Source organism: Gastrolobium bilobum, unplaced genomic scaffold (assembly GCF_033153095.1).
Source record: "Gastrolobium bilobum isolate Gb01-03AN ecotype WA unplaced genomic scaffold, APGP_CSIRO_Gbil_v1 utg20052, whole genome shotgun sequence".
Classification (NCBI taxonomy): domain Eukaryota; kingdom Viridiplantae; phylum Streptophyta; class Magnoliopsida; order Fabales; family Fabaceae; genus Gastrolobium; species Gastrolobium bilobum.
In genome coordinates this window covers 11,921-84,009 of record NW_026897458.1, presented here as the reverse complement: position 1 = coordinate 84,009, position 72,089 = coordinate 11,921, and the positions used below count along the sequence as shown (strand labels likewise).

Sequence of the window (72,089 nt, the reverse complement as noted above, 5' to 3'; positions counted from 1 at the left end):
CTTTTGTATTGACTCTTGTAATTTTGGATGTTTGTTAAAAATTCATATGATTTTTTAAAATCTTATAAATCCATATTGTCCTTTCAAATCTTATGAATTCTATTGAAATCCTTTAAAATTCAATCCTATGAAATCTTGATTGTAAAAAAAGTCTTTTAAAAAAGTCTATAAGGTCTCTCAAATTCCAAAATAACATTTAAAATCTGTAGGATTTTTTATCTCAAACAATTCTTTTAAAATCCTAATCCAATACACCCCCCTAAGATGGTTTGCTCCAAGGGCGGAGGGAGGGGGTGCTAGGATGGGCGGCCGCCCCCCCTAAAATTTGAAGAATTTTTTTTTACTCTTGACTGCACTTCTTCCTTCTCATCTAGCAATGGTCTCTATTTTTACGCCATCATTTGTTGAAGAACTTGTTTTCTCATATGCATCACATTCCCTTATTCAGTTGGTTTATAAGTTATAGTTTCATCATGCTTCTCAAATTCAGATTCTGTTGTATCCTCATCAAGCAATCTCATTAGCAGTTCCGCACTACATTCCCCATCTTCAGCTTGTATTTCACTTTTAGAAATACAAACCTCTCTTTTGGTGGTGACCCAACAGTTTTCAACGAGCTTCACGTTTCCCACACCAGTTTCTCCTCTAGGTATTCCTCAACAGGTTTTGTTCTTCGCTATTCTCCCTTCTTTTCCATCTGGGTCACTCTGGTTAAAGCTCAAAATCATGAAAGTCAATTCATTTTTCAAAAGGTTGTTCTGGGTTGCTATTGTTTTATTTTGTTATTTTGTTTTCTAAAATTGGTACTTTTTTATCTTATTTTTTCATTTTTTTTTGTTTTACTCATGATCATTTTCTTGCAATAGTCCCTTTTGAATATATTTGAAATAGCCTAGATTGATAAAGCTATTAACTTGTTCAAATTTGAGATTGAAACTAGTTGTGGAGTTAAAGTATCGCGCCTCTGTGAAAATTTAATGGAGATTAGTGAGATTCTACTTATGATTTTTGCTTCCATTTCATTTTTATGTTATGTTGTTGTAGTTAAATGTGCCTAAAATTTATTGGAGATTGGTTCTTTTGTTTTCTAAAAATAAGTTCTTTTCTGCGTGTACATTTTCGCCCCCCCATGAATTCCGGGCTCCGCCACTGGTTTGCTCCCCTTTATTTTAATAATTTGTTTAATAGTAAAATTAGAATATACATACATATATATATATAATGTGTTTATTTTATATTGATATAAAAAGAAAAAGTCTTACATTCAATCTTAATTATTAATTTATGTTTATTTAATAGTTATAATTTATTCAAAATTAACAATTGGTGTAACTTGACAAATCACAATTGTGAGATGCATATAAATCAATGGTTAAAATTTGGTAAAAGGCATTATTCTTATATTAATGTAAATGAATGTGTCAAAACAATGGTGTCATATTATAAATATTTCTTCGTGTTTATTCTTCGTGTCAACCCAAAAGCTTAACTGTTGGGTGAGGCTACATTGAGACTACATTAATAGTTTTATATATCTCAACACATCTCCTCACATGAGAGCTCACTGGACTTGAAGGGTGGACGATGCACAGCCTCACTTACACGTGCGAAGAAAGAAATTCCACTAGAGAAAGTGGGGGGCGAGGATCGAACCTGGGACACGAGGCTCGGATACCATGTCAAAACAATGGTGCCAATCAAGGAAGCACAGACACTTCTAAAAACATGGAGAGTCGTGTCCGACACGCTCCGACACGGTGTCGGACACGCGGTCAACTTTTTCCGACACGCTGACCATTCCGACAAGCGAATTTGACCGTGTCCGACACGGTCAAATGACATTCTCGTAATTTTTTTTTAAATTTTTTTAATTTTTTTTAAAAAAATTAAGATATATTAATAAAGCTTCCACCTGATCATATCAATTTTATTTTTTTGTCTTTTTTCCCCTTAAGTAGATAAGAGATCATCTCAACACTATTGTTGTCAATTCCTATCAGTCACGCTCTTGTTGTATCTTCTTTTCTCTGATCTCTCTCTAATATGATTTGATCTTTCTATCTGATATTGTATCTCTTTCTCATCCCAGTTCTTATTTTTTTATTAAAGCTTCCATCTTTATAACGTGTTGATGGGTATTATTAATTTAGTTTCATTTTTTTGTTAAATTATTAAATATTAAATGAAATATACACTATATAAATTAAAAATATTATTTAATATTAAAACGTGTCCCAACGTGTCGAAATCCATAATTTTTTAGGATTGACGTGTCGGAGTGTCGTGTCGTGTCACGTGTCGCGTGTCGTATCGGTGCTACATAGGTGCCAAATGCCAATATTATGAATATTTCTTCGTGTTTATTCTTTCTCTACTGAGGTAATTATATACACAAATGAGGACTCTAGGTCCATGGCAAATTAGTTGTCAATTAGCTATGAATAAGGAAATGAAATAATTTGTTACTATTTCTATTTAATACAAATCTCCTATGATTATGTCAATCAACTGCAAATAAGAAAATTAATCTATTTAATACAAATCTCCTATGATTATGTAACTGTGTAATCAATGATTAAAATTCCAACAATTGTACAACTCTACAAATATTATCTCATTTCAACATGATGTTTTGTAATATATATATATATAACTTTTTGCTTGTTTTTGTGATTGTGTTAACTTCCTATTGAGTGAATTTTTTTCTTTTTCTTTTTTGTGATTCGTTTTTTACATCTACAGTGATGTGCGTTGAGTATTCAATTTTGATTAATTCTTTATGCTTGATGTTTATTAAAAGGCTTAAGCAAAATATTTAGGAGAATCGGAGAAGAAAAACTACTAACGAGGGAATAAAACTTTAGTGCGTGGAGACTAGAGAGTGTCCAAATGGAGACTCTTTTTTTCCAAATGTGGAAAAAAATTTGGGACGTAGATAGAAATATAAATAAAAGAAAGAAGTAAAGTGAAAAACATCCAGGAGAACCAGAGAAGGAAAACTAATATATAGGGAATAAAACTTTAGTGCATGGGGAGTGCCAAGTGGATGTTGGGAGTTCTTCCTTCTTCAATGTTTTTCTTAAATTTCAAGGGGTTGGAACTCTCCAATTTGGTTCAAGGTTCATGGGACAAATTCTTTGAGTTATTTAATGTCTCTTAATAAACGAAAGTGCAAGGATTAAGAGACACATCATTTGAGTGGTTCAATGTCTCTCAATAATTGAAGATCTAGTATCATCTCTCTCCTCTATATAAGCTTATAGTGTGCGGGGTTTAGTGATATGAAAAAAGAATTTTAAATAGCTTGAGAAAAGTTTGAAGTAAGATACCTCTTTAAAGAAGTTTGAGATTCTCACCATTGTCGGTGAAGTTTGATTGTACCTATGGTGAAAGACTAGGGAAGTTTGACTCTTGTAACCCATTATTTTATAGTGAAAGTTTGATTATGAACTAGTGTCTTGTGGATTTTTGTTTTTCACATTAGAGAAATTTTTTCACGTTAAAGAAATTGATTGTGTTCTTTTCTATCTCTCTCATTTTGCATTATACTGTTTCGCTTCTGCAATCGTCTTGAGGGTCGGACTTGACCCAACAATAATGGATACTCCATTTTGTCCAAAGGTGAAAAAATATGCACTAAAGTTTTATACATATTGAGGGGTCTAAATGTAATTAAAAAAACTAATATTTTTAATGAAATTTTGAGGGAGAGCCCCTCGATCATATAAAAATGTTAAATATGTATACTATATTAAGCCTATTAATTTTTTTTGAAGATGTGAATATATGAACAAAATATAATGTCATGACTTTTTTACTATCGGTATTTTAAAGAGCTTTCAAAAATTATATAAAAATTTGAAGAAAGAATTTGAAATGGATAGACTGAAAGGAAATAAAAAAATAAATTAAAATAGTAATATATTAGGACAACTGTTTACACTACAAAATAGCTCTTCTTGTAAACTTGTAAGGAAGATAAATTATTTCTTTAGCAACACCCCTAAGATTTATAGGCTCGTTTCGAGGTCATTTTTATCTATTTTTTTATGAGGCAACATGAGATGATGAGTTTATTCGATAGACTCATTTTATTTGATCCGCAACATGATAAGTGTTATGGATATATATCATATCCTAACTACCCACTTAACAAATCATAAAAGGATAGATACTCAATTATCTTAACAATATCAAACAATCAAGATACTCAGGATACAATCCTTATCTCAACAGCAAGGAAGTCGAATCATAGTGCAACCGGGAGATCTTCACAAACCCTAGAGGTAACCCTTATAAATAAGAGGCTAAAGACCCCAGGTATACACTTTTGACCTATTTACTATCACTGCCAACACTGTGCACACACTCACGTCTTGGCTATAAGCATATTGCTTGTGCGCAGTGATTAGGATATTGGCCATAGGCCAAATACATACCTATTCTTACGGTATCTCTGAGCGCATACCATCTGGTATAGCAATACGGTCTATCCAGAACTTAACAATAAGTATCAGGGGAACTCAGTGAGTAATTAAAATTCTCCCATTACAATTTGTTTATTATCCATCAGTCAACTTATATATAAAAAATGTTCTTTAAATGGTTTTACATAAATATATTTTTCTACAATTTTTTCTTCACACGTGATATTTAAAAGAATGAAAAATCCAATGTTTGATGCATTGTTCAAGTGATATTTAGGGGTCATTTGGTAGGCGGTATATTTTATATTCCCAAAAAACTCACATTGAGAGTCCAAGCTACTCATATTTGATACAAAGATTCTTAAAAATTTATTGAAAAATGAGATTCATGCAAATTAAAATTGTGAATAAGAATCCTATGAATAATATCACCAGGCGGAGTAGTATTCTTGGATTCCCACATAGTAGGAAATTTTTACATAATTTATATGGCATAAATAACCATATTTTAATATTTTCATGACTAAAGTACCCTCTTTTGTTAACGCTCTAGCTTACTCTACTTCACAAAATCGTAGGTTTCTCTCTCCCTTTTTACGATGCCCTTTTATGAGTTCTTCTTTGCTTCACGTCGTTTTGCTCCAGTGACCCCAACGTCGCATTTTGTCCTTTTTGTGGCATATTTTATTTAAAAATACCAAAAGGTAGGCCTTAAAGTTTATAAGTTATTATTTAAAAAAGAAAAAGAAAAAAGAAAACCAATATACTGTTTGTTAAAATAGGTTTTTTTTTTCTAACCCAACTTGCTCTATTTGACTATATAAGCAATACTATGCCTATTGATCTGTACGCCCTGATATGTGACATGAACGGTTTATACCATTAGTGTTGAGTTAGAAACTTTAAATGTTGTTTCTAAGAGGGTAAGAAGTATAGTACTTTTGTCTACTAAAAGGGTTAACATACCTATTTTTTCGTGGTAAGATTTTTAACGAAACAAACTCCATATAATATTGCAGTCACTAATCTACAACATTGTAGGAAATTTGATAAGAGTTATGCTGTTGAATACTATAATATTCAAAAAAAATTTAAAAAAAATAAAAAGATGCCATCAGCGCCAAGAGACCAAAGAAGAAAAAAAAAAAAAGAGCGACGCCATTAGCGCCAAAATGGCACCTTTAGCGTCCAAGAGTGCCAAAATTGGCGCCAGTCGCGTCAATTCTTACGCGAAGGGCGTCGATATGTATCAGACGAGGATATGTATCAGACGCCGTTTGCGTCAATTTTTACACGAAGCGCGTGAAGGAATATATATATGTTTACGTAGATGTATAATAATAATAATAATAATAATAATAAAAAGAAATAAGTAATTAAATATTAAGATAAATGTATATATTATATAATATGTTGATAATAAAATAAATAATAATAATAATAATATAATTGATAAATAAAAATATTACAGAAACTAAATAAAACGTATTATGTAAACGTGGAAGCACCTGAGGACGGCTATGAAAATTTTCTAAAGACTGTCAACGTGGATAGTTATTATCTCAATGGCAATCATTACTTAGTTACGATTTAACTAGTTCGTTCGAATCTAACTAGAACGTAAGCAGTCTCTTATATATATATATATATATATATATATATATATATATATATCGCTGTGCATAAGAAGAAAGAGAGAATAGCGAGAAGAAAAAAAAAAAAAGAGGCCAGCGAAAAGAAAAAGAGAGAGAGAGATAGAGAAAAATCAACAGAGAAAGAAAGAAGGAAAGCGACGAGTCAGTAACGAAGCAGAAGGTAATATTGAGAGGTTTAAAAACATTCTCTCGTATTCTTTGCAATCATTTTGGGAAAACAATTTTTAAGTTTAATACCATTGTCATCTTACTAAACTCTTTTCTTTATATATTCTTCTGTTTCTTATCAAACTCTTTTCTTTATACATTCTTCTGTTTAAGTTTATTCTTTGATTTTATCCTTTTGCAGTATATTGGTTTCCTTTTAAATTTTATTTCCTTTCACATACTGATTATCTACTGCAGTAATTAATTGGTAGCAAATAATACAATGAGAATGTGTAAATTTAACTGATGAAGACTGCTATGAACTGAACTACAGAGTTTGGGTTCAGATGATTTGAGGGTAAAGGACGCCTTATCGTGGTTTGAGCTCATCCACAATAAATCTTTCATATGTAGAAGACCACAAAGTTGGAAAATTATTTAGCTTCAGTTAAATATTACATAATGTATTATTTATTATATTATTTCATTAAATTATCTGAGAGAATGATATTTTCTGTTATTACGGCTAGAAATGGTTATAGTTAGAAAACCTCAACATTACTGAGATTTATCTCACGTGTGTTTGTTTTTTTATGCTAACCTTTTCAGAAAATCATAATGCCTAGTCTAAGCTTAGCAAGAGAAGGATGGAGTATCAATATTTACTTTTACGAGGACCGCATGGAGTTTTATATTGTAGTAGGAAATCAAGGAGCCGCTTCGATATTCTATGCTGATAGTGTGGAGACCTACACCTATAGGCTAGATTAGGATAAGACTTTTCTATTGTATAATTATATGATGTAAAATATAAACTGAAGTGATGTAATATTTAGTAGACTTAGGACCTATGTAAAATAGTTTCCGTTTGTAACTATCTAACTTAACTTTCCCTATAAAGTAATGTTTGTAGATGTTCATATAATTTTCTTTACTGTTATTATCATCAATATGTATTAATTAATAACATTAACTCTTTTCCATCTTATTTCTCACTGACGATGCATAAAACGAAAATATATATATAAAATAAGAAAATAATGTAATATTTCTTATAAACGTTAATATAAAGGGATGTTACAAATACCAGTTCAACGGGAAAAAGACCGGAAATATCGCATTTAACACTAATATTGTAGTATCTCTAAATTCTGTTATTCTTTATTTTCTTTAAAAGAATAACATAACTTTTTAATATATTTGTTTTTACTAAAAGTAACATTTTTCTTCTTAATTCCATTGTTACATGTTATCACTAATCTTTATTATACGACAATTTGATGATACCATAATGTTGTTGCCTTTTACTATTCAATTCTTTTATGTGAAAAATTAGTACAATGATTATTTTATATTTCATATTTTTGTTTAAAATGATTTTTTTCAGTTGTTTTTGATATATGATATTCTTATATATGATTTTTTTTTATCAACACTCAAACTTTGCCTTTTTATTTTACTACTTTTTTTTTTTTTTTGGTAAACACTACTCTATTTTTTTATTATAAATAAACATGCTTTTTATGGTGTTGTTAAAATAGCTATGGGCTAATGGATAGAGCTGGGCAAAATAATCGAGTTGAATTTTTTTAACCAGTTTCTAGAATTGAACTGGTTTTATAATTTAATTTAAAAATTAAACCTAATCAAAAGAATAATCGGAAAAGTAATTTTGCTTTTACTGCACAAAAGTTTTTTCTGCTTCATTCACATAAAATAGAGTGAGTTCCTTTATAATGAGAAGAGAAAAAAAAAATTAATGGGATAATATAAGATCCACTTATTTTTATGGGAGTGTGGTTACAAAAAACTTTTTTATAACAAAAACAGAAATATTAACCCCAAAAATAGTTTGAAAAAGGATTAAAAAATTGTTCAGAATTGGTTCAAACTAATTTAGATCAGATTTGGGTACTCGAATCGGTTTTCGAAAGATAAACCAATTCTAAAAGAATAAGGGTGTGCATGACAACTTTCCTGGAATGAGTTTTTTTTTTTTAATTTTTGTTCTCGGGAACAAAAATGGATGAGAATTGCGTTTGATAAAACCGGTTTATTTTTTTGTTCCCGGGATAAACCGGTTTTTGTGTGTGCTGGAAAACAGAAAAAAGAATCAAAACATTTCTGTTTCTCTATTTCCGGGCACAAAAAGAGAATTAGTTTTTTCTCACACTTTCCCACGACTCCATACCCGCTCACACACCAACACTGCTTTCAACCATATCATCGGACGACAAATCTCTCCCTTATCACAGTTTTCTTCTTTTATGACCTATGATCAGAATTTGAAGTTTCAAATTTTGAAATTTTTGAAATTGGGATTAGGGTTCTTGAAGGATTACACATAAACCTATTAGGCTCAAGGTGTCTAAAACAAATTTATTCATCTTATTTCTCTGTTATGGTGATTCTTGTACCCAAGCTCCACCTTCATGGTTGAAGGAGCTCGACCTTGGATATGGAAAAGTGCAGTCCGTTAAAATAAAAATAATTTAATATTATTAAATTTTTTCTTGTGTGCGTACCTACAGATTTGTGGTTTGTGTTATTCTTCACTTCATTGTCTTCATATTCATGTTGTCCAAACTAAATACACAGTACTGTATACAAAAAAAAACTAAATACCCAATACATGTTCATCGTTACCTTTTATGAGAAGCTTCAGATAAAACACACATATTATTCAATTATGTCTTTTTCTCAAGGTAATTTATCTTTTCCTCTTTTTGATAAAGGAGTTTGATTTTCTCATGTTAAATAATAATTCAATTCTCGTGTTGTAGAGATAAAAATCATGTGGGACCCAGGTATTAGAAAAAATTATATGTAGGACCCATGTCAGCACGAAAATTGAATGGTGTGTAAGAAAATTTGAATTCTCATGTTAAATGAGAATTATAAAATCCTTTGATAAAATGTTAGTAAAGATGGTGGGTTTTGTGGTGGACCACTGCACCACTAAATTATACGGAGGATTGTAGGTAAAGGCATTATAAATGGTGGACTAGCCTACATGTATAGTTCCTCTTATAGATACATAAGATTTTTATTTTTTTGTAGCTCACAAATTTTAATCCATTCTAGAAAAAATTTAAACAACCATTTTATTTATAACTCAGAAAACTTTTGTAAACCAAGTACAGTGAAGTTTCTGTACAACAAATAATTCGTGTAAGTAACATTTTGGAAATTGGAAAACGGGAAAAAAAATGTATTATCAGATGCAATTCTGATTATTGGAATAAAATAAAATATGTTAACAAAAGTAATTCTGATTCTCAGAATTATTCCAAGACACAGAAATAGAAAAGAATTATTTCTTTTCAGAAACAGTGTCAGAGAATAGAATAGTTATAATGCGTAGCCTAAAAATAATTAGGTTTGGTTTGGAAAAAAAAAATAGCTCGGGTCAAATCATACCCACATTAAATGAATAACGTTTTGCTCTTGAGCGGGGATAGGCGATAAGAGAAAAAATGAGATAAGAATTTGTAGGAAAGAAATCCCCAATGTTTCCAACTCTTATCTGAACTTTAAACATGGGTAATTCCAGACAAATTATATATATATATATATATATATATATATATATATATATATATATATATATATATATATATATATATATGATATATATGATGGGTCATAAACTATATATATTTGAGGAGGGATATTCTTATTACCAAATTTTTTTACTACTAACTCATTACCTATCTAATAATCATTGGATCAATCTTTTATCTTTTTTCAAAAACTTTTTAACATTCTCTCTTTGATTCAATGGTGATTAGATAGGTAGTAAGTTAATAGTAAAAAATTTTAGTAGTAAGAATATTCTCCCTCTATTTATTTAAGGATATATTTCAATGGATTATTATTTCTCCTTTCAATGAAGTTATTTCTTAAACCTTCAAAACTACGTTGTTTTAAAAGTTAGGAAAATTAATGAAGAATATTTCAGTAATTTTATTTGTTTTTTATTATATAAATTTTACTAAAATATTCTTTATTAATTTCCTTAACTTTCAAAATTACGTAGTTTTTGGAGTGCATAATTTAACTTTATCTCACATGATTGAAGAAATAATAAATCCATATTTTAATTAAAAATTAGGGGGAAATCACTGTAACATATCAAACGGCAGTTATGTTGTGCAAAAAAAAAATTACAATTTTTTTTTTACAAAAAGATCATTTATGGAGTAATTTTGTTTCCTAATTTTTTCAAACTCAGGTGTGAATGTGCCTCCCCTCTTAATAATTAAATGCTAAATTAATGGTATAAGCATTTATTATTTTGGAATAAGAATTTAATTTGAACGAGGGTATCAAATTTATTGTTGTGAATTGAAAATTGAAATAAATTCATGATAATTGTTTACCAATTTGTTTTTCATAATAATTAAAATTCAAACCATGCAAACATCTGCGTAATTCTTTTTTCCAAATTATTACAAAAGAACTTATTTACTTTTCAGGAAGCTTTTCCATGTGAGAGCCACGTGACTTCCTTTGGGAGAAGTGATAGTTTTTTTTTTTTTTCTTTTGGTAAACAAATGCTACTATAATATCCCTGATTAAAAACTCGGCCCACAGGGGTTATAGGGTTACGGGTTCAATCAGGGGTCACGAGATCACTTCACTGACCTGATTTTACATATTAAAAAAAAGAATATATATTTTATATGAAAAATTCAAAAAAAATCAAACCACCAATCATTAAAAATTCAAAATATACTTAACATAATTCAACCAATTACATCTACAAGTCAATATTCACAAGCTAATCAAAGTATCAAACTATCAAAGTATAAAAACACATTTCAATGTAGTTAATGAAAAGTTATATCATCAAACTCAGGCCCTTCTTGTCATTATCATGCACCTACAACAATATGTGAAAAGATATCATTTAACAATAGAAAATAGCGGAGGAGAGGCGGCGATATGATAAATTAATAGTGGGGAGAGAAGAACTAGCACGATGGAGGATATCTCAAAACAAGGAGACTGGGTCTGAATCTGGGAGAGAAGATCGAAAGGAAAGAAGAATAACGATCCAGATTTCAGATTTAGTTCTAACTCTAGGCAACAACAAGTGTTTTTTTTACACATCAAACGACGTCATTTCGTGTATAGTTTTATTTAAAAAAAATGCGTTTTTTTACACATCAAACGACATCATTTCGTGTATACCTTTTTTTTTTTTAAAAAAAATGCAGTAACCCATCTGACCCAAGAGTCACGGGTTCAACCAGAGGATTTTGAGAGTGAGAGGAGTCAACGTGCAAATAGAGTTTAACTACTAATTCGAACCCTCGTAGAGAGGGGATCAGTAACCCGGAGGGGTCAATTCCGGGGTGAAACAGGATTTTAAACATTGCTTCACTATGTAAATAGCGACACTCCCATTTATAAAAATAAAATAATAAAATTATATTTATAAATTTTTTGTTTACAAATTCAATTATGTATTTCCGGGAATAAACTCAATTAAGAATGCATTTCCGAGAATACATAATATAATTTATAAGAGTTTGTAAATAAAAAGTCTGTAAATATAATTTATCGCTATTAAAAAAACAAAGAATCCCCATGCAATCCATGTGAGAGGTCTCCTAATAATTAAATGTAATTATTATAATTAAACGGTGAATCAATGGTATAACTATTCGTAATTATTGACAATAAGAGTCGAGTTTAAATTTCAAGAAGGAGCAATGGACGAGGCTAACACATTTATGATTTACCATTGGAAATTGAATCAATTCATAATAATCAAAATTGAAACCATACAAAAAACAACAGTCAACAACAATGTAGAGTATTTTTTTTTTTTGGTGTAGACAATGTAGAGTATTTTAATAATTATAATTAGTTTTGTCTTTATAAATTTTATATATATTTACTTTATGAATTTTCTTTATTTTCTTCTTGTATTTTACAAGAATTTAACATTTATTTATGTAAAATAAATGTTAATTTTTTCATTCTATTTTATGTGTTTTATTTTTATTTTTTTACTTACTCTTCTAATGTTAATAGCATGATACTCATATTCTCTATTTTTACCATTTTTATTTGAAACGTTTGATGGGATTATCAATTAAAATCATCTAGAATTGTTGGCATCAGAGCATCAGACATTTTTCATTTCATATTTTTTTTTTTTGGTACACGGGTATCAGACTTTTAACAACACACAAAATGGACTTGGACTGAGATGAGCCTGACTACATTTTAAAAAACCTAACCCATTTTGCTATATTTTCCATAGCTCAACTTTTTCTTTTAAAGCTTATTTATCCACTATTTGTTCGACCCAGGCCCATAGCGTGAGCCCAATTAACTCTCAAACAAAAGATGTAAGGGTTTTCTTACTTCAAAATAATAATAATAATAATAATAAATAAAAAAAGATGAAAGGCTTCTGGTAATGCAAGGTGGGTCTCTCATTCCAAGGGTATGGTTTTCGGATCCTATAATCATGCTAACAATGTAATGTCTGCGTAGAATGTGTTTGGAAGCAGCAGTATATATGAAGTATATTTAGAGTTGCCTTGAGAATATAGTTAAAGCCAAATATAATGTAATTGGAAAAAATATTAATATTTCTAATATTATAAAAGATAATCTTATCTCCTACACATATATAAAAATATATGGAGTCAATGTTATCTTTTTTCTCTGCACATGAACCACACACACTTTTATATGTGTAGTAGATATATCTCCTACAACATGAAAAATAATAATACATTGGAAAAATATAATAAAACATCTTAAGAAAAATTAGTTTATTGTAGTTCCCCGTAATCAATTATTTAACTGCTTTATTGTTTTTGGATGGATGCCAACTCTTTGGACTCTAACCAAATGAATACATAACATTGGGACTTGCCTAAGCACATATAATTTGTTAGTAATCCCAGTATATTGGCCCTAGCTAAAGATATGCTTCCTTGATTAGATTATATTTTTATCCCCTCCCTTTTGCAAAGTATAGCAACAATGTCTAAGACCTAGGCTTAGGCAATGGAATCATTATTTAACTAAACTCTTCCTAACAATTTGCTTAGATGACATGTTACATGAATGATGATTTTTATTTTATTTTTTTGGGTATTTGAATGAATCTGGCGATTATGTTTTGAATGAAAATACGTGTGTTTAGCCTATCAACCATGTATGCTAGATAGGAAGATAAGATTCGGTTACCATGAGAGTTAGCAAACATATATAATATATTCTTCCCAATTCTTTTGAGTCATAACCAAAGTTCCTTGGGTCCTAATCAAGCAGAAAATTAGTGGACAAGTCTACATATTTTTTACTATGATTTTATTATGTTCAGTAGAATGCGTATATATAAACAGAAGAGCGAATATATTCATCAGGTTAGTAATATACAGAAGATTAATAAATTGGAAGAGATTAACTGATTGGTGCCTGTGCTTTGGCTTGATAGCATTACAGGATTAAACCATGTAACAGTGTGACTTAAAAGTCAGTTTCTTCTAACTTTGGTTTAAGTGAGAGAATGAGGGTGTTCAAGTCCTTGTTCTGGCTACATGAAAATAACAGTTGCTTGCATCAGCCAATCTACATTCCAGGGGTACTTCGCATATACTTATATCCTATTCAAAAAAGAAAAAAAATTAGGATTTAAATGAAAATATAAATTAAAAACTGGATTTAAATGGGAAATTTATTTTCACATTTAAAAAAAGGACATGTTATATTTATAAATTTTTTTGTTTACAAACTACATTATTTTCTCCCGGAAGAACACTAGTTATACTATCTTCTTTCGGAAAAGATAGTGTAATTTGTAAAAATTTGTATAAAAAATTTGTAAACGGATCCTTCCCCTAAAAAAACCCACTTAGATATGTTGGATTATTCAAGTGTGACGAGTTAAGTGAAGTGTATATAATGGGTTTCCCATGGACCTGCCTGACAGTGCCTTAGGGCCTGTTTGGTGTGATGTCAAACGCTAAATAATATTAAAATTGATGTCAAACACGGGATAATATTAAAATTTAATCAGGACTTATCCTATATTATGCATCAAACATGTCCTTAAGTTTTGAGCTGTGACATGGTGTCGGATTGGGTTCATGAGTCCTCCTGTTTATATATAATTCACTTAATCCATTACCAATTAACGTGGAACTCGTTACGGTTAAATAAGGGAACAATATCCCCTCAAATATAAAACTTATCATTGATATGCTCCATTGGTGTACAGATATTCCTGCTGTACAATTTTTTTTTTTCCATTCCAGGCGCTTTTCCTTTTACTGAGCAAGCGTGTCCAAATGGACATAAATCGACCAAGTTCGAATAACCCGACGACAAGAGGGAAGAGAGGGACCCTTTTACCATAACTGAAAAGGGTCAATAACCTCAGTCAGAAAGGTCGGTGTAACTTTTCAATCAAATTCCACCCTAGAAATTGTTTTGATCAATTCCTCATGGGAAGGAAGAAAGTGTTGGAAAATCTTTCTACCATAATGACTCAACTTAAATTTTAAAGGTTATATATTTTTCTTTTTTTGTCATTTTAATTTGAATTTGAATCACCTGCCGACTTGTGAAGTGGAACATGATAATTTAAAAACTAGCTTTAGTATAAAATTAGACTTCCACCCCTTCTTTTATTTGTGTGAAACGAGAGTATATATATATAGGTTTTAATGTTTCTATGATGAATGTAGATAAATTATTTACATTCGCTCACAAAACGACATTGTTTTGGGTTGAAAAATTAAAAAAATTATAATAAAAAAACTATTATAACTCCGAAATAAATTATAATTATAAAAAAACATTGATTTTCGTCTCAAAACGACGTCGTTTTGAGCTCACTGTAGATAAGTTATCTACATTGACCGTAGAAAAAGCGAACCCATATATACATATATGAGTTTGATGTTTGTCATTTTAAATGACATAAGTTATGTCATTTTAGGAGAGAGTTAGACACAAGAAATGAAAATCATGGAGGAGAAAGTGAGTGATTTCTTTAATTTAAATTTTAAATAAAAAAAAATTATTTTGTGTCTATCTCTCTCTTAAAATGACAAACACTTTTTCATATATATATATATCCCAAACTGGGTCATCCACCCATAGAGTTGAGGATACTTCCTCTTTCTAAACAAACCAAAGCAGATTAATTTCCTTAAAGAAGAAATTTCTTTTAAGAATATTGAAAATCAATTAAAGCATCCTGAAGTTCAACAAAAGATCATTGCTTGAACAAATCCAGAATACAATCTGTTCTGATCTCCCGAATGCTTTTTGACAAAGGAAAAAACATATCGTAGATCTTCCCTATGAAAAGGATTTTAATGAAAGGCAAATCTCTCTCTTTCTCTCTCTCTCTCTCTCTCTCTCTCTATATATATATATATATATATAGGGTTTGTTTTTTCTAAAGTTACTGTAGATAACTTTATCTAATGTTCATCGAAACGATGTCGTTTCGATGAACATTAGACAAAGTTATCTAAAATAACATCAGATACTTTTTCCCTATATATATAGGTAAGATGACACCTGATGTCAAATTTGAAGTTTGACACTTTATCTTATCTTAGAGCTGTTAGATCAAAAAAGTTCAACGATTCTGATTTGTAAGCATGTGATACCATTGATCTTTTTTGATCTAACGACTCTCAGATGTGGTGTCAAACTTCAAATTTGACACCAGAGTCAAATGATCCTACCTATATATATATATATATATATATATATATATATATATATATATATAGATAGATGATCTTTTGACACCAGTATCAAACTAAAATATTTAACACTAAATCTTATCCGTTGATTTCTATGAATTTAGAGATTATAATTTATCGGATCACACTTATTAATTAATTTATTAATTCTCAATAAATTATAATCATTATATTGATAGAAATTAACAGTTAAGATTTGGTATCAATTTTTTTTAATTTGACACCAATATCAAAATATTCTATTATATATATTTATAATCATTGATGAATTTTTACTTAACAAATTAAGCTTTCAGGTAAGATAATTATTATTATAATTTTAGAATTTCCGTAACTAAAAATTTTATATGGTAAAACAATAATTCCACTTAAAAGCTCAAATATTTTAGTAAAATTATTAATAATTTTATATTATATCTCTCTAAAAGAGAGTGAGGTTGTGAGATAGAGAATAAGTTTTAAAGAAAAGTTAAAATGGGAATAGAGTAAGGACCAAGGAAATTTTATATATAATATTAAAGAATATATAGACTATAAATAGAGAAAATGAAAGAATTGATAAGCTAGAGGCTTGTTTGTTTTATTTTTTTAGAGTTTTATAATCTTGTTTGAGTATACGAGATCAGCACTTTTAAAGCTTGTTTGTTTGAGATGAAAATGAGCGCAAATGGGGTTTTAGTCAATGAAATTTCTTTTTTTCCCTTTGTTAAACATTTATCAAGTTTCATGTTTTTTCTTTTTTTGGTAATGAAAAAAAGTTTAAACTAAAGAGAAACAACTTACTTTATATTACAAGTCATGATGAAGACTCGTGGCAATACTTATAGATTATTTATTTTAAAAAACTGCCTGACTTTTAAGCCTTTCAAACAAAGTGCAATGAATGGGAGCACTATAATAAAATCACATTTAAGTGTATTGACTTCACTTTAATTCTTTAATGTTTTATTTAATATAAAATCAGGTTATGACTTATGAATTTAAGTCTCGGTGACAAATTTGTGGGTCCGCGACACAACATGTTAAAATACGGATCATATTGACCTGTGGAATAAAATATACTGTATACGAGTTTGGATAAATGACATAAATTGTACATGTTGACTCGAATGTCAACCTGCAAAAAATATTTTTTGTCCAAAAAAATAAAATTTTTGGTGACTTTGACACAACCCGTTGCAGATTACAAGTCACTAACCGGTCAAATCGCATATTTTTATTCAATTTTCCCCTTTTTTTGTTAATTTTTTAAGAAATAAATCAAATTTTCAATTTTTGCAGGTCAACTCGTGTGAGCCGCAACCTGCGGCATGTTGTGTCCGAGTTTCAATTTTTTACCGTGAACAAAAAAGGATTGTGTTCAAGTTGGACAGTTTAACCTGTGCGTTAAATCTTAACAAAACACGAACCCAATCTACCGACATATTTTGCCACCCCTAAATCTTAGTCAAAGTGCGATAAAATGTCATGTATAGATAAATTGATTGTTATTCTTTATCTTTTTGGATATATTCATCGATTTCTCTATCAGAAATATAAAAATCATGTTGCAGGAATGATAGTGTTGATTCATGAAACTATTTTTTAACTATGTACTCCCGTGAGTACATAGATAAAAAAACAACAACTTTAATACTAGAACTATATAATCTTGAGAATATATAGTTAAAAATGAGTTGCAAGATGTCCTATAACAGGATATCCGATCCACCTTTTTTCTATTTATTCGATTGTCCGATTCGAACATTGTAAGATTCATTATATGAAAAGATTCTTTCAAGATTATTTTTTTCATTCTCAGACCTTGAACTCGAGACCTCTAATTATGATAAACAAATTTCTTATCACTTGAATCAATAGTTATTTATTGGCATGATTATTCTTTCTCTATTTTTTTATTTTAACACTCGGTCAATTCAATACACATTAAATGTGATACTATTATTGCCTGAATTCAGGATTCCTAGCTATTGTACGCTTGAAGAAAAGGTCGAACACTATAATCTACTTGTCTTGGGTCAACTCTGCCAGTATGATTTCTTTGAGCATAAAGATTGGAAAGGTTAATGATTGAGTAAGTTTCAAACCAGTCTCCTTTTCCAGGAGAAAGTAGCATAAGTTTTAAGATAGCTTTCTTTTTCATATGAAAGGAACTTAATCCTCTCCCGTTGCATTCCTTCGAAATAAGAGTCGTTTGGATCAGTTTTTTTTTCATGCAATTTTTTTTTTTTAAAAAAATCTTTCTTGATATAAATAAGCATTTGAATGTTAGCTTTGAAAAAAAAAACATAAGTTAAAAAATAAGAGAAAAATGTTTATCCTTTTAAATGACACAACTTATATACTTTTACTCTCACGAGGTGGGACCCACACCATTATTTTTTTTGTCAACTCTCTCTCCTCCTTTATCTATCTCTTAAAATGACACAATTTTACATCCTTTAAAATGACACATACTTTTCCCAAAAAATAATATCAAAATCCTGTTTTTTTAAACTAAAATTTATGTTTCTAAAAAAAAAAACAGAAGTTAAAGCTCAAATATTTTTATCAAAATTTGAATTTACCCAAACCCTAACTTTAAAAAATCCCATAAACACTACTACTATTATTGCCACCGCTTCCATCATCTCCATCAATATTGTTACCAACCTCAGTATTGTTGTCATCACCATCACCACCACTCTACCAATATCATCGCCTCACCTCCATCACTAATGCCACCACCACTGCACCATCACCTCCGGCCCCACCATTGTCGCCATCACCTCACCTACACCTCTGTTGCCACCACCTCACCTCCATCATATCGTTGCCTCCATTGCCACCACCACCCTACTATTGCGTTTGTGGCTAACGCCTCACCACCAAATCTTGCTTCCAGATTTATTATCACATGTTTTTTTTTTTAAATAATTTTATACATAAAAAATGCCTTTTAATTTTAGGAAAAAACTACTCTTATGCTATATGTGATAAATTTCTTTCCTACTCACCCTTCAATAACTGTGCCACCTTTTTTTTTTCAAAATAGTGGAGCCCACAAGTTTGTCTCCATGATATGAGATAACTTATCTCCTTTAACATGAGATTAATAAAACCCTTAATTTTAACAATCAAATAATTTTTAGGGTTCGCTTTTTTTAAAGTTACTTTATATAACTTTATCTAATGTTCGCCTAAACGACGTTGTTTTGGTGCGAAAATCATGGTGTATTTGTAATTTTAATTTACTTCAGGGTTATAATAGTCTTTATCATTCTAATTTTTTAATTTTCAACCTCAAAACGACGTCGTTTCGGTGAACATTAGACAAAATTATCTAAAGTAACATTAGATATTTTTTCCCCTAATTTTTAATCAAAAAAACTTTTCACATATTACATCGAAATGCAAATAGCTCTAGCTTTTAAAAAAGTTCTTACAAAAAAAAGTAAGGCTTAGAAAATCTTTTTTCTTTCTTTCTAAAAACTCATCCAATAATGCCCATTTTTATTTTTGTTTTATTTTTGAAATTTGTACTAAATACGAGAGTGTCTTATTCTCAAATTTATGTTTCTAATAATAATTTCACAAACCTTAAGACAAATACACCCTTAAAATAATTGATTGGGAAATCTTTTAGATTTAATAGGTCGTTACAATTTTTTGTTGGGAGAGCTTTATTAAATACTCTTTTTTGTCTATTGCCTCTCATCTTCAATTTATTTTTCCCCCATTTTTTTCTATTCAAATAACCTTTTAGAAATAGTTACTCTTTTTTTTATCTATTCTATGAAATAACTTTAAAAAAAAATCTTTTGTCATTTCTATTTTGTCACTTTTTTCTAGTCTTCAACTATATTATAAATATCCTTTTAAAAACCTCTTGCCACTTCTTTATTCTTTTTTGGAGTTACTCGACCTTAATTACTTCTTTAAGACAAGTCGGCAAAAATGACTTGTAGGGATCGAATCCTTTCTTTTCCACTACTTAGCTCTCATTACTATCAACTAAGCTACCTGCCTTTCGTACCTCTCGCCACTTCTGATTGTATATTAGCATTATTTTTCAAATAATTTTTATTTATTTAAAAAACTATTGTTAATACCAAAGTTAAAACTGGAGGTTTATTATTACTCTCATTCAAACTTCAAATTAGCCAAATTATAATAATTAACTTTGAAAGTTACTTGCTACTTGTGTGTTCCAAAATCCAAAAAATGGTCATGCCCATTAGCCTATTATCAATATTTGTTTTAGCATCCAATTTTATCGTTAAATTTTGTCATTATAAAGAATTCGGGTTAAAGCACCATTTTAAAATTTTTGGGCAAAAAAATTGTCCAGTTAAAGTTGATTGGATAAGTTTTTCCAAAATAATACAGTCAAACATGTCAATTATACTAACGGGACTAGTCCCGTCAATGATACTGACGGGACTCGTGCCACATCAGGCAGTCCCGTTAACGTAAAACTTCGGAAGACCATAACTTTTGACTCGGGTATCCAAATCAGATGATTTTTTTTTATTTCACATAAATTTTCAAGACTACGCAATGACAGCTCATTTGATATATTTTATATCCCACAAACATAGTTTGAATTTGCAACAATAGTTCCACAATTACAAGATCATCTAAATCCAGAAAATCCCGAGTTCTTTCCGAACCAATACTATGAGCTGTCGCATGTGTCATCTTCTGGATTTAAACGTTTTTGTGATTGTGGTACAATTGTTACAAATTCAAACTATATTTGTGGGAGATAAAATATCTCAAATGAGGTGTCATTGCGTAGATCTCGAAAAGTTATGTGAAATAAAAAAAAAATCATTTGATTTGGATAGCCGAATCAAAAGTTATGGCCTTTCGAAGTTTTACGGTAACTAAACTGCCTACGTGGCGCTGACGTGGCACGAGTCCCGTAAGTATCATTGACGGGACTAGTTCCGTAAGTATAGGTGACATGTTTGAGTACATTGGTTTGGAAAAACTTATCCAATCAACTTGAACTGGATAATTCTTTTGCCCATAAGTTTTAAGGGTTTAGTGTTTGTCATTTTAAATGACATAACTTTGTGTCATTTTTAATGAAACTACGTCGTTTTGGTGTGTTTTGTCTCTCCTCCATTTTCTTTTTATTTCTAATTTTATAAATTAGAAAAAATGACAAAACACACCAAAACGACGCAGTTTCATTAAAAATAACATAATTTTGTGTCATTTAAAATGACAAACATTTTTCCAAGTTTTAAAATGACAAACATTATCAAACAGCTATCCTTAGGTCGCTGGTTCGAATCCGGCAGGTCGGAAGTTTTTATCCTCACCAAAAAAAAAAAAAAGATGCTTTTTCCAAAGAATTCGCCATATCCTTTACTAGGCTTGCATAATATTTCTTAGTAGATGCATAATATTTCTTTCGGTTTGGCTAACATGTGAGATGACATCAACGATTGCTTGAGGAACTAGGCCGTTAGCCTATTTATTCCATTTTTTAATAATTATTAATCATATGAATGAAGAGTTTAATTAGTTTTCTGCATTTAATATGTTTTAAATTTTTATTTTATTTTGAAGTAAAAATTTGATTTTTTTTTCATTTTGACTTAATGATTTTGACATTATTTTTTAAATGAGTATTGAATAACAGAACTTAAAGACCACATATAAAGAGACTTAGGACCTATTTGGATGATTTTTTTTTTCTCCAAAAACTATTTTTTTAAGAAGAAAAAACACTTCTCACTTTAAGTTCGTTTGGATGTCTACTTTTAAAAAAAACAGAAGTCACAAAAAAAGCTAAAAGCCTACTTTTTTTAGAAGCTAAAAATTTTAACTTCTAAAAAAAATAGAAGTCAAAAGTCAAATACTTTTTTCAAAAACAAAATATTTTTATAAAAATATAAATATATTTAACTTTTATGAAAAACACTTTTAAAATAAGGAAGAGATAAAAGCTATTTTTTTAAAAGACGAAACAAATAGGCTCTTGAACATATTATGCCAAGATAATCATGCAATGACTGTCACATTCATTTAACCACGGTTAATGTAACCGTGCCTCAAGGGAACGAACCTAACTTATAAGTAGGGATAAACTCTAGTCGGTAAAACACACTAATTCCTCTAAAAGTTTTCTTGGACAATTTACTTACATGAGGATTGAGTCCCTTTTACACTTATCTCCATGATTCGTCCGTTGGAGGAGCTATCATTCTCAACCATTAAAGAGCAAGCATAACCACCTAGATTCAGCACCAAGCTGGAATGTTCAGCCAAAACCTTGATCTAGAGCAGTTTTTTATGATAGGACCAAATTAAAAACACGTGTAATGTATAAAGGTAAAAAATAATGTATCTTTTATCTTTATTGGTAACAATGATTTTTAATTAATTGGTTCCTATATTTCACAACAATTTCATATCAATTGAACTAGAAACCGAACCACTATTTAATCCGGTCCAATCAATGTATCGTTAAGGACACAATTCGATCAAGAACCAGTGAACCGACACTATAGAACTTGGCACCTAAGAGAAGAGTAAAATGCTAACCATTAAGTCACATCTCTTATCAAATATTTCTATTTATATATTTATTACACATTTTTAATTTAATTGACCCATTGATTCGATATCCCAATCGAGTCAGATCGGATTTAATAACATTAATTATAACCGTAATAAAAGTGATTGTATGTGTAGCAACTAAACATTTTCTTGGTATAAGAACTACATCAAAAATAAATATTTCATGTGTGATAATATAATGGCTTCTAAATTTCAATATTTTTCTAACCGAATACTTTTATAAAGGCTAAGATGAAAGAAATATCTTGTGGTTATACCCTTTTGGTTTGGGACAAAAAGAAGAAAGAAATACTTTATAAAGGCTACGAAGAAAAAAGGAAAAAAAGGAAAACAACAATGGTTAGGTAAGGTGGTTGCAAGTTTCCCTGGTTTGGGAACACCAAAGAGATCTAGGATTGGAGAGAAGTGAAAGAAAAAAAGAACAAGGACAAATAGAAGATAATTAGGCAAAGGGTGTGAGTTGGAATTAGAGAGTTATGGAAAAAGATTGGTGGGTATCCATTATCAAAAAATAAAAATAAAATAAAAAACAAAAAAACATGCACCTTCTATGCGCACTAACTTGAAAGTGCACAATGCCGCATTTTGAATCACTGTGGGCCAATCCATCTTCCCTCATAGGCAAGCCAGCAAGAGGTATCACCCACCTCATCAACACTCAACACTCAACCCATCATTGCCTTCACTGAATTCTTTCCCACTCTTCCTTTCTTTCCGTCACCAAAACAGCAAAAGACATGTTCCCATTCACACCTTGCTCTCAGACCAATCCTTGTCATAACACTAACTCCTAGATACCATGTTTTTTATTTCTCTTCATTTGGACTTGTTTGCTTTTCTTATGTATGTCTCTTATTCCTTCCTCTAAAATCTAAACCATGGTTCTTAAAGAGTGAAGAAAAAAAAAAAAAAAAAACACTGAGAAAGAAAAAAAGTTCTGGTTTTTTTTGTGTGTGATGGGGTGTTGGTAAAGGTGCTGGTGCAAACTGCAAAGTTGTTTTTTTATATTTAGAATAATGGGTAATTGCTGGTATAAATGGGAATCATCAGATTATAGAATATCATCCAATGCAAAGACAGGTTAGTTTGCAAACAAAAAACTTGCCTTTCTCTATTTTGTAAAGTTTTCTATAATCTGGGTATTCATTGTTTATCAGTGCCTGAATGGTTATGTTTTTGGGGTTTGTTTTGTTAGAGCTTTGATTGGATCCCCTGTTTCCCTCCTACTAGATTATGGTCTCTCTCTTGAAATGGTTTCTTCATCTCTTTCTTATTCTTCTTCTTTTTTTCCTTTGTTTTTTCAATATTCTATCTCTGATGAATGCTATTGTTAAGGTTTCTATAGATTTTGGAGCATTCCGAGTTTCCCTTCTTGCTTTCATTAATTACCCTTTCAGCTAGTTTGAGTTTTCATTGAATTTTTTATAGTAATTAAATCATTTGAATCTAGTGGAACTTTTGTATGTAGTGTTAGCTTCATAGGTCGTCCTTATAGGCTAGTTTTAATTCTGCAAATCATTGGAAGAAAAAAGAGAACAATAAAACAGAAATGTTCATATATGAGTTACACGTTGTCTTCAAATCTTTTTTACCTTTCCGAAGTTGCTTCCATGTAGAATAGGTTAATATGACCGTGGCTGATCACCTTTTCCTTGTGTCTGCCTCAAAAGTGGGTCAGCTTCTAGTGGAAACCTCTAACTCTAGTGCTTTGAGTATTATCTTAACTATTATTTCTATGAAAATTGATGGTGGGTTTTAAAAATATTATCGATTGCTTCACAAATTATAATATATTCCCAAAATCACATGCTTTTGAAAGTGTATCTCTTTTTCTTTTCTGTCTTCTATGGTGGAATATGAAAAGGAGTTTATGTAGAATTCTTAATCTTTTTATATAATAACTTTACAGTATTTATCTTCTGTTTTCAGTCATCATGCCAGTTGTCTATATAATATACCGTTGGATTAACTGTTTAATGTAATTCTAATAGCTTTTTCTATAGCCTGATCCAACGACTTAAATTTTTAGGTTGAAATGATTCTTTATATGATATGAGAGCCTCAGTGTCACGGTTTAATCTTTTCGCCCCCTATTTAATTAATAATTAATTAAGTCTTGTGAAGTTTCTTATATGCATCATCTAGACATTCACCTTTCAAGGTCAATGGTGTTAAGAATCTTGAGGTCACCACCCTAAAAGCTAGCTCAGAGAATGGGAGTGTCCAAGGCCTTATAAAGGCCACATTAGTTGCCCACACAATCAATGTGAGACTATATATCTCAATACGCCCCCTCACGCAAGAGCCCTTTGGACTAGAAGCGTGAAATTGCACAGGCCCATTTTTTGTTTACCTTTTTGTGCTTTTTTATTTTATTTTAATTCCACTTTTTAAAGCGGGGGACGGTGAGGCTCTGACTGATACTATGTTAAGAACCTTGAGGTCACCACCCCAAAAGCTAGCTCAAAGAGTGGGAGTGTCCAAGGCCTTATAAAGGCCACATTAGTTGCTCACACAATCAATGTGAGACTATATATCTCAACAAATGGTTCTCGTGTGAGGAGGCGTGTTAGATATATATATATATATATATAAAAACTCTAACCCCCGTCTTAAACTTTTAGGTCGAAATGGTTATTTACACGTTGCTTTCGTGAGAATAATTGGATGAATATAAATGGGAATAAATAGTCTTTCCAAAGTTAAATTGTGCATATAAGACGGTGAGGCTCTGATACCATGTTAAGAACCTTGAGGTCACCACCCCAAAAGCTAGCTCAAAGAGTGGGAGTGTCCAAGGCCTTATAAAGGCCACATTAGTTGCTCACACAATCAATGTGAGACTATATATCTCAACAGATGGTTCTCGTGTGAGGAGACGTGTTATATATATATATATATATATATATATATATATATATATAAACTCTAACCCCCGTCTTAAACTTTTAGGTCGAAATGGTTATTTACACGTTGCTTTCGTGAGAATAATTGGATGAATATAAATGGGAATAAATAGTCTTTCCAAAGTTAAATTGTGCATATAATTTGTTCTCATTTCTCTTATTGATTCACCAAAAGAACAAAACCAGGAAATGAGACAAAGAAATGATGATAGAAACTTACCACGGAATCCTGAAGAAGTAGAAGACCTACGCCGTGATTCAGCTGCAAATCCATTGATTGCATTCACTTATGATGAGTTAAAGATAATCACTGGAAATTTTAGGCCAGATCGTGTCTTGGGGGGAGGAGGATTTGGAAGTGTTTATAAAGGGTTTATTTCTGAGGAGTTAAGGAAGGGGCTTCCTTCTCTTCCTGTAGCTGTTAAGGTTCATGATGGTGACAACAGTCATCAAGGGCACAGAGAATGGCTGGTAGGTATTCTTTATGTCTTTATATCTTTGCGTACATTGTTTTGTATGGAATTATTTAACTGCAAAATCATGATGCTTGACATTCTATGTTTATCATACTATGTGCACATATTAATTGGTGTAACAATAAAAGATTAATTAAGATTTTCATTGCTTTTTTTTTTTTTAGGCAGAAGTCATATTTTTGGGGCAGCTTTCACATCCAAATCTAGTGAAATTAATTGGATACTGCTGCGAAGATGAACATAGGGTGCTAATATATGAGTATATGGCCCGTGGAAGTGTGGAAAACAATCTGTTCTCCAGTAAGTATTTTATGCCACTTTTTTCTGGATATTTAAATTCTTCACTCTTTTTTTTAGGGGTAGGTTATATTTACAAACTTTTTGTTTACAAATTCTTACAAATTACACTAAGTATGACCGGTCATACTTCAATCAAGAGTGTATGACCAGTCATACTTAGTGTAATATGTAAAAAAAAAATTGTAAACGGATCCTTCTCCTTTTTTTTATACTAAAGCTAAGGACATCATTTGGGTGCCAATGTAGATAACCATAGCTAGCAAGTAATTTAAACATATATCTAAATTCCAAAAAAATATTATTTTGTTATTGCAGATGGATCTCATCTCACCTAAAGAAAGGAAGATATAATAAAGTGATTTTGGTTCCATTTTGTAGCTTCCTGGAGTAACATCCAAGTTAGAAAAATATTATTACATTGAACCACTTAATGTGAGCCATGTCAACTATATATGGGCCATCAATGCATTCAACTTTACCCACAACATTTGATTTATAGAACTGATCACGATTAGTGTCTAATTAATTAAAAACAACGATGACCCACATAATTGATATGACACATACTGGGTGGTAAAATGTAAAAATATTATCTTATACCATATGTCCCTAAGAATGTCTCTTGTTACCCTCCTTTGCTGATTGTGAGAATCATTTATCTTCTTCACCTACTTCTCAATCTCACACTCCCGTTCACTCTTGGACTTTCTGGATCATCTTTTTTTTTTTTTCCCCACACTTGGAGCATCACACAATTAGTGCATGTTTGAGAGTTTTTTTTTTTAGCTTCTCTTCTCTTTATAGGTAGAAGCTAGGCTAAATAGATTTTTACAAAAACTCTTATAATTAAAAGAGCTTTTTAATTTGTATCAACTTTTTTTAAAATGTGTGCTTTTTTCTCAAATGAATAGTTTTTAAGTAACTTTTAAGCTAAAAGTTTTATATAATCATCAAACAGTTTGTAGTTTTATTTTTTAAGTTATTTTTTTAGCTTTAGCTTAGAAGTAACTTTTAGTTTAAAAGAGAGAGAAAAATAGGCTCTTAAAAAGACTATCCCAAGGTAGTATCCCTCAGGAAACATTCTAAATCCCTTTTAAAGAGTCATACAAAAAATCTTTCAAATTAGCTAAGGATAAAAGCATTAAATGCTTCTTGGGTTCTCTGTTTTTCATTTAATACTTTCTTTTTAAAGTAATTAGCATGTTTTAAGTTGATTGTTTAGGAGGATTCATCATTTTATTGTGTAGAGACCCATCACGATAGATTATAAAGACCCCTAGTTATATACAAAAATAAAAACTATTTGTGTCTTTATTCAACAAGAGGAGAGAATTCTGATCCTTTAGCTTCACTCTATGCTCATTCTTCTCTCCTTTGTCCCTGAGGCACAACTTGGCACACAAAAAGTGATAAAACCCATATCAATAAACACTTAATTTTTAATCTATTATCATTTGAAGTTAATAATGCATACCATGATCCTTGGTGAATTCAATTTGCCTGTTTAGTTTTGTTTGTATATCTGATGGGTCTTTAATTAAATATTGCAGAAATTTTGCTTCCCATGCCATGGTCCATAAGAATGAAGATTGCACTTGGTGCTGCAAAGGGACTTGCATTTCTTCATGAAGCAGATAAACCTGTCATCTATCGTGATTTTAAGACATCAAATATTTTATTGGATCTGGTCAGTACAATTAAATATTTATGTCAACTTAAAATGAAAAGAAGAAGAAGAAATCATACCATTTCTTTTGGTGAATATATATATTGGGAGGTGAATTATATAATGTTTTTCATAATTTGCATCTTATTTAGTTTGAATTTAGCACATGGAGGGTAATTTTGACATAATGTAGGTTAGGTTTTATCAATCATGGATTCGTGGTAGCAGCTGATGATTCTTCTTTGGAATGACTTAATGGAACTTGATGCATTTTTTCTGATATGTTTGTACTAATAATATTTGTGCATTGTTTTAGTTATTTCCCATTTCTGCTTAAGCAATCCTGCACTGACTTACAGACAAAACAATATGTCTCACAAGATCAGAACACATTTTGTAACATCTGAAGTTAGATTTCAGGTGTTGAAGCAGAGAGCACAATGTCTACACAATACACATGCCTGATTTTTGCATAAATATTAGTTTCCACTCTTGTACTGAAAAAGACTACAATGTTTCCAAAATAAGCCAGCTTTTAACTTACCATCTTGTGTTTTTCACATGTTTCAAAAACAGGACTATAATGCAAAACTTTCTGACTTTGGCCTCGCTAAAGATGGACCGGTTGGAGATAAATCTCATGTTTCTACTCGAATAATGGGAACATATGGGTATGCTGCACCTGAATACATAATGACTGGTAAAGTAACTCTTGAAGCTGGAATTTAGTACTCAATTATGCAAAACTACTCAATTTTAAGTGATATTTCAGTGAAACAAAGTTCATATTTCACTAGACATAAAAGCAATATTGGTTATCCTGGGGAAAAAGGGAAAAAGAAGTATAATTTTGTAGGAAAATTGTTAGGTTACGCTCAGGGTTGGCAAAACGGCCAACCCGACTCAACCCGACCCAACCCGCGTTCAACCTGAAAAAAACGAGTCAGGTTAGGGTTGACTCGAAAAATAAACGAGCCAGAAAACTCAATCCAACCCGACCCGAGTCGGGTTAGGGTTGGCTCGCGGGTTGGCTCAAAAAAATGAAAAATAAAATAAAATTTCATTGATGCTATAACTTTTAAATTTTTTCCCTAAATTAATAATTCATTCAATACAAAGACATTCTACAGGTAAACCATAGAAAATTTTGCATTTGGACTTGGACTTATTGGCAATTGGCACCACATTCACACTGTCACAGATACTATAAAAAAGGTTCTTAATGCACGGTTTTGGACTTATTGGCAGCTGCAGGGTATTTTTGTTTGGGTCTTTGGAATTGGAATTTTAAGTTTTAGCTTTCCACTTTACCTTCATTAATTTTTATACTTTTATATTAAAAAAAATAACCATAACCCGCGAGCCAACCCATTTGACCCGTTGGTTGGCTCGATTTTTTTTCAAGCTAAAACGAGTCGGGCTGACTCGAGTTACTAACTCATTTTCCCTAACCCAACCCGGCTTGAGCTGGGTTACGAGCCAACCCGATGGTTTGACTCATTTTTGCCAAGCCTAGTTACGCTATATCCCACCATCTCTATCTCTATAACATAACCTAATAATTTTCCTACAAAATTATATTTCAAGCTGCTTGAGATAAATATAAGGGAAATAAATAAATAAAATAACGTAATTTTGGGTGGTCGGAGATAAATATATCTCAAGCTGCTTGAGAAATATTTTTCTCATATATATATATATAGTTACTAATATCATGTTGCTTGAGATAATACTCTCATATTGGTGAGACAAATATATGGGGTCCATAATTTAAAAAGAAAAAGAAAAAATTAGCACAAAATTCAATAGATGTATAGTATAAGATAATTTATCTCCAACAATATAAGACAAATATTTTTCATATATATACGAATGTATTTATAAATTGATATCGTAGTTATCTATTGTGCAGGTCATCTTACCCCTAGAAGTGATGTTTACAGTTTTGGTGTTGTACTTCTTGAACTTATCACTGGAAGAAAATCTTTAGACAAGTTAAAACCTGCTAGAGAGCAGAACCTTACAGAATGGGCTCTTCCTTTGCTGAAGGAAAAGAAAAAAGTTCTAAATATTATAGATCCAAGGCTTGAAGGTGATTATCCAGTGAAAGGAGTTCACAAGGCTGCAATGCTTGCATATCATTGCTTGAACCGCAATCCAAAAGCAAGGCCTCTAATGCGAGATGTTGTTGATTCATTGGAGCCTTTGCAGGCACACAATGAGGTCTCTATTGAAAAAACATTGACCATAATCAGTGAGGTTCCCCAAGATGATTTGAAAAGGAAAGATGCTGAATGATTGAAAGATGATATTGTTTTGATTATCAGTTTTCTTTCCCATGTTCATATATGGAGATGTTTTTCCTTGACTTCTTGTGTTTATTAACATGAAATATAGGCAATTTCTTTGTATTGTAATCCCTCTTTTTGCTTTTCAACGTGTTTGTTATTTACAATTGGATTGATGTATGAACTAATATCAATTTAAATAGAAACAAACAAGCAATAGCAGCAAAACAAGATATTTTATTAGGCGTCCTTCTGTTTTATTTAAAACTAATATCTATCCAATAAATTAAGAGAAAGCAGTTCTTTATTTATCCCTTTTTTTTTTTAGCCAAAAAGTTTTGAAAATATCCCTATTTTATCTAAGGCTTTAATGTTTTTAAAGTGAATGTAGATAAATTATCTATATTCACTCCCAAAATGACGTCATTTTGGATTGAAAAATTATAATGAAACAGACTATTATAACTCTGAAATAAATTATAATTACAAAAATATCTTGATTTTTGTCTGAAAACGACGTCGTTTTAGACTCAATATAGATAAATTATCTACATTAACTGTAGAAAAAGTGAACTTTGTCTAAATATGTCTTGGAAAAAATAATAAAGAGCACCGGAAGCTAGCGTGGAAAAGCGAAATATGAACATGCATATTACGAATTTCAATTACACAAAATTTTTGCGTACTTTTTCCACTTGGCAATTCATGTCAATAGTGTTGAGAAATTCGTTCCCTCAAACTCCAATGTCAAGCGGGTCCAGGAGAAGCCCGTGGCGGGGAACCACCACCAATGAGCTAAAGCTACACCAACCGTAGCAAGTGGATCCGACACCATGTCTCAACCCAAAACCTTAAGGCATTGGGTTCATGGGTCCTTTCACTTATATACTCTTCACTTAGCTTATTACCAACCAATGTGGGACTCATCACACTTGAATATCTCAACAATCTCCCCCTCAAGTGTGAAACCACCATTGGTATGCTCCCCCTCAATCGAGTACCCGAAGCACAAAGTATTCGACCCGTCTCCTAGCCAATCACTAGGCTAGCTCGAGCCCAATCCGGCTCTGATACCACTGTTGGAAAAACTCAGTTCCCTCAGATCGGCTCAGAGGCCTTTTGTGCGGAAGTCAATCAACAAGATCCTAATCTTGGATCTCGGCAATACCTCGGCCTGAACTTCACCAGGTCGGGTAGCGCAGCGGAAAATCAAAACGAAAACAGGAGAGAGAGAAGAAGAACACAACCAGATTTAACGTGGGAAAGCCTTCTTCAATGAAGAAGTAAAAACCCACGGGACCTAGTCCAGATCAAAAATCCACTATGAAAATAATGGTTATAAAGAATCAAATACACCAATGTGGTGGTTAACTCAACCTCTCCAACAATGGTGATAATCAAACTACCCTAGAGATGTTTCACTCAAACTCTCTCTAGAGATCTCTCAAATACAAAGCATAAAGCTTTACTCAAACAATCAAATAATTTTCCTCTCAAATTTGTTCTCTCAAATCTGACCTAGCCTCCACCCACAGCTAATGAGTATATATAGAGGAGGTGGAAATTAGGGTTAGGGTTTTTTGGAAACCCCTCAAATGGGCTTGGGCTTAGCATTGAAGGAGGAAGCCCAACAAATCTCCACCTCGATAAGAGGAGAAAAAACCTTTGTGTGGAGTAACGTGGAAGGAGGCACCGGAGTCAACAATCCAGGTGCAGTCATCATATGCAACATTTAAATAATTATCCTCACCAAGAAGGAATATCTCGGCATTAGGGTTGGCAGCCACCGCAGTGGTGCTCTTGTCTTCCCTCTTCTTGGGAACAATCTGATCCGGCTTCACAGAGTCGTTCTTCTCATCATTCTGCAGGGTCCAGCAGTCTGGCTTCTTATGACCTGTCTTTCCACAGTAAAAGCACTTCAACTCATATTTCGGCTTTGACCGACCTCTGGACTTATCTCGTCTTTCACGACCTCTACCGCGACTCTTTCTTCTACCACGGGAGTCAGATTTCCCTTTGTTCTCAGCAATGTTGGCCTCAGACGTACTCGAAGTACCTCGTTCTCTTCTCTTGGATTCTTCGCTTAGGAGGCTGTCTGTCACGACATCCATCTTCAATTTTCCATCTGGAGTCGAGTTATTCAAGGTCACCACTAGAGTATCCCAGCTTTCTGGCAGCGAGCTCAACAACAGCAATGCCTGCAATTCTTCTTCATTTTTCATATCAGCCTTTGACAGCTGATTCACAATACCTTTGTAGGTGTTCAGATGTTCAATCATGCTCATGTCGTCCTTGTATTCAAGCTTAACAAGTCGGCGAACCAGGTGTGCTTTGTTCCTGGGAGTCTTCTTCTGAATCATGGACTCTAATTTCGTCCACAACTCATACGCGTTCGTGAATTCGGACACGTGCTCAAAGAGGCTTTTATCTTGGTTCGCCGAGATGTGAGTTCGGGTTCCGACTTTGGGATCCAATCAATAAGAAGATAGTGAGAAGCCGAGATGTGATCTTTCATGAGCATGAGAACATTCATGACATCTCGAAGCCCAAAGTCCGGGTTACTGTCAGACATGAAGAACCCGTCCCTCCTGTCCGAGCTGAAGCAGGGGGAGAAAATCAAGAGAATGAAGAAATTGATGACCAACAACAAGCTGAAGATGACCAAGACATTGAGGTCCGAGTTGATGACGAGATCCGGGATGAAAATGATGAACCGGGTCCTCAAGCTGAAGAACAACCGAGATATCCAACTCGAGAAAGAAGACCCTCTACGAGATACCCATCTGATGAATACACCGTTGTTGCTGAAGACGGTGAGCCTCAGAGTTATGATGAGGCTGTGACGAGCTCAGAGAAAGAAGAATGGGAAAAGGCAATGCAAGACGAGATGAAGTCTCTGCACGAGAATCAGACTTATGAGCTGACTGAGTTGCCAAAAGGAAGACGAGCTTTGAAAAATAAATGGGTCTACAAGATTAAGAATGAAGAGAACGAGCAAAAGCCGAGATACAAAGCCTGGATTGTAGTGAAAGGCTGCAATCAGAAGAAAGGAGTTGATTTTGAGGAGATTTTTTCTCCTGTTGTGAAAATGACCTCGGTCCGAACCGTGTTAGCCATGGCGGCTTCAATGGACCTCGAGGTAGAACAAATGGACGTGAAGACGACATTTCTTCACGGTGACTTAGAAGAAGAAATATATATGAAGCAACCTGAAGGATTCCAAGCTCCAGACCAAGAAGACTTGGTATGTCGGTTGAAGAAGAGCCTCTATGGCTTGAAGCAAGCACCTCGGCAGTGGTACAAGAAGTTTAAATCATTCATGACTGATCATAAGTTTGAAAAGACAGATGCCGACCACTGCGTATTTGTGAAGAGGTATGAGGCCGGAGATTTTCTGATTTTGTTGTTATATGTTGACGACATGCTTATTGTAGGGAAAGATAAATCGAGGATAGCCGCCCTGAAAAAGGCGTTGAGCTCGTCCTTCGCAATGAAGGACCTCGGCCCTGCAAAACAAATACTCGGAATCAAGATTATCCGAGATAGACAGAAGAAGCTATTGTGGCTGAGTCAAGAGAAATATATTGAGAAGATTTTGAAGAGATTCAGCATGGACAAAGCCAAAACAGTGAGCACCCCTCTAGCCGGACACATAAAGCTGAACCAAAAGCAATGTCCGAGATCTGATGAAGACAAAGATGAGATGATGAAGGTCCCTTACCAATCCGCCGTCGGAAGCTTGATGTATGCAATGGTTTGCACTAGACCCGACTTGGCGTATGCTGTAGGAATGGTAAGCCGGTATTTGTCAAACCATGGCAAAGAGCACTGGGAAGCAGTGAAGTGGATCTTCAAGTACCTCCGAGGTACGACAGACTTATGTCTCCGATTTGGAGAAGGCAAAGCCGAGTTGCAAGGCTACTCGGATTCTTATTTAGGGGGAGATTTCGACTCGAGGAAGTCGACTACAGGATACATGATGAGATTTGCCGGATGAGTTGTCTCTTGGAAATCAAGACTTCAGAAATGTGTTGCACTATCTACAACTGAGGCTGAGTACATTGCCGCTACTGAGGCAAGCAAAGAGATGTTGTGGATGAAGAAGTTCCTCATGGAACTCGGCCATGATCAAGACAAGTACGAGCTGGGTTGTGACAATCAAAGCGCAATCCATCTTGCAAAGAATTCAACCTATCACTCCCGCACTAAACATATTGATGTGAGGTATCACTGGATCCGGGATGTGGTGGAAGGTGGAGAGCTCGAACTCGTCAAAGTGCACACTGACCAAAATTGGTCCGACATGATGACAAAGCCGGTTCCAGCAAGAAAATTTGAAGACTGTTGTGAAGGAGCCGGGTTGATGCTGAAGCTGACGCATTGAAGTCGGAGGGGGAGATTTGTTAGGCTTCCTCCTTCAATGCTAAGCCCAAGCCCATTTGAGGGGTTTCCTAAAAACCCTAACCCTAATTTCCACCTCCTCTATATATACTCATTAGTTGTCGTGGAGGCTAGGTTAGATTTGAGAGAACAAATTTGAGAGGAAAATTATTTGATTGTTTGAGTAAAGCTTTATGCTTTGTATTTGAGAGATCTCTAGAGAGAGTTTGAGTGAAACATCTCTAGGGTAGTTTGATTATCACTATTGTTGGAGAGGTTGAGTTAACCACCACATTGGTGTATTTGATTCTTTGTAACCATTATTTTCATAGTGGATTTTTGATCTGGACTAGGTCCCGTGGGTTTTTACTTCTTCATTGAAGAAAGTTTTCCCACGTTAAATCTGGTTGTGTTCTTCTTCTCTCTCCTGTTTTCGTTTTGATTTTTCGCTGCGCTACCCGACCTGGTGAAGTTCAGGCCGAAGTATTGCCGAGATCCGAGATCAGGATCTTGTTGATTGACTTCCGCACAAAAAGCCCCTGAGCCGATCTGAGTGAACTGAGTTTTCCCAACAAATAAGTGGTGTTTATATCGAGTTAAGGTTTAATACAAATAATCAGTTGGTCGAAAATATAACTAGTTATAAAAAGATTAAGTAATATGAATTTTTTTTATATTAATTTTTAGTCTAACATGAATACCACACGAACGTAAATAAATGTCAACTAAATACAAAAATATCATATCGTGAGTTTGTGAGTAGTTTATGTAGGGAATATACCTACCTAATATTCTAATGGTTCGGCAGGCTCATGCATGTTTAAGAGAATTGATAATTGATTTTATTTATCAAACAACCATAAACAATAATGGCAAACATTAAAAATGATATATTTTTGTGTCATTTAAAATGAAAAATATTTTTCCCAACAACAAAATAATAACATTCTTCTAAACAAAATTTTTGCATTCAAACTTTATTAAAATTCCAAATAACAATTTCACCTAGTTATCAAATTTTTTGCATTCTTCTGAACATAATATTTGTTCATAATATTAATAATTAAGAATGTAATTAAGAATTTATTAGAATAATAGCATATTTAACAATTAATAATTTACATTATTTTTAAGAAAATATTACTATGTAATAATATAAGGAGAATGATCCGTTTATAAATTTTTTTTACACTCTTAATTAAAATATTACCGATCAGACATAATATAATTTGTAAGAATTTATAAATACAAAATTTATAAATATGACTTTTTCAATATAATATAAATGTAAAGGGTTATGTTTATCTCATTTTACATGAGATAAACAATTTTTCTACACATAAAAAAAAGTATTGAATCTCAGTACTCTTTTTTCTCTCTTTTCTTATACGTGAATCTCACTTATAATTTTATTTCTACCTAATAAAATAACTTTTTCCTACTAAGAAAAGTATTTACCAAATGTAAATTGACAGAACTTTCTTATTCCAACATAGGTTTTTACTCCTTTTTTTTCCTAATCGGAATTGATAGAAAAAGTACACATGGCAACATACTAGTGAACTGAATGGATGGTGTGTTGTTCAGAACCACTTCAGCAATCTACATTCACAACCTCTCATCCTAAACCTCTAGGCTCTAACTGTTAACTAAGCACAAAGTGCAAACATCAAGAGATGCTGCTCTCTCACCACTCTTCTTTCCACAACTCAAGAACTCATAGAGCTCAAAACTGAAACTATCAGACCTCAAAGTTTTAACCATAACCATGTCATTATCTGCCACCACAAGTGGTCACTCATCTCTTTACTCTGCACTTACATTCCCAACAACCACCCAAATACACTCTAAGCAAAACCCAACCTTGTTTTCTCCCACCACCAGGTTCTTTTCTTCCAGAAACCACTCATATTCAGGTGTTTCTTATAGTTTCTCAAACACCCTTTTGTCAAGACCATTCCTTTTTGTGGTTAAAGCTTCATCTGAGATTGGATCAGAAGCATCCAAACAGGAGAGTGACAAGAGTGAAGGAGAAGAGGAGCCTTATGAAGAGTATGAGGTAGAATTGGATCAGCCTTATGGGCTCAGATTTGTAAAGGGTAGGGATGGTGGAACTTACATTGATGCTATTGCACCAGGAGGATCAGCTGACAAGGCTGGACTGTTCACTGTTGGGGATAAAGTACTTGCCACTAGGTGTGCTCTTCATATTTTTTCTTTCTTGCAAGTTTTTCTTGGGAAATTAGATGGAAAGTTTATAGATATGGTATGACTTTGAGATTAGTACACTAGTATTTCATACTCAAGATAGTTTAATTGGAGGCCTTATTATGGTTGTATATGCATTACATTAAAAATCTAGTGATGAATCACTTAATTTGAATATGATTTTAGTGCAAATCCCGGTGCACAAGCCTCCCTGACTTGTTTGGGCGGAAGGTAAAGGTGAGGGTTGATTTTACGTAACCTTATTCTTGGCATTTTTGCAAATAAGTTGTTTTCATACTCGAACCTGTGATATTTCTATCACGAGGAGCAACCTTACCATTGCTCCAAGGCTCACCCTTGAGTACTTCACAATATTTTAGGCATATGATAATAACTCAGGTTTCTGTGTGGTCAAGAAATTATCATATGTATATTATATGGGTTGTATTTTATATGGACTAACTTCAAAATTCTTTTGAAAAGTAATAGTATATACTTTATGTTTTGATTCATAATGTTTGAGTTGTTGAGATATGCCCAAAATGTTCAATATCTGCAGTGCAGTTTTTGGGACTGAAATTTGGCCTGCTGCGGAATATGGAAGGACAATGTACACAATTCGTCAAAGAATTGGTCCATTACTCATGAGAATGCAGAAGAGATACGGTTAGTTCATTATGCATGCATTTTGCAAGTGGTAGTCCAGTCACTTGTGAACTTTGCTTGCTGTTCCCTGAGCAATGGTTTCTTTTTTTGACAGGGAAGATAGAGACTGGTGGTGAGTTAACTGAAAGGGAGATTATCAGAGCTGAGAGGAACTCAGGTGTAATCAGTGATAGAGTGAGGGAAATTCAAGTAAGTTTCATGATGTTAAAACTGCAAAACTATAATTCTTAAATTTTCTATCCTTTTTATGTAAGATATTTTCTCTTCTATAGAAAGATGTTACTTCTGTACTTCCATATGGGGTACAACCACTTTCGTTCCTCAAACTTGCGAAAATTTCAGATGCAAAACTCCATGAGGAAAAGGGAACTGAAAGAGCGCAGAGAAAGGGATTTGAGAGAAGGATTACTACTCTATAAGTAAGACTTGGTGACTAAAAATCATTTTCTTTCTGACCCTATTTTGTCTAGTTTTCTTTTTTTTCCTTCATTTATCTAGCCCTTAACATTTCATAGTGCCAAATATATTCTTCTCTTCCAAAGTGATGAATTGCAACTCTTGTCTCAAATTGTAATTTCACGGATGCCATTATATCTAAAACTAAGGGACTAAGAAGAGTTGATGCTATCTCCCTGATATTCTTTCTTACTGAGCACTCTCTGTTCTTTTGGATTAAATGCTGAAGGAATGCCAAATATGAGGAAGCACTTGAGAAATTCGAGTCTGTTTTGGGATCAAAGCCAGAACCTGAGGAGGCGGCAGTTGCTAGTTACAATGTTGCTTGTTGTTACTCTAAGCTAAATCAGGTATCTGTTTGTTCAAATTACAAATTACATGTTGCTGCCTTTCACTACTTCAAACATAACAATTTGGTCTTGGTTTACACTTGTTGAGTGAATTTAGTCACTGTATTATTACTTGCTGAATTGATTTAATCCTAATACATATATGGGGGTGACTAATTGGTCCAAGAATGTAAAAGTTTATCAGTACTTAGTATGCATAACCTAGGGACCAAATGATATGTCATGGGACTGGATCCAGTTATCAAACTGGTTAACAATGTCCTAAAACATCTGATATTTTGTTTTATATCTGCGCTATGCTAGGTGGTACGCTGAAGTACCATTGACCATTGACCAATCCTAAATAAAACCTGTTGTTTCATATCAAAATTTCACATGACTATATGCTCGACTTGAGATTAGTCTCATACCTGTGCAAGCTCCTTTCCTTGTCCGGGTTGTAGGAATACTCGGGAGACTTGACTTGCTTCAAAAAGGTAATTAGGGTCATGGAATCCAAAAAAAAAATTCACATTACCTTATCATGTGAAAATTCTATCCTTCATAGATATTCACATATTTTGACAGGGCAATGTGTATGAAAAGAGGGATAGATACAAAATTTTCACAGAAGGTCATGTCAAATTTTAACACAAAATACTTTTCCCAACTTTTTTTAAAACAAAAGAATAAATATTCTTGTTGCTATGTGTTTGTATGTATTGTGTGCCCATATTTATACTAATATAAGGATAATATTCTTTTTTGTTAATCCATTATTCTTGTCAACAAAGGATCCCATCATTCTATGCATTTACCTTTCTAATTATATACTAATAAAAACCAGATTCAAGCTGCACTTTCTTCGCTCGAAGAAGCTCTGGATGCTGGTTTTGAAGACTTTAAGGTGATCAATCTACTGCAAGTTATATTATCACATTTCACTAAGCCATCTAACATTGTTGTTGTTTAAACAGAGAATCAGAACTGATCCTGACCTGGCCAACGTAAGGGCGTCAGAGGAATTTGATCCACTAATGAAAAGATTCGATGAATCATTTATCAATGAGAATGCCATCAATGCCATTAAATCTCTTTTTGGCTTATTTGATAAGAAATAACCCATTGTGCGGACATAAAGTTTAGCTGACTAAGGAGTTGTTTGAGCAATAATGCAATATGATAATACCATGTCATTTTATTTCTCATGTATAAATTTATAGTTGATCCCCTTCAATGGGATGTTGTTTTATATACTTAGTATAATCAAGCTAAATTATAACAAGAGCTTACTATCAATAAAATTGTCCATTTGCAACAACAATAACCCCCAAATTAATATATCCGCTATTGGCATTAGGAGTGTGCAAAAAAACTGGTTCACTTGCCCTTGATCCGACCTTGATTTAACCCATAAATACCTATATTTTTTGAACTGGTTTAAATACTGACTCACTTTTATTTGGGTCAGTTTTAGACCTGACTTGTTTTAATATTGACTGATTGACCCAAAACTTGATTCATACACATAATGTGAAAAAAAAAGAAAATCACAATTACATTAAAAGAAAAGTTTTAACGTAAAACAATTACGTCAAAAGTTTTTACGAAAAATATTTTCATAAAACATATTCGCAAAATTTTTTGACGAAAAATATTTTCCTCAAAATTTGTGACTAAAAAAATTTGACGGAATATATTTTTTGTCAAATTTTTTTTACGGAATCTAAATTTCGTCAAAAATATTTCAATAAAATATATTCATCAAAAATTTCGACGAAGCACATTTCCATCGAAATTTTTTGACGGAAAAAAATTTCATCAAAACTCTTTACAGATTTCGATTTTCGGCAAAAGTTTTCGACGGAAACATTTTCATTAAACTTTTTGACAAAAAAAAATTTCGTCGAAATTTTTTGCGAAACACATTTCTATCGAAAATTTTTGACTGAATATTTTGTCAAGTTTTTTGATAAAAAATGTTTTCATCAAAATTTTCAACGTAACATATTTCTGTTAAATAATTTCGTAAAAATTTTTGACAAAAAATATTTCGATAAAAATTTTGACGGAAAAAATATTTTGTCAAAATTCTTTAGAGAATCTAAATTTCGTCGAAAGTTTCGAATGAAACATTTCCCGCAAAACAATTTCCATCGAAAATTTGGACGAAAAACATTTCCATCAAAAAAATTTGACGGAAAAAAATTTCATCAAAATTCTTTACAGATTTCAAATTTCGGCGAAAATTTTCGTTAAACTTTTTGACAAAAAAAAATTTTCGTCGAAATTTTTAGCGAAACACATTTCCATCAAAAAATTTCAACTAAATATTTTCGTCAAGTTTTTTGATAAAAAATATTTTCATCAAAAAATTTTACGAAACACATTTTTGTAAAAAAAAAATTTCCATAAAAAAATTTGACGAAAAATATATTCTGTCAAAATTCTTTAGAGAATTTAAATTTCGTCGAAAGTTACGAATGAAACAATTTTCTCGAAATAATTTCCGTTGAAATTTTCGTCAGAACACATTCCCATCGAAATTTTGAACGAAAAACATTCCGTCAAATTTTTTGATAAAAATTTTTTTCGTTTAAAACATTTGATGGAAGAAATCATTTTCGTCAAAACTTTTGACGAAAATTAAATTTCGATAGAAAATTTATTTTTGTAAAAATTTTCATTACAGAAAAAATTTCGTTGCTTTTCAACAAAAAGTATTCCGACGAAAAAATAATTTTGTGACGAAATTCTCGTCATTTGCAATGTAGAAATTTCGACAAAATTTTGTGAGGAAACCAAGTCAAAAACGGGTCAGGTCATATTTGACCCACTTCAGAAACCAAGTCAGGTCAAATCCGATCCAGTTCTGAACTAGTTCAACAAAATCCAAACCAAGTCAAACCTGACTTGGATCAAATTAAAGCAGGTCGGGTCAAAATATCAGACCTATAAAAACCAAGTTGGGTCGAGTCAGACAAAAACCTGACCCACGCACAGCCCTAATTGGCATGTTATGTTAACAGTGAATTGAATTAACGTCAAGAACCAATTGTTCGTAAATTCAAAACCTTTTTTTTTATTAGAACAAGGGGAAAATGTGTATCATTTTTTTTTTTTTTGATAACATAAATGTGTATCATTTTAAAGTATGTAAAGTTGTGTCATTTTAAGTGAGAGAAAGAGATAGATAAAGGAGGAGAGAGAGTGGACAAAAAAATATAAAGGTGTGGGTCCTACCTCTTTGTGAGAGTGAAAGGATATAAGTTGTGTCATTTAAAAGGATAAACACTTTTCTCTTAGAACAATGTTGGCGGCAACAATCAAATTCTAGATAACTTGGCCATAAGCTCTATTATTATAACACACAATCAATTCTCTAAAAAAATTAAGTTGGTAAAGACATGTATTATTTTATTTTAGGCTTTAATGTTTCTATAGTGAATGTAGATAAGTTATCTACATTCACTTCCAAAACGACGTCGTTTTGAGGTGAAAGATTAAAAAATTATAATAAGAAAGATTGTTATAACCTTGAAATAAATTATAATTACAAATATACTTTGATTTTCGTCCCAAAACGACGTTATTTTGGGCTCAATATAAATAACTTACATACGTTGACTGCCGAAAAAATTGAACCCTTTATTTTATCTCCTAACAAATAACTAGAATTTGTTCATTTTATCGGGAGTTGTGTGTTTGTTTGGATAAAGTTCATGTGATGTTTATTGTGGTGATGCCATGGATATTAGAGTTTGTTTGATTATCTCCCATGGTGAAATTCTAAGCAATGCATGATTAGTGAAGTGATTAGGTTTAGGTAATCTTTAGATTTCTTTTAGCCTTATAAGCCTATCCTTAAATTAATATCCTTAGAACCCCTTGAAACCTTATGTATGTTTCGGCCTGAATTTCTTTCATTTACTCCCATCATCCATACCTGTTTTATCTTAATGCAGTAATCCATCATACATTTCTTGAAAATATGGATCATGGCATAGATTAGTTTGTTAATAAGTACATAAAAATATGGAAAAATTTACAAAGGAACCAAAAGAAAAGGAGGAAAAAAGCAGAGACAATGAAGAAAACCATTGCCTTTCCCTCGTGCAAGTCGTTTGCAGACAAAATTTTTGTCTCTTATTCTTACTTTAGGACTTGAATTTCAATGACTAATCATTTGTCTATTTTATTGCAACCACAAACATCTTCATAAAAGCTAACATCCAGAAAGCATTATGTACGTTGAGTACAAAACAAAATAATCCAAGTTTTAATGAAACCAGTACTTTGTAGAACTCAAATTCAAATGTAGCATTTTACTATAAGATGCCAACTTAGAAAGCTTCTAATCAATGTACTATGCTTACGGAGAATGCATTTGGCTAGAAATTATGAGGTTGAAGTCGAATTGGAAGTCCTTTTGCTGGTTCTAGCATGGGATCATATAGAAACTTCTCATCAGGAATCACTAAATCCCACTTGAACCGTTTCACGATATTATGCATGAACACAAGTATCTCTAGCCGAGCAAACTCTTGCCCCAAACATATTCGAGGTCCCCCTCCAAATGGAACGTATGAATAGGGTATAGGCCCTGCTCCTTCAAACCTTGAAGGATCAAAATTTTCAGGATTCAAGAAGAGTGTTGGATCCATGTGTGTTGAACCAATATTCCAATGCAACTGTCAAAAAAAAAAAAAACACACATATGTTTTAGAAGATATGATGACATGATAAACATTGTACAAAATTATTTCATTTTAGCATGCATGCAATTGTTTTACTGGTGTTATATCTGCAAAGAAGCATTGCCTCACAGATTCTTTTATCACTAACAATCAGCAATATTAAATCTCCAAAAAAAAAAAAAACTAAGAAAGCTTTTTTGTCTAATGTAACATAAGATACCTCAAGTAATTCATGGAAACAAGGACAGCAATAAAGATATAAAAAAGATTCAAAAGGTTGAAATGAGATTAAACTATAAACGTCAAACAATAAGTGGCTTGATTTACAGTTCTTGGTTAATGCAAGAAAAGAAGACTAATAATTGACAGTAGTAGGATGGCAAAATGTTTGAAGTATAGATCGTAACTACTAGTCTCTTTAGCCTTGGGGTCAAGCATGTCATACTAGAAGCTTAATGATACATCTGAAAATACAAATTTGATGCATGATGAAGTAAAAATTACAGATGAGGTGGCATTTGGTTATTTGCAATCATGAACAAGAGATACTCCAATTCACAAGTATTAGAGAATAATATAAATCATTAAAAAGGCTCTCATCCAACACCTTAAGGTTTTGCATTGAAATGGTTCTTTACATGGTATCATAGCTTCAGTAACCATAAGGTCACGAGTTCGATCTCCACCGCCCTCACTTGTGAAATTAAATAAGCATAAGGTAAAATCAAAAAAATTGAGCCTATGCAATATCCACGCTTCAAGCCCAAAGGACTCTTGCGTGAGGGGGTATTTTAAAGAATAATATAAATCATTAAAAAGACCCTCATCCAACACCCTAAGGTTTTGGATTGGAATGGTTCTTTAGAAAATGATTCCAATGAATGCAGAGTGAAGAGAGCACGGTAAAAGTTTAACAAAGCTTTTCAAAAAAAATGAAACATACCTTCCACCCTTTAGGGATGTTATAATCAGCATAGGTGAAATCCTTTATGGCTTCTCTGTAAGCACCACTCACTGGGGGTGATAGTCTCATGACTTCAGATGCAACATTCCAAGAGTATTTCATTTTCTGAACATCCTGCCATTCCAACAAATTCCCTGCCTCTTTCCCTTGGCTGATTTCAAGTTGTTCTGTCATAAAGATAACTTCCACATTTATCCTGATCAAGTTTTAGGTAAGAGTATTGCAGAAAAATAAACATGTTCAAGGATTTTATAGCAAACCTTTCAACACATGTTCATAAACTTCTGGCAACTGCCCAAGATACTTCATGATGGATGATAACGCTGATCTAGAAGTATCATTGCCAGCAAAAAGCAGTAATAGTATGTTATCAATAATCTCCGTTTCGGTCAGAAACCTTCCACTAGGGTCAGGTGTAACAAGCAAATGTGATACAAGGTCTTGGGTAGGTAACACCCTCTTCTCTTCCAAATCCACTTTCCTTTTCTTCAGAATCATTTTAATTTCTTTCCTTATTTCATTTGCAGCTTTCATTGCCCTATAAAACCTTGTTCCAGGCAAGTTGATGGGGAATCCAATTATCCCTTTCAGAAATTCATCAAATTTTGAGGAAAGCTTTGACACAAGGATAGAGTCTTCAATGCTTAAAAATAAGCAACAAGCCAATTTAAACGTGTATAGCTGTACTATGGGATAGACATGCACCTGCTCCTTTCCTTCAAATTTGTAAAGTAACAAAAGTATAAAATTATTGATAGAATCTTGGGATACATTAGTTGCACATACAACTAATGTGGGACTATATATCTCAACACGCCCCCTCACACAAGAGCCCATTGGGCTTGAAGAGTGGACAATGTAACAGGCCCAACCTACCTGTGCTAAGAAACGCCACAAGAGAAAGTGGGGGGCGGCGAGGCTCTGATACCATGTAAAGAACCTTGGGATACACCACCCAAAAAGCTAGCTCAAAAGGTGGGAGTGTCCAAGGCCTTATAAAGGCCATATTAGTTGCCCACACAATCAATGTGGGACTATATATCTCAACACACCCCCTCACACAAGAGCTCATTGGGCTTGAAGAGTGGACAATGCAACCTGTGCTAAGAAACTCCACAAGAGAAAGTGGGGGACGGCGAGGCTCTGATACCATGTAAAGAATCTTGGGATACACCACTCCAAAAGCTAGCTCAAAGGGTGGGAGTGCCCAAGGCCTTATAAAGGCCACATTAATTGCTTATACAACTAATGTGGAACTATATATCTCAACAAGTTTTTCTTTTGATTTCTAACTAATAACCAATCTTATGAATCAAAACAAAATAACTCAGTCAATCAACACTGTTTCATAAGCTTGTAAAACAGGTGTCCCTCATAAGACTAGTTACAATCTAAAAGATCATTCATATGATAATTTCTTTATTTCATATGACCCACTTGTTTCACGTTTGAGCAGTTTTGTTTTTTACATTTCTTACCTTCCCAATGTGTGCTTATATGGCGCTGAGCAATGCTATCCATTTTTGGCAGCCAATTTCTGAGTGCTTCAGGATTAAGAAACCCCATGAGTAACTTTTTTGTCATCTTTGCTTCATCACCAACCTTCATAACAAGAGACAACCTTAACAGCTTCCTTATTGAGCTTGGCCACCATACTTGGACATTCTTGTTCTCATTGCTAAACAAGAACTTGTTCCCAGCTGGCCCACAAAACACAGCCATAGGGTCTCCAAGCATTGAAGTCTTGAACACCCTGGAGTCATATTTGTTCATTCTCTCTTGTATGAACCTAAATATGTTTCCCTCACGACCTGATCTCAAAAACTCAAAGGTTTCTCCAACAATAGGCCATCCGAAACTTCCCAGAGGAAGATGCAAGACTTGATGTTTTCTAAGTTTGACAGTTTTAGCTATGAAATGCAGACAAAGGACAAAGAGTGCCAAAACTGCTGGCAAAACTACAAGCTTGGCCACCTCCATAAGCTATGAAGTCCTTAGCTATTGATAAATGGCACAAAAGAGAGTGCAAAAGACAAGTCTGAGGTGTAAGATGAATGAAAGACAGAAGAGTTTGATGCTATATAAAAATCAGCAAGGAAAACTTGAAGAGGCCATAAACTTTGAAGTTCTATCGCATCTATTGTTTCCGTTTATATTCATCCTGATTAAAAAGCAAAATTGGTTTTACCTCCAATTAGAAATACATGAGAGTGACACTTCAATGTTGATATGATAAATTTCCTTGATGGCATTTTGAATAATGACCTATTTGGTATGGTCTTTATGTAAAAAGTCAATGTGATATCGAAGTGTATATTTGAAGGATTAAAATGAATATTTACTTCCCTCTTATGTTACTGGGAGATGTTACCGAAGTTGTATATGGATAGAACTCCAATCTCCAAGTGAAGCCAAAATGGGAGCAAGCACTAATTGTGTTAAGCATGAAGTTGACATTGACATTGACAAAGACTTAGTGGGGATGCATATGCCAGACAATGATAAAGGCACTTATCTCTTTGTTGGAAGAAGATATCTAGCATTGCAGTGTACCATTTGTGATGTGAAAATTTGCACGTGGCATTGCCATTTTTTTGGTAATGTGAAGACAAAATTATACGAATAAGGAAAGAGATGAAAAATCAAATTACTAATGTCATTATCACACTTAAAATTTTGGTATTATCAATTACTCAGGCATAAAACTCTCCCCAAAATAAAATGTATAAAGTTCACATGACGTTATCACACTTAAGAGTTTTAATTACTTCGTTATGCAACAATTAAATTACAAGTCCTATAAACACCAAAGTTTATCACCAAGCACGTGAATCAACTGGTATAAAAGATTTTTTCAGCTTAATTAGTACTTTCGAGTTTGAGTATCTAGGAACGTAGCTCTGTTAAAATTTGATAGAAGAACTTTGTCATCCATATAATTATATCTGGCTTGAATTGAACTAGTCGAGTAATCAACAAACTGATAAATAATATCCAAAAATATGTATATATAATGAAAGGTTCCTATGGCTCAATCCGATGATGATAACAAAACCTGTGGAAAGTGTCACACTATTGTTTGTGGTCTCTAGCTCCCTCTAATTCCATACCACACGTAAATTTTTGTCACATCCAAGACTTGATAACTTAACGTTACTTAAACATAACTCATTCCTTATTCTAATATTTTAAGACTTTTTACTGTGATTTGTTTCTAAGATATTGAGGTTGCTCTCAAGTCTCAATATTAGTGCGTTACTGTAGTTTTAAACATTAAAATTGCAAAAGATGCTCATCTTCTTGTCGATTGAGGTTTCTTACAACATGAATAATATACTGAATTTTTTCAATACAATGTTTCTGGAGCAGTTACAAAGAGTCAAATCATCCTTCAAGCCCAATTGGGTCTAGTCAAATAAGGCCGGTAAGAGATGAGTGCAGATTTGACCGCACATTAAATGGTGTCAGAGTTTGACAAGTTTTGTCTTCAAATTGCTCAACATTGAACTTTTATGTGGTTGACATTATCCAAGACAAATGGCATCGTATTTGACATCATCAATGTCACGGAATACGTTGGAGAAACCTTTACTCAAATCTCTATAGTCCATAGTCCATACATCCTCTTATCCTTTGTTTAATTTGGGAACTATGGAATACTTCTAAAAAAAAAAGAATCAAACAACTTGTGCTATTTAACGTTGATACGAATCTAATCACTCAAGTATAATTACATAAAATTATTAATGTAACCTTACTTAAAAGATTAAATTTTTGAGTTAAAATAATTCTTTACATGATTATATAAATATAAACGTTCTCTGGGTTGATAAATCATGATGAAGGATGAAAAAGAAGGGACCAGAAATCCATTATAAAAATCACGTGGAAATCCAAATAAAAGTAATACATGTAATAATTCAAGGCTATCTCAATGGATGGTTATTTTTCAATCGTATACAACTTCTGATATTCGAGAACCTTTGCCTTGCAATTGTTTGCATCCATGAATGCAAGCCTTTTGACAAGCTGAATCTGCTGCTAATGTTATATTCATGCATATGGGCATGCATTCTTCCAAACAAGTGGAAAAGGGTACCTTGCCACCATTATTGTTACCACCAGTTGAGTTTGCATCTGCATCTGCAGATACTACCACCACCACCACCAATGGCAGGTATAGAACCAACATCACTACCACACCCATGGATTTGTAAACCATTGTATTAGTTGTGTGCCAAAGAAAATGGAAATGTATCAAAATGCACATAAAAATGGAAAATTCCTGTAATGTGTGTGGTCAAAAATCCATTGGTTGACTTGTTCCAATGTGAGTTTAGGATTTTGTTTTCTAGAAAAAGAAATGCGCGTGCCCTGGGAAAATAATAAATTATAGCAAATCCATGCAAATATAGTACTCATTCTTTGAATAAACTTACTATGCCAAGATAGTGCTTATGATCAATTTAATCAATTTGAAATCAATGGTTAAAAATTAAAAAAAAAATTAATTGTTGATTTCAAAATTGATCAAATAGTAATCAATGAGGTAATAAAACTAAAATGATAAAATGTACGAACTTCGCTGCCAATATAATATGATTAGCTTAGTCAAAAACAAATAATATAATGAGCTGAATCCAATACTTAAAGGAAAAAATGTGTGTTATTTTTTAGGATATAAAGTTGTGTATATTTTAAGAGAGAGAAAGAGATAGACAAAGGAGGAGAGAGAGAGTTGACAAAAAAAAATAAAGGTGTGGGTCTCACCTCTTTGTGAGAGTAAAATGACAGAAGTTATGTCATTTAAAAAATAAACATTTTTCTCATACTTTAATGTTTTTGTTGAAAAAAAATTTATCATAATCACATAAAAGTAACTGAATTTTATTAATTTTTTCTCATTCTTCTTTTTTATAATAGAATTTTTATGTAAGTATGACAGAAAAATTGAGACACAACGCATTTCTCTTTATAATAGTGCCTTCACATGAACTTTTTTTCTTTATTTAATAATATAAGATATAGAGAAAATAATTTCTGCTTTAAAAATAGAAATCATTGTCTTTGTGTAGAGAGAGAAAGAAAAAAATCATTTGAAACACAAAATGATAGAGAGAGAAAATACAAAATTTATCGAACGTATGCTTTTGGAGCATAAGTCATTTAGGGTCAGTTTGGATGGATTTTTTTTCCTTCAAAAATTGCTTTTTTTAAAGGAAAAAAAGCCCTTTTCACTTTTCACTCGTTTGAATGTCTATTTTTTAAAAAAGCAGAAGTTACAAAAAAAAATCAAAAATCTACTTTTTTTAGAAGCTAAAAATTTTAGCTTCTAAAAAAAGCAGAAGTCAAAAGCTATATATTTTTTTCGAAAATTAAATATTTTTATAAAAATATAAATAACTTTAACTTTTGTAAAAAAACACTTTTAAAATAAAGAAAAGATAAAAGTTATTTTTTTTAAAAGCCCAAACAAATAGGCTAATATCTTGAACGACGTATCAATTGTAAATTGAGCACTAATAAATCATCAAAATAAAAAATACTCCCGCTAAAAAGTTCTATTTACTCCAATAATCAAAACTTTCGTAAAATTATTCAATAACTAATAATGAATATTGGCATCCCCCATTTTTGTTACCTGAAAAGGTCATAGAATGGGATGGGTACATGCACAACCATTGTATCACCAGCTACATTTTTGTGTGGAAGGAATACGCGTTTTTCTGCCTTGAGCCTTCACATATTAAAATTTTCATGACCAAATTAGTTTCAATTATGAAGAAAATAAAATATGTAATCTTGAATATTTAACCAAAAATAATGAATTTGGAAAGTGTTTTAATTTTTTAACCAGTAATTAATTCACATAACACTTGGAAAGGAAAAGGAGTGAAACCTACAAGAGAATTAGCTGGCAACTTTCAATTCGTGCGATTAAAGTGTGTCTGTATGTATAAAAAGTGAGAAAGTCAGAAGTAGGTTTTTCTAGAATTGATCTCTGTGTTCTGCTCTTGTGCTGATACTGCCAGAAAACCATATCTGGTGTTCAAATTTCTGGCTCGGATCTATTTTTTTATGTCACATGAAATAAAAGTTGTATGTGACAATATTTTCAAAAGTATTTTTATTTTTAGTCCGGGAAATAAAAATGATTAGAAGTGATTGATAAAATTAATTTATTTTTCTATTTCAGAGAATTAATCGATTGTCAAGAAATATAAATTGACAAAAATAATAAATAAATTTTTTTTTATTTCTTGACACATTATTTATTAAATACATACATTATAGAATATATTATCCAAGCACACATTATTTATTAAAAAAAGTATTTATTAAATACACACTTTCTTTGAACTTTGGGTATAGAAATAAGTTGTGTTAATGTACTAAAATAAAAAATAGGTTGTGATATCATTTTTATTTTTTTTGCCCAGAAACTTTTCTGGAGCACAAAAATAAAAAAATATTTTTTTCTAAAAGTAGTTTTGGAAAACATAATCATTGTTATGCACACTCAGAGTTATCTCCTCTACTTAGCTGAGTTATCTCCTCTAGGCATGATCAATTTACACGCGTGTAAATATAAGAATTCTTGCATTCAAGCTTAATCACTAATTTATTTGTATCTAATAATTCACATAACTAACAAATTAAACCTAATGTAAAATAATCTTGCCCCTCTACTGATGATAAATTAATAGTTACATTGAATGTGAAATGGCCCCCTTGAAATTGATTACTTATTTTCAATTAATAAAAAAAGTTTACTAAGAAATTATATTTATTTTTAAACTGAAAATTTATAGAAATAAACATGAAATTAAAAATAAAATAAAAAACACGTACACGACCAATATAAGATAACAAGTCAAGTCAATTTTATAAAATATGTGTTATACTTTAAGTTTAAATAATTAAGTTTATGTTTACCAACAAAAAATATATATATATAATTAAGTTTAGAAATACGTGATCAAGATAATATAAAAAGTCAAGCCAAATATGTTATACTTTTAAGTTTAGAAAAGGTCAAGTCAATTTTATAATTTTTATAATGTAATATTGATTTTCATTTCTATTTATAAATACACACTCTTATTTAATTTAAGAGATGAACTATATATTTAAAAATCATAAGAAAATTTCATAATTATTTTAGGGTTGGCTTTTTTTACAGTAAATATGAATAAGTTATCTATATTCGCTTTCCAAAACGTCGTCGTTTTGGTCGAAAAATTAAAAAAATTAGAAACATTAAAGCCATTATTTTAAATAATCATTTGTATTTCAAAAGTAAAATAAAATTAATTTTTTTGGCTCTTAAATTAAATTAATACTAAATACATTCTTATTTATTCATTTTAAAAATAAGCTGAAATATAATGATTATATGATTGTCATACATAAGATTTTCAGAACATTGGTTATATGCATAGAGTAACATATACCGGCGGCTTTAAAGTCTAAACCTTGATGATAGCATTCATCGATTATTACTTGGGAGGTGAAGAAGGGAATGGGATTATGAATAAAAAATTGAAGAGAGAGTGAAAGGAAAGGAAAATCAAAATCAGAATCAGAATCAAGAAAATGGTGTTGAACAGCATGATGGTGTTCACAGTGGCGCGTGTTTCTGCAGAAACATGGCAATGGGTAGCATGCACTGGTGACCCTCTGAGCAGTGATGAGATGTTGAATCTGCTTTGTTGCTTCCCTTTTCATCAACTGGGTCGTCTTGCTTTCTGTCTCTGCTCCTTCTTCTGCCTCCCTCAACTTGATTCCTATTACTCTTATATACCTTCTGCCTCTGATGATGATGATGATTCTTCCACCACCCTTGATTTTGATGACTTTTATTACCACTCCCATTCAGATTGAATGTAAATGTAAGTATTTTTCTCTCCTTTTTTATTCTGGGGTTTTCCTGTTTGGTTGAAAGTTTTTGACTTTAATTGAATTGGGTTGTTTTTGCTTTTGGAATTTGTGTAGTTGATTATTTTGGTTGTTGGGTCATCAGTGATTTATGGTTTGTTTGTTTGATTGATTGATTGATTCCATGAATTGGTTAGATTAGAGACATTTGGAATTTAACAAAAAATAAAAATGAATGGGGCTGTTGAGATCAAAACCCGTGATGATCAGGTGTATAAGGGTAATATATCATTTAGTGATTTATGATTATATTGATTTGAAAATGATGCTGGGTTAGAATATTTACTGTGATTCTTAACAACTTATGTGTGAATGGACTGACTCCCATTACCATTGAGGGTTGGCTAGCACTGACAAAAAAGGTCTTCTATTCTATTCCTGCCTGTGATCTTTAATTGGTAGGTCATCTCAAAATGCCACAGCAAGCCCTCACTGAGGTTTGTGTAATGCCCTGAGTCCCTGACCTTGGAATGGTGCAACCTCCTCTCCCCCAAAACTTATATATATAATGGTAAAAGTTTTAGTAAAATAGGAAAATTTTCAACTTTTGTTATTAACAATTAACACTTTAAGCTAAAAGAAATATGCTTGTCCTAAATTTCTTGTGATCACTTTGATAAAACGTGGTAGAGCTTTGATAATTGAATTTCTGAACTGGATATGATTGGGACATTTTGAAAATTTTAGTGTTTAGATTGTAACATCTCGAGCGCTGACGAGAGCGGGGAGTGATCGCTGGTGCGAAAGGGCACAGACAAAGAACGGCTCTTGGCATGCTTCCAACGGGGTACATGAATGAATCGAATCGACACCTGAAAGAAAGGGATTCCAAAGACTGTGCAGGAATGAGACTGCACAGTTGGGGATAGCTTATAAGAATTAATTGGTACTACCTATACTAAGCATCTACTTTTCGGTAGCCTGGAACGGAAGAACTCCATAGTTAAGCGTGCTTGACTTGGATCCATTCTGGGATGGGTGACCTCCTAAGAAGTTTTCCCAGGAAGTGTATGAGTCAGGATAAAGCACGCTCAAAAGTCCCGTGTTAGTGTGTAGGGATAGTCATTGATTCTTGAAGCGGTCGGGCGTTACATAGACATTCTGGTCTGATGAACTTTCATTTTACATATGTCCAAGTCCAGGCTTATTTTTTATGTGTTGATTTTAGAACTGAAAGGAAAACAATTTTTTTTATTATAATGAGTTCTAAAAATGACTTTACTTTTTAACGAGTATTAAAGCTATCAGAAAAGTACCTAAAGGAGAGCATATATCTTACAATTTGCCAATAACACACTAAAGAATGCAAAAACAATTAAAATGAACCCCACTCTGAAATTAGAAACGTCCTACAACTTGAAGAAGGATCCTGCAGAGCACATGCAGGATGCAGTTTTGGAGAAGAATAACAAATGAGTTTTTTTTTTCCAGTATCTCTGTTTGGGAAAATTATTAACTGCTAGCCTGACATACTACTTTATTGGCTTCTAAGGATGGATTCTACCCCTTATATATAAGTGGGTCAATTGACTCTGTTGTTTCTCACTTGCTCCATCCACTCTATTCATGAATCAATGTTTCTTATTTCATCCATCTTTGTCGTTTCTTTATTTCTATTTGCAAAGTGTTTCTTGGAATTATTATGTATTGCTTTCTTATAGTTTGGGATTTGCTATCATTTGGGATGAAAGGTTTTTACCCAGTTACCTTTACTTTCCTGTTTGGGAGGACCAAATCCTATATGAAGCTGCCTCCCAAATTGATGCATGTATTCCTTCTTAGTGTCAAATCTGATACAACAACAGTAGCAGCCTTTTCCCACAAGGTGGGGTCAGCTATATAGATCAAGCGGTATTATTGCGTTCACTCAAAAACCAAATCTTGAAAGAGGTCATTTAGAACTAAATTCTTTTTAATAGTTTCACTTGTAGTCTTTCTTGGTCTACCTTTACCTCTGATTTTTGAGCTATCCTCCTCCAGATCAAGTCTTCTAAATAGGGAAGCTATTGGTCGTCTTTTCACATGTCCAAACCATCTTAGGCGCGATTCTATCACCTTTTCCTTAATTGTTGCTACTTCAACTTTTTATCTAATACATTATTTGCTTATGTTATATGCTACAAGTCAGATAAATTTTGAAACAAATATTTTCCTTTGGAGGATGCAGGTTTTAAGATTGAGCTTAAGTTTCATGTAACTGCAGACGAATCACAATGTACAATACTAGGAATTTGGGATGGCAAATTCATTGGTCAATCCTCTAAACTTTACACGAATTCATGGATATTAAGGTTCAAAAAGGTTTGGAAGGCTTCTGAAAATGGGATTTTTACTATGATAATTCTCTTCACTAATTTTTTCAACTTGGGAAAACAAAAATAGAAGCAGATGCAAAAAGAGAGGAAGAAAGTCTAGTTTGTTCATAAGGGAAATATGTTCACTTTGGTCCCATGAAAATATATTTTTCCATCCAAATTCCTCCAAGAATGGTTCTATTTGATGCAGCTACTTTTATTCAAATTCTAACATTGGAAACGGATGGAGGAAATGAATCTTGTTATTGAAGAAAGATGTTGAACCTAATAACTCTGGTTGGAAAGAGTATAGCGTCATCTTATGTTTGAAGTTATGTGTGTCATCTCTTCTTTAGTTTTGACCTGTGCCTCTAATAGATTGGAGTTGCTAGCTTTTTAGAGGAGAGGCTTTGGAGGAACAGATCTGGCTTGATTTGGAAAGCTTCATCCCTGTGCCTAATGTTGTCATTATGGTGCTAGAGGAATCATTTTAGCTCTCTCGGAAGCAAAATTTCTGCATACCTGCATTAAATTCCTAGTCTCTTTGATTTAGTTGATACATTTTGGCATTCTTAAGATCCTTTGGCTAGATTTTATGTACTTGAGTTCATTTTACTGAATTTTAGCAGAGGAGATGCACATATTGCATGGTAAATAATAATGAAGCCTAAGTAAGCATACGAATTTGAGTAAAGTGCACCCCAAACTTGTAATCCGGTGACAGCATGAGATCTTAGCAATTTCCCTTCCAGGGCACCCCAAACTTGATTTTTCCTGTTCACAAAATAAAATTTATCCTTATTCATCAATGGCCTTCTCAGATAGACTGGTATTTGGAGTTGTTAGTATTTTCTCCTATTATTGGCCTCCTAATCCCTACTTTGTATCTCCCTTTGACTTTTATCTGTCCACTTTTTCCAAATTGATCTAATGAGTTCTGTATTAACCTCTTGTTGTATATTTGTATTTAAATAAACTGACATTTGGTTCGCTGGAGTCTACAAGTGTGTTTGTTAACATCTATAATGAGGAATTGGTCATTGCCTTGAGAAGGTCCTTCCCTCAAAATGAGAGAATACCATCCCCTCCAAATTGGAAGGCATGACTATTTAATTCCCGGAATCATTAGTTCAATTGCAATTACACCCTATGCATTTTCTAAATATAACAAAAACATCTTTTGCCGCCACCACACTACCGCCACCCACTAACTACCATCAAGACCACCCCCACCACAGTCACCTTCACTACTACCATCATTCTATTCCTATCCATTCCTTTCCATTTTCATTCCCCTCAAAACCATTCCAGTGAACCAAAAGTTAGCTAAATTGCTCAGATAGAAATCTGCAGAATATCATTTCCTCTCTAGTTTTGTGAATGTTGTAACAAGAGCAGCTCTTTTGTGGTTGGAAATGTTATTCCAGTAGATGTAGACTTCTAGTTGTTTATTGGGTTTACTCCCGCAGTTAAACAAAATTTGAGAATTCAGAGCCTTTGCTATGTTACAAATTTTTGGTTTATATATTAAGAAGGCCTGCTTAAGTTTCTTGTAGCATTAATTCTTCGTTGAAATATTGTGTTCTTTTTGGGAGTTTAGATTATAAGAGATTAAAGGAAGCATTTTTGCTTGGTTTTTGTGCAAATTCTGAGAGAACGAAGAAACCCGCCATCATGATCCGCAATATTATGCTGTGAATTATTGTTAAATTCTTGATCATGCATCTGCTGACTGTGCTTTATGCCCTTTTGATAGGAATTTCATTATAATTATCTTCATGAAGTGATGTAATGGTAGACTTTGGGTTGGAGGACACGAGATTCCCTATTGCAGTCTCCGGTTTCTCATTCAATCCCTTATCTGGTTGCTAACGGATGATGAATTTTTTTTTTCAGAATAACATGACACTAGGACTTTAGTAGTGTGTTTAAGCTGCCTCCATTGTATAAAAGCATATTTTACACTTAGATTCTTGTATATTGTAAAGAGTGATTTGTTAGTGTTAATATACTATTAAATTACACTTGATATCAAGCCTGGTTTGGGATTAAGGTAATGTTAATGTTTAAAGGGAGCCTGGTGATATAAGCTACTTTTATTCAAAGCTGAACTTTGTATAGTATAAACCTTCATCATATATTTATGAAATTTTGGCCTTTTTTTATACTCATTTCTTTCATTTAACATGATGTAGTTGGGAGGTTCATTTGGTCAAGAAGCTAAAGAATAAATGGTGGCAAAATTCAAAACTAGGATATGCAGCATTCGTCTTAAATGGAGCAAATCTAACATAACATATGTAGCTGTATAACCGTGTTCACCAAAATAAAACAAATGCAACAATGGGAACGTTACAAATCTAAAATCCCTGGCAGCGACTCAGAATTTTTATCAATGCAAATCCTTTTAATTTTTTCTCTTCTTGTTTTTTCAGTTGCTTCTTTTGTATATTGTGTTGGACTCATAATTGCGTTCTATAGTTATTAGATTTGATCACATAAAGTGATGGTTATTGGATTTCTTCATTTAAAGTAAGGGGGTGCATTTTAAAGATTGAAATGTAAGTGATATATCCATTAATGAAAATAAATAAGTAAATTTTTTTTTTCCTTATCTATAATTTGTCACCCACCCAGGTACAAGTGTTTTATAAAATCTTAAACCTTTGATTTTATAATACAGTATCCCTCGCTGTAAAAGATTTAAATATGTATAAAAAATAAGAAGTTTTAGACTAATTTTTATTCATTGATTTAATAAAAAAATTAAATATAAATAAAATCAACAATAAAATTGAGAATGTAATTTACGATGCTACAACATTGTCATAAACTATATAAGGACATATCATATAATGAACTATATACTACGAATAAGATAATGACCACTAGAAATCCTGACCTATAGAATATCACATCACAATTGTAAAGACAACGTGGGGTATATCTAATATCATTGTCTTTGTTAGTCAATTGCTAGAAGTAGAAATTGACTGAGGGTGGTGCTTTTTTTATTTGTTTTTGTTCAGTGAGCAAGTGAAGATTTTTTGCGTTGGTGGGCCTTTGCTGGCTATGTGATGCCAGAAAGGCTCCCTTAAATTACGGTCCAAACTGATTCATAGAGTTAAGGTAATCACTGCTGCCCAAACCTTCAAAAAGCATTTGATATCTTTAGAAGCTTTTTCAAAGATACCATACCCCGTTTAAAAAAAGTAACGTATAAGTAAATCAATTATTACATTCATTAAAATATAATTTTGTTTTTAATATGATATTGACTTTCGTAGTTATAAAAGTTAGCTGACTAAAGGGGTGTCTTATCACAACTTTTTTTATTTTATTTTATTTTATTTTCTTGCTAATGCATTGTACAAAAATTGTGAACTTGTGAAATTCATTATTTTGGTACATAAGCTTGAGTTAAAATGTTTACAATGGTATTTCATGATAAACCTCTCTTTAGAATGTCATTCTTCCAATCATTAGGGTAACTAGGCGGAATAAGATCTGCCTTGTAACATTTCGTTCACCATCAGTTTGTTATCATTATATATGGTATTAAGCATAATTATAATTATAATAATTGAATTAAATTTATCCATAAATTTTTCTTTTAATTCCTTTTTTGATATTTTTCTGTTTTCTATTAATAATTTATTCCATAATCATTTAATTCAATTATTGTGATTATAATTACACTTAATATCATGTGTGATAATAACAAACCTTAACACGAACGGGGTGTTACAATATATATCAATTCCAGGTTCATATAAAAAAAAAAAGAGTTCAATGTATCAAAAAAAATCAAAATTACTAAATTATGATATTCCTTTATCAATCTGAAGTTTATTTCTTTCACATTCTAACTTTTTCAGGTATTCCTTTATCAATCTTTTATAATATGTTTGAATAAAAATAATTAAAATATGAAGACAAAAAATGCTTTGAATAACATCAAGGTAAATAGCATGAAGAATATATCGTCAATTATTCAACCATAACGTGTGCATCCTCTTTCATTATCCTTAACAGTAGATCATTCATTTCCATCCAAATCCACCCTATTTGTTAATGATCAAGTTATATCCACCCTTGTTGATTACGGTACTTTTCTAATATTAATAAGATTACGCAATTAGTAGTCATGATATGAACTGACACATTAAGACACTAGGATAACTATTCTTTATAAACTTTTTACTTTTTCTTTTTGGTAAAATGATTCTTTATAAACTTAAAAAGATGAAAATGTGGAGACCCCAGAGGATCATTATGATCAAATTTTCCAGCTTGTATTCCTACCTTTTTTTCCATATGGGCTATGGCATATACTATGTCTAATGCAACTTATTTCAACCCTATCTAGAAGCTTTCTAAGGACCATTTGCTTTCCTAGTTGCCCACCATTATAGGCCCTTAAAAGGGCAATAATTTGATAAAGTCGACTTTGTATCAAGACCTTTACCTTGTCCTTTATTGTGTCCAATCTTTTGTTGCATTTATCATTGCGGTTCACATTGATATTGGGATAATATGAACGACTTATATTTTATTCATATGAATCTAATCCTATTATGAAGCTGAGCAATGGAAATGCGCCATTCAGAGGGACACCGACACTGACACAAGAACATGCTCTGTTTGTGCATTGTAGATTATGTTAAAAAATCAACACCACATAGTGGCACTGCACAGTTATATTTATAAGAAAACGCTTTCTGTTTTATTCATTCAAAGGCAGAGCCTATCTTTATAAAATTTTATAATTCTCGTGTTGAAGGATAATTGAAATCTCATGTTGTAGAGATAAAAAGCATGTGGAACTCATGTGTTAGAAAAAATTATATGTAGGACCCATATAAGCACGAAAATCGAAGGGGGTGTAGGAAAATTGTAATTCTCATGTTAAATAAGAATTACAAAACCCATCTTTATATAAACAATAAAAAATAAAAGCACATTTATGCATAAAAGAAAGATGTAAAGGAATATGTAACAAAAAAAAATGTAAAGGAACAAAAATGAAAGTAATTTTTAAGATAAAAAAATTAAAAAAATATATATATAAAAGCTAAAAGAACAAAGAGGGAAAAAATACATTATAAATTTCAACTTTTGTGTCATACTTGTAAAAATGGAATCGAATCAACAGCCAAGCTGATTAAATAGTCGATTAATCAATTTGACCAGTTAACTAACTGAGTTTTATTTGTGGGGTAAGTTTGTTTCAATAATTATAAAAAAAAGTTTAGAAATATGAAGTTAGTAATAAAAATTCTTACATTTGGCATAAAAAAATCATAAGCAATATTTTCTCCCAACAAAAAAGTTACGTTCTTATATTTTTCTTAATTTTGATTTTTAAAATCTATATATATATATATATATATATATAAAGGAGAGTTCAATGTTGGAAACTTCGCTGATGTGTCACTCATTGCTTAATTCTGAAAATTGTGTTCACTACATGGCATATAAAAACTTTTCTTCTTTGGTAAATTGGAAAAAGAATTCTTTTAAAAATCGATTTTTTTTTTAAATAGAAAAACAAATGACCATTTGTGGTGGCAGACAAGGCATTGAATGTCCCACTGCCCATTATATTGGAATTGGTCAGCTGATTTAATTGCTTTTTACATTAAAATTTTGAAATTCGAATTTTGATTGCTCATTTGATTGGAATGACTCATCTGATCTAAAATTCGAATTTTGAAATGAAATGACTCAGCTGTTTTAATTGCTCATCTGATCTAAAAATTTCAAATTTTGAAATGGAATGACTTAGCTGTTTTAATTGCTTTTTATATTGGAATTGCTCATCTGATCTAAAATTCGAATTTTGAAATGGTTTCAAAATTTGAATTTAAAATATGGATGGTGGGAAAAGATTTGGAGAGTTTTTGGCATTCATTTTGTATAAATAGTGAAGTTGTGTTTCTTATTTTTTTTAGCTTACCTACGATTTCTTTCTTCATTTCTGTTTGTAGGGGTTGTTGTGTTGGTATTATTTTTTGTTTTCTTTGGCTTTCTCCGTTTCATTTCATATTTTAATGGAAGGTCCTTCTTCTGCAAACGTGCCAAGATTGAGGAAAGTGTTTGTTGATCTTTGCAATGCTATCTTCTTATAAACAAGACGTAAATAATCTTTACGATTCGTTTTTTTTTATACTAATTATCTTTTTTTCATTTTGTAGGGCAGAAGTTTTCATCGTATTTTATTTTGTGTGGTTCTTGCCTACGTTTTTTTTCCTTCGTTCGTATGTGTAGCGGATGTTGTATGATTATTATTTTTGGTTACCTTATAAACAAGTTGCTATGAATTAGTTTTCATTTTTTGTATACTAATTCTCTTTTTTTCGTTTTGTAGGGCGGAAGGTTTCGTCGTATTTCATGCTGTGTGGTTCTTGCCTACATTTTTTTTTTCTTCGTTCATATGTGTAGCTAATGTTATATTATTATTATTTTTGTTTACTTTACAAGGAAGTTGTTATGTATTAGTTTTCATTTTTTGATACTAATTCTCTTTTTTTCGTTTTCCATGGCTGAAGGTTTCATACTACTGTGATTAGTTATTTACGTAGTAAACGCCCTCAATGCTGCGTAGTGCTTTCCTACGATTTTTTTGCTACCCGATACAAAAATTGAATGGTAATCAATGGAATAAGATGTCAACGGGTGAAGAGTTTAAAATTTATCTGCATCGAGGGTCCTTCTTCTGCAAACGTGCCAGGATGGAAGAAAGGGTTTATCGATATTTGCAATACTACTGCAAAAGTTGCAAGGATTATTTAAGGCTTCCTGGGGATATTTTTTTGTATTCTGCGAGTTGTGGATATATTTTCTTCGTGCTTGATAATTTAAGAATGTCTGTGATGACGATTTGGGATTATTATTTTTTTGCTGTTGTTGAACTATATTTAGAAATTGATCATTGAAGCTGTTCTTGAATATTTTTAATTTGTGTGATGTTATGCTGCATCTGTGTGGTGTTCAGTTATGGTGCATGATGTTTGAATTTGTTATAATCTAAATTTTAGAATTTGTTGATGTTGTTGTAAAGCCATTTGTTGGAAGGAATAAATGATGCTTTGAAATAAGTTGCATAATTTTATGGACGATGGCTGTGTTATAATTAAACATTGGGAGGGAACATCTTTTTGATGCTTAACAATCATGTATTAGGTATTTTCGTTAAGGTTTAATTAATATAAATATAAATGCTGCACTTAAACGATGTAAGATAAGATAAAATTTAAATTGTTGTCGAGTATAATAAACAAAAATGCAGCCTCGAATTTTAGATCAGATGAGTCATTCCAAATAAATGAGCAATCAAATTTTGAATTTCAAAATTCTAATGTAAAAAGCAATTAAATCAGCTGACCAATTCCAATGTGATGGGCAGTGGAACATTCAATGCCTTGTCTGCCACCACAAATGGTCATTTATTTTTCGATTTAAAAAAAAATCAATTTTTAAAAGAAATTCTTTTTTCAATTTACCAAAGAAGGAAAGTTTTTGTATGCCATGTAGTGTGAACACAATTTTCAGAATTAAGTAGGGAGTGACACATCAGCGAAGTTTTCAATATTGAAATCTCTTTTATATATATATATATATATATATATGTATATATATATATATATATATATATATATATATATATATATATAGATTTGCAAGCCTTTTTGTATTTCTTTAAAAAAAAAAAGTAGTAGACCCCGATAAATTATATTTATTGTATAAGATAATTATCCTATGTAACATAAAATAATTATTTCTTATATATCGAGGGAATTCAATAATAGACACCTGTTAGTAGGGGTGTTCGCGGTCTGGATTGGATCAGTTTTGGAAGCAAAAATCATCTGATCCAATCCCTTCGGTTTGATCATGTAATCATCCATTTGGTTTGGAATTTTTTTCAAATCCGATTCAATCCAATTTTTTTCGGTTTGGATTGGATCGGTTTTCGGTTTATTGAAAATCCTAAAATTTGTTTCAAGACTATTGTGCGAATAATATCTTTTGTATATAGTGGCTTTGTAAATTTTATTTTTTTTAAATAGAAAAGTATTAGTAAACGATAATATTATTATTTTTTGCAATGAAATATGAAGCTCTACACAAATGAAATATTGTTAACGAGATGTAACTAGGTTTTTTTCTTGGGTTTAATTGATGGACTAATGGATCTTGGGTTTAGAAAGTTTTGGGCTATGATAGGGAAAGACCCAAGTAGGTAGAGGGGAATTGATATATTGGATCGGTTTTCATCAGTCAATCCGAAAACCGATTCAATCCAATTAAAATTTGCGGATTTGTTTCGGTTTTCAGTTTTTCGATTCGGTTACCGCGGTTTGAATCGATTTGGATCGGTTGATGAACACCCCTACCTGTTAGCATTCCAACCTTTAACGTTACCATCTTTATATATAGAGAAAAATGTTTGTCATTTAAAATGACGTAAAATTATGTCATTTTAACAGAGAGACAAATACAGAAAAAAAAGTTTATTTAATTTTAAATTAAAAAAAAATCACCAACTTTCTTTCTCTCATGATTTTTATTTTTATGTGTCTATCTTTTTCTTAAAAAAATATAACTTATGTCATTTAAAATGATAAATAACAAACCATTATATATAACCCCTTTTTTTTTTTAACGGAGTGAGAAAACTTTTTTTTATTAATTGATATTTTTTTTACCGGGGACTCATGGTTTCGCTGGGGTCAATGATATCAGCATTGGATTCCTTCTTGTCATCTCAAGTCTCAAAGTTTCAACCGTTGCGTAATTCCGATTTTTGTATTAATTTTAATTTACCATTCAAACTCGCTGCCTCGTACCGTACACTCATCGATTCGGTGACGGTCACGGGCGTGCCTGTGCCTGTGCCTCTGAGACGTGACTGTACACGTGTAGGGTCAGTGATGTGATGCATTTCATCTTGTGAAACCATTCGTGGATTTTACCTCTGTGACTTCACCCTGCTACTGCCTACTAGTACTTATGTGCTACCGATAATGACATCTCCATTACCCTCTAAATAATAATAACACCACCACAATATATATTCATATTTATTGTAAATTAAGTATGAGTTTTTTCTAAACTGATAATGGATTATGTTTATTAAAAAGGTGTCAATATGTCATGAATAAGAGATGATCGCTATTAAACTTAGCTCGAGGGTAATGATTCAATGACAAGAGTTGTGTGCAATGCCTAAATGAATGTTTCTAACACATTGTTCGATGAAAAAAAATAATATATTAGTATTTATATAAAAATTTAAAAAAACATAACAGTTTGAAATCAATTTACAAAATTATTATTGTCAGACGCGAGTCATATGTAAAGATGTATTTCACACATGCAATTTGTGCAAAGTCGCACCTCACACAAAGGTGACCGATCTTTTCTCAAGCTCTTAAAAATTCTCAATTATATTTAAATTATCAATATATACCGCAATGATGGTAAATTCACATAATATCTTTTAATAAGAACACATGGACTAATGAGATTTTTTTAAAATCCTTCTTTAATAACATATTCACTAAGATGACTATGCCATAGTTTTTCATATTATTTTAGTCCAAAAAATGATCTTTTTAATTTAATGGAATACATCTCTTGAGGTTTAGACGTATATGCTGCAAGCATTTTTTGTCGTTCAGGAGCCTTCACGTAGATATCATTATCTAATGATCCATATAAATAAGTAACAACAACATCCTTCGAAGATTGCAAGACTAATTGAAAATCTAAATATAGTTACATCAATTACGGGGGAATATGTCTCTTTTAATGTAACCTTCCCTTATTTGAGCAATATATGCGACATTATCTTCTTAAAATAATGTTACTCTTTCCTTGATCATTTCAAGGCCACCTCCTTTTTGTATATGTTGAATCATTAATCTTAGCGATACATATTCTCAACCAGCTTATATAATGTAATGTATTATGTATGATTTGAAGATGTTGTTGTTAAAGTCTGTTTCATTGATCGTCAAGAGATTATAGCACCGCCATATGTGAATACAAATTCTTACCCAAAATTTGTTATTGAAGACAGTGGGTGATATTATATCACTAATAGATTTGAACCCATGTATAAAGCAGTGGAGGTAGATGATCAGGATTATCACTGTGTAATTAAAAATATTAAAAACAGACTTACTTGTCAGTGGCAGAATGATGAAACAGACAGAATGAAAGGATGAATATATGCAGTATAAGAGGAATTAAATCCGAGCCCACAGAACGTGTCTCCCTAAGACAATTTGCCCCCTCACTGATGCCTAAGGTTGATGGACACTTGTCTCCCAGGATAGAACGGATTTCGTCTGAAGAATGGTGGCACTACCAATCAACAGCCCAAACGAACACAACAAAATGCCAGAGGAAGTCACACCGGAGGATGAACAACAGTATGCAAAACCGGAAGAAGAAAAATTCCGACAGAGTTTAAGTGCAGGAAAAAAACTGGATGGATTTCTGAAGGTGTCAGTATCTATTTATAGACACTGACCGGTCACGATGAACAGTCGCCGGCGGCGAACCGCCGTGTCTGATGGCGGCGAACGGGTGCGACCGGTGACTGTTCCGACGAACAGATACGACCGGTGACCGGTTCAGCGAGCAGACACAACCGGTGGTGACTGGTTCACGAAGGGAAAGAACCGGTTCGGTTCAATACTGATCAAAAAACCGGCGGGTAGAAACGTTTTTGGTTGGAGGGAAGCAACGGTAAATTTTTTTTGGACAAAATATCAAAAAATAATTTAATAAAAAATTATTTTTTTATTACACACTATGAACCGAACCGATCCGGCCGGACGGACGGCGGCGGCGGCGCGCGCGTGTGGTGAACCAATGCTCACCTAGCTCTCCCCCCTACATAAAACATGTAGTGACCCAAGGGCCAATCTAAGAGAGGGAAGTGAGAGCTTATATACTCTCCCATTTCCTACTAATTGTCCAATGTGGGACTTGTTGAAACCCACACACCTCTTCATCTTCCCTTTTTCTCTTTTCTTTATTAACCCACTTCTTATTCATAACCAATGGATCATTGTACATTAATTCATTCATTAATTCCAACAAAATTTGTGTACCCAATTAACTCAAGCTTTGAATTTTTTGATAAAATAATCTCATATCATGTGTTATGCGAAGATAATGAAATACAAATTTTTATTCCATTTCAAAGTATTTGTGTTGCAAAATGGATATATCCTATAAGCACATTTAGGGTGTGTTTGGTACAAGAGAAATTTTTTGGTGACCGGGAATTATGATTAATGGGAATTCAGTAGAAATTGAGTTTACTTGGAATCTTACGAAAGAGGTGTTTGGTTCGTCAAAATATTACCGGGAATATTGGGTAAAAATTACTGATTCCATATTTGGTTTAGAACGAAATATGACTTGGAATATGAGGTTATTTTACAAAAATAACCTCAAACTATTTTTACTTTTGTAATTGATAGATTGAGTCTCGATTTTTATGTGTATTGGGATATTTTTGTCTCAAAATTTATTATTGTGCTTTCCTTTTACTTGGTATTCTGAATTACCATATTATTTTTGGTAATCTGAATAGTGACTTTTCTTTATAAATCAAATTACCGGTAATCCTTGGATATCCGGGAATTGTAATTTATTCCTTCTACCAAACGTGGTAATTACATTTACCAAAGAAGGATTACCGGTAATCCTCTTCAAGAACTTAAACCAAACACCCCCTTATAGAAAAATATCATATCAAGACATGTATTATTAGCAAGATACATTCAGGAACACTGGTCAACATGCCATTTTTTGACAAAATTTTTAACCAAATACCACACGAACAGTATTTTTTACCAGATTGTCACGCGTCATAACACATGACCATATTGCAGACTAAATTCGCTATCACTGGTAGTGAATTATGACACGTCAGCTTTTTCCTGCGAAAGTGTGTCACGTGTCACAAAATCATTGGAGAACGTAATTCGCTACCAGTCGTAGCGGATTATGACACGTGACAGTCTAATAAAAAATATTATTCGCATGACAATTAGATAAAAATTTTAACATATTGGTGATTGTTCCATACATTCACATTCACGAGATTATTTATTATGGTCTGGGACCACTATTTCTTAGGTGGTCCCTTAGTGTAAATAAAATAGTAAAGTTGGAAAAGAGAAAAATAATAGGGATAAAAATAAAAAATAAAAAATCAATGTTGTGAGAAGGAGCACCAGATCATTTGTTAGTCATGGAGCACAAATTTTTTTTCCCACATTCACACCCTGTTTCATTTACCTATGCCCTGTGGTACTCCAAGACAAAATGATTTCTTTATAATTTTTCTCGAGGACGGAAAAAATATTTCTCAATATTAAGAGATTGAACGACCATCGATAAACTGAGCAGATGAGCTTTATCTTGATCTCTCTAAATCTCTTTATTTTACAACAATTCATATATTTTATCGGCTTCAATAGCTCTTACCTACTGTATCTATTTTCTATTAATAATGCATTAAATTAGAACTTCATTTATAACTCTACATTCTATGGTACATGTTAACTGGAACTCAATGATAAGGAAACTTGTACCTTCATTCGTATATCATTTGAATAGTATTTAAGTTATATGTCGTGTGCAAAGGTTCTTTTGTGCAAATCCAGATCATTATTATCGTCTTGATATGTTTTGTTTATTTGATTGATGTAGAATTGCACTACGATTCCTAGAAAAAGAAAATATGGAATATGATTCAAAAGGAAAACATATTTTAGAATTGGAACAAAGGAATCTTTGTCTTTAGATTAACGCAAAAAATAAAATAAAAGAAACACATGATCGTGGATGAGACGCCAAGTTGCAGGTGATTCTCTGAGAATTGCATAATGAGCATGCAATTTCAGTTAAATAATATTATCATCGGATTCCCTTATGAATGATTAAAAATAATCAATCATTATATTTTACTGACAAATGGACCCACCTATTATTCATTTACTGAATGATCAATTACTTTCTGAAATTATCGTTTACATGTTAGTGTGGAAAATTGACATAAATAATAATAATATATTATTATTTAAATAAAAAATTATGAAAATATAACAGGTTGAAACCAATTTACGAATCTATAATAGTCAATAGTGTTCCAAGTAAGCGCGATTCATCTGCTAGACGAACCCCACACAGGCGCAACCTGTGTAAAGTCGAGCCTCGTCCAAACACGATTTTGCACCATTTACACGTTGACACGTGATACAAAAATTATTATTTTGATCGTAAAACTTCGGAAGACCGTAAATTTTGACTCGGATGTCCGAACCAGGTGATTTTTGTTATTCCACATAATTTTTTGAAATCTACGCAATAATATCTCGTTGTAGGGGATTGAGACAAAAAAAATCAAATTTAATATATTTTACCATAAAACTTTGAAAGATTGAGCTCAATGTAATCGATTACATGAGCTCAATCTTTCCAAATTTCCAAAAAAGTTATGTGGGAAGATTGAGCTTATGTAATCGATTACACGAACTATTACTCGGGTGTCCACAATATGTAGTTTTTTTTTAAAATGATTTTGAGAAAATGGTAATATAATATAATGTGGTCCCATATTTTGGAAAATTTATTTAACCAAATCCCCTTTTCGAACTTGCCACGCGTGGCTTTCAAAAAGTTATAAGGAATAAAAAGAACCACGAGATTTGCACATCTAGTCAAAATTTATGACTTTCTGAAGTTTTACGGAAAAATATCTTAAATTCGAAAAAAGGTTGGATTTTTTTTTACCTAAATCCCCTAAAATAAGAAGTCAGTGCATAGATCTTGAAAAATTATGTTGAATAAAAAAATACCTGATTCAGACACCCAAGTCAAAAGTTACGACCTTCTGAAGTTTTACGGTTAAAATATTGAATTTTGTGCCACATGTCAGCGTGTGAATGGTGCAAAGTCACGCCTGTGTGGGGCACAACCAATCGCGCCCGTGTGGGCGGCAACTTTGCATAGGTTGTGCCTATGTGAGGCGTGACTTGTTGCTCTTATCGGAGGCGCAACTCAGTGCAATATATTCGTAAATTAGTTTAAAATGACCATATTTTCATAATTTTTATTAAAATAATATATTGATTCTTTTTTCGTGGAAAATTAAAAGAAAATTCTAACCTCAGAATAAGAATGACCACTCATTGTGCCCGATTTGCCATGAAATTTAGCATACTGGTTATTTTATTTGAAACTGGGCATAATGTAATTTTGACAGTTGTGGGGTGTTTGGTATATGTTTTTTTTAGGATTTCTGGAAAATTGAGATTGGTAATTTTATTTATCCAAGTTTGGTACGAGATTTCTAATTTTTTTTCAGAAATCTGATTTTTTCAAGATTTTATTTTGTGCGTAAAATTTTCTGAAAAGACCATCTAAGAATACCATTCAGAAAATGGTATTATAGGATTCACATGGCAAGAGGAAATTTAATACAACCAAACATAAGATTAAGAAAAGTAACCCAATATTTCCTAGATATTTTGGCCTTCAAACAACTTTTTAGTAACATTTTCGAAAAATTCATTTTTTACCATATTCTTAGAAATCTAAATTTTTGGGTAAAATAAATTTATTCTCTATCAAATAGCCCCTAAAGATTAAAAAATGGGAAAAACTTCCCACGTTACATTAGAAAATTGTTTTATCATATTGTAGCTTTTTAATTTGCGTGTAATTTTTTTTTTTAATAAATGTGATACCCATCACTAAATGAGAAAATAAGTTTTATATAACATGAAAAAATCAAATCTCTAAAAAAATTTAATGAATTTGACATATGCTGCAAGGAATTCGAAGATAATAACATGATAAATATTATTTTTATTTTACTTGATGTAATTATCTCATATTATCTGACTTCGAAAATTTCACCAACTTTTTTTTTTCTTTTTTATCCTTTAATGATGGACCCCACATGGCTTCTCTTTGTAACATGAGAAAATTACTCTCATGTAAAGTAAGAGTAACATTCCCCTAATAACATATCAATTAAGTATGAGTTTTATAAGAGTTATGTTGTAGAAAAAGTGATTGTGTAATGTTATAGAGATTCATTTTGCGTGCTTTAATTATTATTTTTTGCTTCAAAAAGTGCAAGCTCCACAAAATATTGTATGTGTAAGATTTTTTTTTGTGTCATGTGATATGGTAGATACAAACCCCATTAACTATTGACATGAAATACAACCAAGAAGTATCATTTATTAATAATTTTTCTTAAACGAATTTAATAAAAACAGAGAGTAACGGATAGTCAAAGTCAGAGCTTAGGAAAAAAGTTGCTCTTTTTATGTGAAAAAGAAAATTGTAGTCTTGGACTCTTGGTGGGTCTAAAAGTGAAATCCGTTTTATGCAACACAGATTTAAAAGAAAGGAAAAATGAAAAGAAAAAAATTTATAAGCTATAATTTGAATTATGTCTATAATTTCAATAATTGAGTAATAAATTAATTAAGGTGTGTTTAGATAGGCCCTAAAAAAATATTTGTATGGTTAGTATTTTTTTCTTATTTTTTTATAAGCTATCTTAATGAAAAAAAATACTAAAAAGTGGAAGGACTTGACAAGTTTGAAATGTAAAGGATAAAACGGTAAAGTGGCTGTAAAGTCCTATTGGGTCAGCCACAGACGCAATTTATAATTAAGATTTGAGAGTGTCTATTTAAACGACAAAACCAGCGTGTGGACACTGCAGCAGTTATTCGTGAAAAAACGAAACGCATAGACCCACATATTCCCACAATCTTGATTTTCATTTTTTTTATAGGTTATATTTATAAAAAAAAATTACAACCTCTTACAATTATATCTTAATATCGTTGATTTCTGTCAATCAATGATTATTATTTAATTATAAAATAATAATTAATTAATGAGTTTAATTTGTAAAAATCATAACTATTGATTGACAGAAATCAACAGTGTTAAGATATAATTATAAAGGATTATAAAAAAAAATTATAAATATAACCTACCTCTTTTTTATTACTATTTTATTTCCCATTGCTTTTTGGTTTTCCCCCTCGTGCAAAAACCTAAGATTGTTTTTTTAATTTTTTTCTTGTAACAGAAACCGAAAACATTTAAGAACAAAAACAAGAGAGAGAAGTTGATGATTTCGTTTTTGTTATTTATTTATTAAATTGATATTTCTTATATTATAAGAAATATTTTTCTTATCTATACCCGAGAGTATATGAGACTTATGTAGGATTATATAAAAAGAAAAAAAATAGATCTATATAATTTTATATATGTCTAAACTCTATAATATAAAATTATTTCTTATAACAACGAAACCATTTATTTCTTCATTTACAGTGAGAAAAAACATAGGGAATATGACAAGAAAGAGAGAGTTGGAAAGAGATCCTTTTAACCACCAATACAGGGATTACAATTAATATAAAATATTTTAGTTTTAAAATTTGGATGTTAAAATTTAATTGGGGGATTTTTTATGTTTAACTTAGAGCTTATTTAGATGGGCTTTTAAAAGTAGTATTTTTTTTATATCTTACTTATTTTAAAAGTTTTTTTTTTTGTAAAAACTAAAGTTATTTAGATTTTTGAAAAATATTTGATTTTTGAAAAAGTACTTGACTTTGACTTATGTGTTTTAGAAGCTAAAAAAAATTGACTCTTTTTTAAAAGCATACCTTCAAACAAATTTTTTTTTAAGAAAAAAGCAATTCTTGAAAAATGTCTGCTTTGATGTTTGTTTTAAAAAAAACAAAAGTCATAAAAAAAAGTTAAAAATTTATTTTTTTTTGAAGTTAAAATTTTTAGCTTACAAAAAAAACAGAAGTCAAAAGTCAAATAATTTCTTCAAAAATCAAATATTTTTTTAAAAATTTAAATAACTTTAACTTTTATAAAAAGCACTTTTAAAATAAGAAAGTCATAAAAAAGGCTTTTTTAATAAGTCAATACAAACAGATTGTAATAAATAAATAAATTTAATTATCAAATTTATTGAGTAATGGATGAATTAATAAATAATTTTTTTAAAAAAATACATTTACTACTAAACACGTGCATTGATGGAAAATTATTCCCTTTTAATTTTACCTGACTCAACGGAATTAAATTAAAGTATTAAACTATCAATCCATGAATTAATGGAAAGAATTAAAAAGAATGGTTTGTCATTAATTGATTGACTAATAATATAATATTGAGAGAGAGAGAGAGAGAGAGAGAAATAAAAGACAATATAGAAAGGGGAATAAAACAAAAGAGCCTTAGCTTAGCGTTACTGTGAAGTGGAACCCTCCCTTCAAAGAAAGTAAGAAAAGTGGGCAGTGGCTAGCTAGTGTTAGTGTGGTTGGATTTTTGTGGTTGAAGAAGGAAAAAACCAACCTCTTCCACTGCAAAACTTCAAGGTTTTGAAGGCTGAGGTTGTGTTTTCTCTTGTTGCTGGATTTGAAGGCTGTGTTATTATGGGTTCTGGTTCTGCTGTTACTTTGCTCCTTCTTTTCTGCTTATGGGGTCTTTTCATCTCTCTCTCATCTGGGGCTAGGCTTAGTGCTTCAAGGCAAAAGCTTGAGGTCAACAAGCATTTGAATCGCTTGAACAAGCCTGCTGTCAAGACTATTCAGGTTCTTCCTTCATTTTTATCTTTTTTTATCTTTTGGGTTCTTCTCCATCCACCCCATTTTTTGTATTTCTATTTCTTCTTGGTTTAATCTGTTTGGTTCCCAAGAAAATAGCCTGGTTTTGTGAAAAAGATTACTTTTTTTTTGCCCCTCGTTTCCTTGTTTGCTGAAGTGTAGTGTGTTGCTGGAATGGTTCTGTGCCTTCAAATTATTTTCACTTAAAAATCAAATGCCCCTCTGTTGCAAGCTTTTGCTACTGATTTTTTGTTTTTGTTTTTAAGCA

The 72,089-nt window shown here is 31.9% G+C and overlaps 5 protein-coding genes across 7 annotated transcripts in view; 4 read left to right on the top strand and 1 right to left on the bottom strand.

The window, feature by feature from the left end:
• Positions 1-23,523: 23,523 nt before the first annotated feature.
• Positions 23,524-30,301, top strand: LOC133307083 (probable serine/threonine-protein kinase PBL16). 2 transcript variants are annotated; one of them, XM_061507502.1, is made up of 6 exons: positions 23,524-23,640; positions 25,642-25,937; positions 26,107-26,242; positions 27,793-27,929; positions 28,485-28,608; positions 29,821-30,301. In XM_061507502.1, exons 1-6 carry the CDS (start codon positions 23,577-23,579, stop codon positions 30,204-30,206), a joined length of 1,143 nt encoding a protein of 380 aa, XP_061363486.1. In that variant the 5' UTR covers positions 23,524-23,576; the 3' UTR covers positions 30,207-30,301. The 2 variants fall into 2 exon arrangements, with proteins under 2 accessions (XP_061363486.1, XP_061363488.1); XM_061507504.1 differs by having other exon boundaries at positions 23,577-23,638; positions 25,628-25,937.
• Positions 30,302-36,195: 5,894 nt separating this feature from the next.
• LOC133307078 (protein MET1, chloroplastic) lies at positions 36,196-39,536 on the top strand. The gene is made up of 7 exons (XM_061507498.1): positions 36,196-36,772; positions 37,344-37,450; positions 37,545-37,639; positions 37,793-37,869; positions 38,136-38,256; positions 39,083-39,142; positions 39,213-39,536. Exons 1-7 carry the CDS (start codon positions 36,345-36,347, stop codon positions 39,354-39,356), a joined length of 1,032 nt encoding a protein of 343 aa, XP_061363482.1. The 5' UTR covers positions 36,196-36,344; the 3' UTR covers positions 39,357-39,536.
• A 2,961-nt stretch (positions 39,537-42,497) lies between these two features.
• On the bottom strand, positions 42,498-45,926 carry LOC133307084 (beta-amyrin 28-monooxygenase-like). Its single transcript, XM_061507505.1, has 4 exons — positions 45,375-45,926; positions 44,157-44,612; positions 43,876-44,063; positions 42,498-42,926 (listed from the first exon to the last, which is right to left on the bottom strand). Exons 1-4 carry the CDS (start codon positions 45,874-45,876, stop codon positions 42,627-42,629), a joined length of 1,446 nt encoding a protein of 481 aa, XP_061363489.1. The 5' UTR covers positions 45,877-45,926; the 3' UTR covers positions 42,498-42,626.
• Positions 45,927-51,350: 5,424 nt separating this feature from the next.
• On the top strand, positions 51,351-56,255 carry LOC133307085 (uncharacterized). The gene is made up of 2 exons (XM_061507506.1): positions 51,351-51,788; positions 55,885-56,255. Exon 1 carries the CDS (start codon positions 51,493-51,495, stop codon positions 51,778-51,780), a length of 288 nt encoding a protein of 95 aa, XP_061363490.1. The 5' UTR covers positions 51,351-51,492; the 3' UTR covers positions 51,781-51,788; positions 55,885-56,255.
• A 15,232-nt stretch (positions 56,256-71,487) lies between these two features.
• LOC133307073 (protein neprosin-like) overlaps positions 71,488-72,089 on the top strand; it is a 3,382-nt gene continuing 2,780 nt past the window's right edge. For both annotated transcript variants that reach the window (XM_061507492.1, XM_061507491.1), the window contains exon 1: positions 71,488-71,809. In XM_061507492.1, coding sequence (XP_061363476.1) covers positions 71,651-71,809 — 159 coding nt within the window. In that variant the 5' untranslated portion in view covers positions 71,488-71,650. The remainder of the gene's footprint in view (positions 71,810-72,089) is intronic.

Excerpts from the sequence above, each read along its gene's own strand:
- LOC133307083 (XM_061507504.1), top strand. The coding sequence starts at position 23,577 with ATGGGTAATTGCTGGTATAAATGGGAATCATCAGATTATAGAATATCA. Across the intron at positions 25,938-26,106 it reads AAGGGCACAGAGAATGGCTG|GCAGAAGTCATATTTTTGGG; the intron begins GTAGGTATTCTT and ends TTTTTTTTTTAG. Across the intron at positions 26,243-27,792 it reads GGAAAACAATCTGTTCTCCA|AAATTTTGCTTCCCATGCCA; the intron begins GTAAGTATTTTA and ends TAAATATTGCAG.
- LOC133307078 (XM_061507498.1), top strand. The coding sequence starts at position 36,345 with ATGTCATTATCTGCCACCACAAGTGGTCACTCATCTCTTTACTCTGCA. Across the intron at positions 36,773-37,343 it reads GATAAAGTACTTGCCACTAG|TGCAGTTTTTGGGACTGAAA; the intron begins GTGTGCTCTTCA and ends CAATATCTGCAG. Across the intron at positions 38,257-39,082 it reads GTTACTCTAAGCTAAATCAG|ATTCAAGCTGCACTTTCTTC; the intron begins GTATCTGTTTGT and ends AATAAAAACCAG.
- LOC133307084 (XM_061507505.1), bottom strand. The coding sequence starts at position 45,876 with ATGGAGGTGGCCAAGCTTGTAGTTTTGCCAGCAGTTTTGGCACTCTTT. Across the intron at positions 44,064-44,156 it reads TTATGAACATGTGTTGAAAG|AACAACTTGAAATCAGCCAA; the intron begins GTTTGCTATAAA and ends TCTTTATGACAG. Across the intron at positions 42,927-43,875 it reads ACATCCCTAAAGGGTGGAAG|TTGCATTGGAATATTGGTTC; the intron begins GTATGTTTCATT and ends TTTTTTTGACAG.
- LOC133307085 (XM_061507506.1), top strand. The coding sequence starts at position 51,493 with ATGGTGTTGAACAGCATGATGGTGTTCACAGTGGCGCGTGTTTCTGCA.